Source organism: Erinaceus europaeus, chromosome 19, assembly GCF_950295315.1.
Source record: "Erinaceus europaeus chromosome 19, mEriEur2.1, whole genome shotgun sequence".
Classification (NCBI taxonomy): domain Eukaryota; kingdom Metazoa; phylum Chordata; class Mammalia; order Eulipotyphla; family Erinaceidae; genus Erinaceus; species Erinaceus europaeus.
Window position 1 is genome coordinate 27,421,868 of NC_080180.1, and position 72,089 is coordinate 27,493,956.

The 72,089-nt window shown below is 36.8% G+C and overlaps 1 protein-coding gene across 1 annotated transcript; it reads left to right on the plus strand.

Moving 5' to 3' along the window:
* Positions 1–20,831: 20,831 nt before the first annotated feature.
* Positions 20,832–49,604, plus strand: LPL (lipoprotein lipase). Its single transcript, XM_016194858.2, has 10 exons — positions 20,832–21,095; positions 29,091–29,260; positions 35,642–35,821; positions 37,179–37,290; positions 38,502–38,735; positions 40,860–41,102; positions 43,390–43,510; positions 44,443–44,625; positions 45,574–45,678; positions 48,748–49,604. Coding segments are annotated over exons 1-10 (1,437 nt in total). The 5' UTR covers positions 20,832–21,007; the 3' UTR covers positions 48,749–49,604.
* The last annotated feature ends 22,485 nt before the right edge of the window (positions 49,605–72,089 follow it).

The following is a 72,089-nucleotide window of genomic DNA, read 5'->3' on the forward strand; positions in this document are numbered from 1 at the left end:
CTTCCCTTTTTTTAACTATTGGATTTGAACATCTTGCTTCAACATCTTCCTTTAAGTAACCATTTGCCTTCTCATTGGATGTGTCCTTCCTGAATGTGTACAATGGGTAGATCTTGTTCTTTAATCAATTTAGATACTCTGAGTCTTTTGACAGGTGAATTTAGACCATTCATGTTTATATGATTATTGGTATATGTGGTATGCAGATGTCCATTCTAATTTTTGTTTTGCCAATGCTTTAATCTGATGATTCTTTGCCCATTTGGTTTTGTGTGTGTGTGTGTGTGTGTGTTTATGAGAGAGAGAGAGAGATACAGAGAGACAGAGAGACTAAGCTTCTGTGATAAGTCCCTCACTGATTTCTCATGTATTTTCTGTAAGTCTCCTTGCCTTGTTTTGCATTGTGGTTACCATAAGTATAATAACTAACATATTATACCTAAAAAAAAAAGTATTCTTAAGTTGGTCTTGATTAAACATTTGATAGAACTACTTTGTACATTAATTCCTTCCCCTTTCTTGTTATTATTTGTAAATATTATTACCTAATATTATTTCCTATTTTTATCATTTTCTTAATTTAGTCCACTACTGTACACCTCACTAAGAATTTATATTCCATTGCTTCATCTTTCTTGTGGGAAGTAATCCTTTCAATAATTCTAACAAGGTGTAGTTGATGGTGCAAATTTCTTTAATTTTTTTATTGGGGAATTAATGTTTTACAATCAACAGTAAATACAATAGTTTGTACATGCATAACATTTCCCAGTTTTCCATATAACAATACAACCTCCACTAGGTCATCTGTCATCCTTTTTGGACCTGTATTTCCCCACCCACCCCCAAGAGTCTTTTACTTTGGTGCAATATGCAAATTCCTGTTCAGGTTCTATTTGTGTTTTATCTTCTGATCTTGTTTTTCAACTTCTGCCAAAGAGTAAGGTCATACCATATTCATCCTTCTGTTTCTGATTTATTTCACTTAACATGATTTTTTTTTTTTTCTTAACATGATTTTTTTATGGACCATCCAAGTCTGGCTGAAAATGGTGAAGTCACCGTTTTTTATAGCTGAGTAGTATTCCTTTGTGTATATATACCACAACTTGCTCAGCCACTCATCTGTTGTTGAACACCTGGATTGTTTCCACGTTTTGGCTATTACAAATTGTGCTGCTAAGAACATATGTGTACACAGAAGTTTTTGGATGGGTGTGTTGGATTCCTTATGATATATCCCCAGAGAGGAATTGCAGGATCATAGGGTAGGTCCATTTCTAGTCTTCTGAGAGTTCTCCAAACTGTTCTCCACACAGGCTGGACCAACTGACATTCCTACTATCAGTGCAGGAGGGTTCCTTGGGCTCCACAACCACTCCAGCATTTTCTGCTGCTACATTTTCTGATGTGTGACATTCTCACAGGAGTGAAGTGGCATCTCATTGTTGTCTTTATTTCTCTGACAATCAAAGACTTGGAGCATTTTTTCATGTTTAGTGGCCATTTGGATCTCTTCTGTGGTGAATATTATATCCATGTCCTTTCCCCATTTTTGGATGGGGTTATTTTTTTTTTCTTGTGATTGATTTTGGAAAACTCTTTATATATATTTTGGTTATTAAACGCTTGTCTGATGCATGGCATGTAAAGATCTTCTCCCATTCTGTGAAGAGTCTCTAGGTTTGGATAGTGGTTTCTGTGCAGAAGCTTTTTAATTTGATGTAGTCCCATAGATGATACTTGCCATAGTCTTCTTTGTAATTGCATTCATTTCATTTAAGATGTCTTTAAAATTTATGTGGAAAAGAGTTCTTCCAATATTTTCCTCTAAGTATCTGATAGTAAATTCCACTTGGAATTTACTTTTGCATTCGGTGAAATATAGAGGTTCAGTTTCATTCTTCTGCATGTTTCAACCCATTTTTTCCAACACCACTTGTTGAAGAGACTCTGCTTTCCCCATTTAATAGTCTGGGCACCTCTGTCAAAGTTTAGATGTCCATAGGTGTGGGAGCTTATTTCTGTGGTCTCAATTCTATTCCACTGGTCATTTTGTCTATTCATGTTAACAGTACCAAGCAGTTTTGATGACAATGGCCCGATAGTACAATTTGAGGTCTGGGAGTGTGATGCCTCCAGTTCGGTTCTTTTTTCTCAAGATTGCTTTGACAATTCTAGGTCTTTTTGGGTTCCAGGTAAACATTTGTAGCATTTATTTTATTCTCCTAAAAATGTGGTTGGAATCTCGATGGGGATAGAATTAAATTTCTGTGTGGCTCTGGGTAGTATATTTATTTTGATGATGCTAATACTTCCAACCCATGAACATGGAATATCTTTCCACTTTTTTGTGTCTTTTTCAATTTCCTTGAGTAGTGGCTAATAATTTTAAGTATACCGGCCTTTAATTTCTTTGGTTAGGTTTATTCCTAGATATTTTATTGTTTTTCTTGCTATAGTAAAAGGAATTGATTTCTGGATTTCATTTTCTTCTGACTTAGTGTTTGCATAGAGGAATGCCACTGATTTTTGAATGTTAATTTTGTAGCCTGACACCTTACTGCACTGCCTGATGATTTCCAAAATCTTCTTGCTGGATTCTTTGGTTTTTTTTTCTCTGTATATTATCTGCAAATAGGGAGAGTTGGACTTTTTCTCTTCCAGTCTGTATCTCTTTAATTCCTTCCTCCTGCCTGATTGCTATGGCAAGAACTTCCAACACTATGTTGAATAATAATGGGCCTAGTACTTGATCTAAGGGGAAATATTTCCAGTTTTTCTCCATTGAGTATGAGGTTGGCTGTATGTTTGCTATACATAGACTCCTATATCTTCAGGAATTTTCCATCTATTCCCATTTTTTGTAGTGTTTTCATAATGAAGGGATGTTGTTTTTTCTCAAAGGCTTTCACTGTATCTATTGATATGACCATGTGGTTTTTGGTCTTGCTTTTATTAATGTGTTGGATCACATTGATTGATTTACATATATTAAACCTACCTTGCATCTCTGGGAAAAACCCCTCTTGGTCATGATGAACAATCTTTTTAATATGCTGTTCTAAACAGTTGGCTAGAATTTTGTTCAATATTTTAGCATCTATGTTCATCAGAGATATTGGTATCATAGAAGCTGTAAGGGAGTATTCCAGTGTCTTCAATCTTCTGGAAAACTTTTTAAAGTAGAGGTATTTGTTCTTTGAATGTTTTGTAAAACTATCTGGTCCAAGACTTTTATTCTTGGAAGGTTTTTGACAACTGTTTCAATTTCATTAGCTGTGATGGGCCTATTCATATTATCTTGTTCCTCTTTATTTAATTTTGGAAGTTGGTATGTATCTAGGAAATCATCCATTTCTTCCAGGTTCTAGAAGCCTCGCATGATATACTGAGTTTCTATGGTGTCTGTTGTGATATCTGCTTTTTCATTTACATCTGATTTATTTGGGTCTTCTTTTTTTGTTTTGAGTATGGCTAAAGGTTTGTCAATTTTGTTCATTCCTTAAAAGAACCACCATTTACTTTTGTTGATCTTTTATACAGTTTTCTTATTTCCCATGTTATTTGTGTCATAATTTTAGTTATTTCTGTCCATCTGCTTGCTTTAGGGTTCCTTTGTTCTTCTTCTTCTTCTAGGTCTTTAAAATGTGCAGTCAGGTTGTTTGTGATTTTTCTTGTTTCTAAATGTATGCTTGTATGACTATGAAATTCCCTCTGCCTTAGCTGTGTCCCAAATATTTTGATAGCTTTTGTCTTCATTTTCACTGAACTCTCAAAACATTTTGATTTCTTCCTTTATTTCCTTTTTGACCCAGTATCTCTTAATATATTTTGAGATCTCCTACTTCTTTTTTAATTGTCTCTAATTTGTGCTGGATCTTGCTAATTCTGTCTTCAGCCTCATTTATTCTATTCTCTCTCCCCTCTACTCTTTTCTGGAGTTTATCTATTTTGTTAGCCTATTCTGATACTGTTTTAGCTCATTCAGCTAGTCATGTTCTTAGCTCAGCTATTTCAACTTTCAGCTCTCTAGTAACCTTGAGATAATTAGTGTTTTCTTCCAGAGTCTCATTTGTTGTTTTTGAATTTCTGATTACAATTCTTTCAAACTCTTTACTCACTCCTCTGATTATTTCCTTAACTAGTGTTTGGATGTTAACATCATTATTTTGTGCTTCAGTCTTTGGGGGGCTTTTAGCAGGACTCTTGTCCTGGTTCATTTCTCCAATATTTCTTCTTGGTTTAACCACTTTATATAGTATGTTATGAGGTCTCTCTCTCAGTACTTTTCAAATTACTGATCACTCTTTCCTGGATTGACTTGTGTCTAAGTAAGGTAATTAAAGGGTTCACAGTTGTGGAAGTTGACAGTTGTTTCAATAGTATTTTAATCCCTAAATTGGAGCTCAGTGGATTAAAAGCCTCTTTTGTTATTTTTCTTCCCTGTAGGCTATGGGAGCCTGAGGGCTTTGAAACTATAAGTAGGCATCTTAGCTTAATCACTGACTCCTGACCAAGAGATAAAGCAGGGTGTGGCAGAGATAATCCAGTGGTTATGCAAAGAGACTCTCACAGACCCACCACCAGGCCACTGAGGTATAGATCTTCTGAGTTTCCTCCTTACTTCTCTGCCCCCTGGTGTCAGCACAGGGCCTCTTTGCTGCTACTCCAAGTTCTGAGGGCAGTAGCAATGGGGACTCACAGTTGCATTTGGTGAGTCTCAGGGGAGTCCTCTCCTCCCTTTAGTTGTCTTTTTGTTGGTGAAACAGACTGACGGTGGTGTCTCAACTGGTAAACTATAGGACAGTTAACAGCCACTTAATCTCTCCATAGGCTGCTCTCTGTCCTTGAGCCATGCATATTTGCACTCACCTGTGATTTGGTGCACCACCACCTGGCCCCTGTGTTTGGTTTCAGTCTACACCCTTTTCAACAAACCATACACAGGAACATCCATGTAAGGCTGCAGTGCTTCTGCAGATGTCTCAACTGCAATTGGTAAAGTTTGTTAAGATCAATAGTTGTCAATATGTATTGTTTTGGAGGAGCTTCTGTTCTGTTAACTGTTACTTCATGGGTACGATTCTCAGAAGTCTTGATTTTCTTTTTCTATAATGTTTCCCTTACATAGCGGGGTTTTACAGTCCTCTACCATTATTGTGTTGCTGCTATTGGCTCTTATGAGATTGGTTATTACATATTTTATAGATTTGGCTCCAAAGCATGTTGGGTGCATTCATAATAATGATGCTTATGTCATATTTTCAAATTGATCTTTTGATCATTATACAATATCCACACCAGTCTTTGATTATTTTCTTTGTTGAAAGTCTTTTTCTAGATTAAAACTAATATAAATTTCAACAAAAAACTTATTTTCTCCTGAACACAGATAACAATATCAAGTCTAAAATTCCAAATCAACATTTCTTCTATTACTATTATTTCAGTCTACTTCATTTGATAGTGGAATATTACTATAATACTTTTTATGAATTATTATATTGGAACAACTTTTCCCAATATTTCACATTAACCTACCATTTGCATTTCCTTTAGATGCATGCTTCCTGCAAACACAAAATAGTTGATTTTATTGTTGTTTCAAATTTACTCTATGTCTTTTGAGTGGTGAATTTGGCTTATTCATTGATGGTTTACACATATCATTTGTTTCTCATTTCATAATGTCTATTATTTTGTTTGGATAAGTTTCTATATGTATTTTTGCTCTCTGGGTTTCTGTTTCTTTTTTTTTTTTTTTTTTTGGTGTTCATGATGTTTATGTTTCAAAATAAATAAAATAAAAATATTCAAAATAAAGTAGTCTTTTAAAATAAAGTAGTCTTTTAAAACTCGTTTTGTCTCACCCTAATTTGTATCTGGTTCTATTTCTTCTTCCCTTTTTGTACCTCATTGCCCATTCCTATTGCTATATTTTTATTGGTGGTTATATTTCACTATTTGGTGTATTTCAGAGAGCTTGTGTCCCTTTGTTTCTTCCTATTCTTTTCAGTAATTATTGTAGGTCCATTTTGGCAGTGGAAAACACCTTAAACTTTTGTGTGGCTGAGTACTCCTTTATCCCCTGAATATTTGAATGTTATTATTTCAGGGAGAGTATTTATAGCTGACAATTCCTATCTTTCAGTAATCTGAATATGTATTCCTACTTTCTTCTTGTTTCCAAAATTTTCTGAGGTTAAGTCTGATGATACCCTGGTACCCTTACATTTACATGTCACTCTCCTTCTTTTATATATGGTTGCAATATTTTGTACTTGATTTTTAGTGGTTATAAAAGTTTTTGTCTTGGTGTAGGTTACTTTGAAATCAGATATTTTAATGTTCTTTCAGCCTCCTGGAAATCTATGTTATTTACAGATTTAGACAATATTCTAATATTAATTCCTTGAATATAGTATAAACTCCATTCTTTCTATCCTTTTGTTTTGCCATCTGAGTAATGCTGATATTTGCCTTTATAACTAAATTTGAAATATATGATACAGTTGTTTCATTTTTATGGAAATCTGTTTTTTTCTGTCTTCATTACAAATAGTGTAGTCCCTTCATCTGCTAGTCTTTTATTCTCTAATTACAAAGTTTACTGTTTGAGTCTAGAAGGCCTACAAGGTGTCTTCCATAACTTACAACTCTGTTTGAGTTCATCTTTCAATATTTTTTATTTCTTTATTGAGGGATTAATAGTTTACAGTTGACTGTAAAATACAATAGTTTGTACATGCATAACATCTTCCAGTTTTCCCTATAACAATTCAACCTCCACTAGGTCCTCCTCTGTAGTCATGTTCTAGCACCTGGACCCTCCCCCCCCACCCCAGAGTCTTTTACTTTGGTGCAAAAAACCAACTCCTGTCCAAGTTCTGCTTGGTGTTTTCCCTTCTGATTTTGTTTTTCAACTTCTGACCATAAGTGAGATCATCCCACATCATCCTTCAGTTTCTGACTTATCTCACTTAACATGATTTCTTCAAGCTTTATCCAAAATGGGGTAAAGAAGGTGAATTCATCAACTTTAATAGCTGAGTACTATTCCATTGTATATTGATACCAAAACTTAACTACTCATCTGTTGTTGGACACCTGGGTTGCTTGGCTACTAGAAATTGTACTGCTATGGCCATATGTATACATAAATCTTTTTGGATTGGTATATTTGTTTCTTGAGGATATATCTCCAGTAGAGGAATTTCAAGATCATAGGGTAGATCCAATTCTAGCCTCATGAGAGTTCCCTAGAGTTCCTTCACAGGGGTTGGACCAATTTGCATTCCCACCAGCAGTGCAGGAAAATTCCTTTGCCCCCACGACGTCTCCAGATTTTGTTGCTGCTATCATTACTGATGTATGGCATTGTCACAGGAGTGAAGTGGTACCTCATTGTTGTCTTTATTTTTATTTCTCTGACAATGACTTGGAATACTTTTTCATATATTTGACTTTTAGGATGGGATCATTTGCTTTTTTGTTTATAACCTTGATGAGCTCTTTATACATTATGGTTAATAGTCTCTTGTCTGATGTATGGCATGTGAAGATCTTCTCCCATTCTTGCAAGGGTGTCTTTGTTTGGGTGATGGTTTCTTTGGCTATGCATAAGCTCTTCAATTTGATGTAGTCCCATTGAATTGTTTCTGCTTTAGTCTTCCTTGCAGTTCGGTTTGAATCATCAAAGATGTGCTTGAGGTTTAAGTTGGAAAGTGTTCCACCAATGTTTTCCTCTAAGTATTTGATAGTTTCTGATCTAACATCCAGGTTCGTGATCCATTTGGAGTTGACTTTTGTTTCTGGTGAGATAAAGTGGTTGAGTTTCATTCTGCATGTTTCAACCCAGTTTTCCCAGCACCATTTATTGAGGAGAGCCTTCTTCCCCCATTTAATACTTTGGGCCTCCTTATCAAAGATTAGATGTCCATAGGCGTGGGGGTTTAGTTCTGGGCTCTCAATTCTGTTCCACTGGTCTGTATGCCTATTTTTTGTTCCAGTATCAGGCTGTTTGATGATGGTGGCCTTATAATATAGTTTGAGATGCCTCCACTTCTGTTTCTTTTCATCTAGATTGTTTTGGTGATTCTAGGTGTTTTCTGTTTCTAAATGAATAATTGTAATTTTTGTTCTATTGTCTTAAAGAAGCTTGGTGGGACTTTGATGGGTGTCACATTAAATTTGTATATAGCTCCTGGGAGAATATTCATTTTGATGATATTAATTCTTCTAATCCATGAGCATGGGATGTATTCCCATTTCTTGGTATCATTTTCTATTTCCTTGAATAGTGACACATAGTTTTCAGTATACAAGACTTTTACTTATTCGGTCAGCTTTATTCCTAGGTATTTATTGATTTTTCTGCAACAATGAATGGAGTGATTTCTGGATGTCCTCTTCTTTGGATTTAGTGTTTGCATAAAGAAATGCCACTGATTTTTGTACACTGATTTTGTAGCCTGACACATTGCTGTATTGCCTAATAACTTCCAGTAGTTTTCTGCTAGATACTTTAGGTTTTTCTATGTATGCTAGCATATCTTCTGCAAATAGTGAGAGCTTGACTTCTTCCCCTCCAATCTGCATTCCTGTGATTCTTTTCTATTGTCTGACTGCTATGGCAAGAACCTCCAGTACTATGTTGAAGATTGGTGGTGATAATGGACAGCTCTTTCTAGTCCCTGATCTCAGGGGGAATGCTTTCAGCTTCTGTCCATTAAGTATGATGTTGACAGTAGGTTTTCTGTATATGGACTCCACTATATTGAGGATTTTCCCGTCTATTTCCATTTTTTGTAGTGTATTGAGCATGAATGGTGTTGGATTTTGTCAAAGACTTTTTCTCCATCTATTGAGATAATCATGTGGTTTTTGGCTTTGCTTTTATTAATGTGGTGAATGACACTGATTGACTTACGTATTGACCTAGCCTTAATTTCCTGGGATAAATCCCACTTGGTCAGGGTTAACAATATTTTTGATATACTGCTTCATCTGGTTGGCCAGTATCTTGTTCACTATTTTGGCATCTATGTTTATCAAAGTTAATGGTCTGTCGTTTCCCTTTTTTATTGTGTCCCTATCTGCTTTTGGTATCAGGGTGATTTGGCTTCATAGAAGGTGGGAGTGTTCCTGTTTCTTTGATTTTTTTTTCTTTTTTATTTAAGAAAGGATTAATTAACAAAACCATAATGTAGGAGGGATACAACTCCACACAATTCCCACCACCCAATCCCACCCCCTCCCCTGATAGCTTTCCCATTCTCCATCCCTCTGGGAGCATGGACCCAGGGTCATTGTGGGTTGCAGAAGGTAGAAAGTCTGGCTTCTGTAATTGCTTCCCCGCTGAACATGGGTGTTGACTGGTCGGTCCATACTCCCAGTCTGCCTCTCTCTTTCCCTAGTAGGGTGGGTCTCTGGGGAAACGGACCTCCAGGACACATTGGTGGGGTCTTCAGTCCAGGGAAGCCTGGCCGGCATCCTGATGACATCTGGAACCTGGTGACTGAAAAGAGAATTAACATACAAAGCCAAACAAATTGTTGAGCAATCATGGACCCAAAGCTTAGAATAGTGGAGAGGAAGTGTTAGGGGGGTACTCACTGCAAACTCTAGTGTACTGCTTTCAGGTATATATTTTGCAGTAGTTTACGGATACATGTGAACATATGCTCTCTCTCACAGAAACTGGTGTATATCTAGGTTTTGGGACTTTGTTAGAAAGTGAACCACCTGAGATGGAATTAGAGTATACTATGAAAGGAAAGGTCTCACCTGAGTAATGAAGCTGAAGGGTTGTCATTCCACACGTGAAGTCTCTGGACACAGTCTGAAGTGAAGCATGTTGAGGTGGCAATCGTTGCGTTGGTTAGGTTGTGATCGGCAGATGCAATATTATTTGATATGGATTGGGAGGGGCATACGGAAAAGTGGGCCCTATCCAAGGGTTCCAGGACTGGGGGAAGTAGAAATGTGAGGTTCCTGCTGTCTTAGGGTTCAAAAAGACAATCGAGAGTTAATGTTATCATAACATTAATTGGTAATTGGGTTAACTTTGAAAAGTCCTTTTGTTAGGGTTTGCTGTACAGTACCCAGTATCTTGTATATAGCTGTGCTATTGGTTGCTTCTGATCTACTTGGTCTAGGCTTTTTGAGAGAGTCTGCATATCAATTACACAGCTTATATATTAAAAAGATTCAGTTTGTGTTTTGAAAAACTTTGAGACATACAATTAACTTTCCCCCTCTCATATTAATTAACTAGTGATTTATATGACTACATTTTACTAGGAGTGTACATAAACACCATTCCCACCACCAAAAGACTGTGACCCATCCCTCCCACCCACTCCCACCCCCCACTGTCCCAGGAAGCTGCATGTCTACTCCTCACCACAGGTTTTTTTTAATTTTTATTTTTTAGTTTTCCTTTTGTTGCCCTTGTTTTCCATTGTTGTTGTAGTTATTATTGCTGTTATTGATGTTGTTGTTGTTGGATAGGACAGAGAGAAATGGAGAGAGGAGGGAAGACAGAGAGGGGGAGAGAAAGACAGACACATGCAGACCTGCTTCAATGCCTGTGAAGCGACTCCCATGCAGGTGGGGAGCCGGGGGCTTGAACCGGGATCCTTATGCCGGTCCTTGCGCTTTGTGCCAGGTGCACTTAACCCACTGCGCTACCGCCCGACTCTCCACCACACGGTTTTTACTTTGGTGCCCTACTTACAATTTGGTCAGGTCCTGCTTTTAGTTTCCCTTTCAGATCTTCTTACTCAACTTCTGTTGATGAGTGGGACCATCCCATACTCATCTTTATCTTTCTGACTTAGCTCACTTAACATAATTCCTTCTAGCTCTGTACAAGATGGGTCAGAGAAGGTGGGTTCATTGTTCTTGATAGCTGCATAGTATTCCATTGTGTATATATACCACAGCTTTCTCAGCCACTCATCTGTTGTTGGGCACCTGGGTTGTTTCCAGGTTGTAGCTATTATGAATTGTGCTGCTATGAACATAGGAGTACACACCTCTTTTTGGTTGGGTGTTATGGAATCCTTGGGGTATAATCTCAGGAGAGGAATTACTGGATCATATGGAAGGTCCATGTCTAGCCTTCTGAAAGTTTTCCAGACTGCTCTCCACAGAGGCTGTACCAATTTACATTCCCACCAGCAATGCAAAAGGGTTCCTCTGTCCCCACAACCTCTCCAGCATTTGTTGCTGCTGTCCTTTTTGATGTATGCCATTCTTACAGGAGTGAGGTGATATCCTAGTGTTGTCTTAATTTGCATTTCTCTGACAATCAGTGACCTAGAGCAGTTTTTCATATGTTTGTTAGCCTTTTGGATCTCCTCTGAGGTGAATGTTTTGTTCATATCCTCTGCCCATTTTTGGATGGGGTCATTTGCTTTTTTGGTGCTAAGTTTGCTGAGCTCTTTATATATTTTGGTGATTAGTTTCTTGTCTGATGTCTGGCATGTGAAGATCTTCTCCCATTCTGTGAGGGGTCTCTCTTTTTGTTTAATAGCTTCTTTGGATGTGCAGAAGCTTTTAAATTTGATGTAGTCCCATTGGTTTGTTTCTGCTTTAGTCTTCCTTGCAATTGGGTTTGATTCATCAAAAATGTCCTTGAGTTGTAGGTGGGAAAGTGTTTTACCAATGTTTTCCTCTAAGTATTTGATTGTTTCTGGTCTGACATCTAGGTCTTTGATCCATTTGGAGTTGATTTTTGTTTCTGGTGAGATAAAGTGGTTCAATTTCTTTCTTCTGCATGTTTCAACCCAGTTTTCCCAGCACCATTTATTGAAGAGAGCCTCCTTTTTCCATTTAATCCTTTGGGCCCCCTTATCAAAGATTAGATGTCCATAGTTGTGGGATTTATTTCTGGGCTTTCAATTCTGTCCCATTCAACTGTGTGCCTATTTTTGTTCCAGTACCATGCTGTTTTGATGATGATGGCTTTATAATATAGTTTAAGGTCTGGGAGTGTGATGCCTCCATTTTTGTTTCTTTTCCTCAAGATAGTTTTGGCAATTCTAGGTGTTTTCAGGTTCCAGATAAATGACTGTAGTGTTTGTTCTATTCTCTTAAAGAAGCTTCGTGGAACTTTGATGGGTATTGCATTAAAGTTGTATATGGCTCTGGTGAGAATATTCATTTTGATGGTATTTATTCTTCCAATCCATGGGCATGGGATATCTTTCCATTTCTTGGTATCAGTTTCTATTTCCTTGAGTAGCGACTCATAGTTTTCAGCATACAAGTCTTTCACTTCTTTGGTCAACTTTATTCCTAGGTATTTGATTGATTTTGCTAAAACAGTAAATGGGAGTGATTTCTGGATGTCTTCTTCTTCAAACTTAGTGTTTGCGTAAAGAAATGCCACTTATTTTTGTACATTGATTTTGTAGCCTGATACATTGCCATATTGCCTAATAACTTCCAGTAATTTTCTGCTGGATTCTTTAGGTTTTCTATGTATACTATCATATCATCTGCAAATAGTGAGATCTTGACTTCCTCCCTTCCAATCTGTATTCCTTTGATTTCTTTCTCTTGCCTGATTGCTATGGCAAGAACTTCCAATACTATGTTGAAGAGTAACGGTGACAGTGGACAGCCCTGTCTAGTCCCCGATCTGAGGGGGAATGCTTTCAGCTTCTGTCCATTGAGTATGATGTTGGCTGTAGGTTTGCTATATATAGACTCCACTATCTTGAGGAATTTCCCATCTATTCCCATTTTTTGTAGAGTTTTGTGCATGAATGTGTGTTGGATTTTGTCAAAGGCTTTCTCTGCATCTATTGAGATAATCATGTGGTTTTTGGCTTTGCTTTTATTGATGTGGTGAATGACATTGATTGACTTATGGATGTTGAAACAGCCTTGCATTCCTGGGATGAATCCCACTTGGTCATGATGAACAATCTTTTTGATATATTGCTGTATCCGGTTGGCCAAGATCTTGTTTAATATTTTGGCATCTATGTTCATCAGAGATATTGGTCTGTAGTTTTCCTTTTTTGTTCTGTCCCTATCAGCTTTTGGTATCAGGGTGATGTTGGCTTCATAGACGGTGGAAGGGAATATTCCTGTTTCTTCAATCTTATGGAAAAGCTTAAGAAGTATGGGTACTAACTGTTTTCTGAAAGTTTTGTAGAATTCGTTTGTGAAGCCATCTGGTCTAGGACTTTTGTTGTTTGGGAAGGACTCTTTTTTTTTGTTTTCCCCCTGACTACCTCCTTTTCTTTGATTGCCCAGATATCCTACCCTCTCCAGAGAATTCCAGGTTGAAAGCTCCTTCTTTTTGGAGCTCACACCAGTTATTGTCTCCAGGTCACCATCTCAGATCCCCCTGTCCCCGATGGGACACTTCTATGGCACCAAGCCTAAGAACCTGGACAAAATGGAAGAATTCTTTGAACATATAGCCTTTCTAAACAGATCCAGGAAGAACTACAAAACCTAAACAGACAAGTAACAAAGCAACTGAAACAGTTATTAAGAACCTTCCCAACAATAAAAATCCAGGACCAGATAACTTTACAAATAAATCTTTAGAAAACAGTTAATACCTTTACTTTTAAAGCTCTTTCAAAATATCAAAGACACAGGAATACTCCTTTACTACTTATATGAAGCCAACATCACCCTAATACTAAAAGGAGATAAGGACACAATAAATAAGGAGAACTACAGGCCAATATCTCTGATGAACATAGATGCTAAAATACTGAACAAAATCCTAGCCAACCATATATAGCAGTGTATTTAAAAGATTGTTAATCATGATGAAGTGGGATTTATCCCAGGAATGCAAGGGTGCATATGTAAATCAATCACTGTGATTCACTCATGAATCATAGAAAATAAAAAAAACATGATTATCTCAACATATGCATTGAAAGCCTTAGACAAAATCCAATATCTGTTCATGATCAAAACACTACAAAAATAGGAATAAATCAGGCAGAGGGTAGATAGCATAATGGTTATGCAAATAAACTCTCATGCTTAACACTCCAGAGTCCCAGGTTCAATTCCCGCACCACCATAAGCCAGAGCTGAACAGTCCTCTGGTTAAAAAAAAATGGGAATAAATCTAAAATTCCTCAAGATAGTGGAGTCCATATACAGTAAACCTATAGACAACATCATACTCAGTGGGGAGAAGCTGAAACCATTCCCCTTCATATTAGGTACTAGACGAGGCTGTCCACTATCACCTTTACTATTCAACATATTGTTGAAGTCCTCACCATAGCAATCAGGGAAGAGAAAGGAACTGAAGGAATACAGATAGGAAGTGAAGAAGTCAAATCCTCACTATTTGCAAATGATATTATAGTATACACAGAAAAAAAACTAAAGAATTCAGCAGAAAGCTTCTGGATATTAAGCAACATAGTATCAGGCTATAAAATTAACATACAAAAATCTGTGGGATTACTTTATGCAAACACCAAGTATGAAGAAGATATCCAGAAATCACTCCCATTCACTATTACAAAAAAATCAAAAAAATACATAAGAATAAACCTAACCAAAGACCAAAAAGACTGGAAAGTATGAGTTTCTATTCAAGGAAATAGAGAATGATACAAAGAAGTATAAAGATATCCCCTGCTCATCGAGTGGAAGAATTAATATCATCAAAATGAATTTTCTATCCAGAGACATATATAAATTTAATGTGATACCCATCAACGTCTCACCAATTTTCTTTAAGAGTATAAAACAAACCTTATATATAGTCAATTATATGGAACCAGAAAGCACCTAGAATTGCTGAAACAGTCTCGAGAAAGCAACACAGAAATGGAGGCATCACACTCTCAGATATCAAGCTATATTATAAAGCTATCATCATCATAAGCTTACATGCAATGCAACACACAAGAGACTAATAACCAAAATATACAGAGCTCACTAAACTTCCAACAAGAAAGCAAATGACCCAATTTGGAAGTGGAGAGAGGATATGAACAGAATATTCACTATAGCAGAAATACAAAAGTTCAACAGACACTAAAAAATGCTCCAAGTCACTGATTGTCAGAGAAATGAAAATAAGACAAGAATGAGAGTCCACCTCACCCCTGTAAGAATGTCATACATTTGAAACAACAACAACCACAAATGCTGGATAGGTTGTGGGAACAAAGGATCCCTCATGCACTGCTGGTGGAAATGTAAACTGGTACAACTCCAGTTAACAGCAGTCTGAAGAACCCTCACAAGGCTAGAAATGGGCCTTCTTTATGATGTAACAATCACTTTCCCATGCATATGTCTAAAGGAGTCAGCCACTCATATCATATCATATCATATCATATCATATCATATCATATCATATCATATCAAATCATATCATATTATATCATATCATATCATATCATATCAAAGCATATCATATTATATCATATCATATCATATCTAAATGATATGTGTACACCTATCTTCATAACAGTAAAAATCATAATAGCCAAAACCTGGAAACAACCCAGTTGCACAGCAAAAGCTGAATCAGTGAGAACATTGCTTCTCTGCTATTAGGAATAATGAACCTGCTTTCTCCAATGCATCTTAGGTAGAGCTGGAAGGAATTATGTAAGTGAGATTAGTCAGAAAGAGAACTATGAGTATGGGATGATCCCTTTCATGAACAGACGTTGAGAAAAAAGAACAGAAAGAAACATAAAGCAGAGTTGACTGAGTTTGGAGTATTGCACCAAAGTCAGCAAAGGGGTCTATGCAACTTCTGCATCCCTATAGGTCTTTGCTAACATTCTGTGGTCACGGCTAGGAACATTCCTGAAACACCAGTTTCAGCCATTTCATATTAACTAAATAGTGATTTATATGACTACAGTTTAATAGGTGTGTACATAAACACCATTCCCATCACCAAAAGATTGTGTCCCATACCACCCCCCCCAACCCCCCCGCCGGCCCAGGAAGCCACATGTCTACCCTCCAGCTTCTTCCTTCCTTCTTTTCTTTTTTCTTTTTATTTTTTTCTTATACCAGAGTACTGCTCAGGTCTGGCTTATGGTGGTGCTGGGGATTGAACCTGGGACCTTTACAGCCTCAGGAATGAAAGAATTTTGCATAACTATTATGCTATCTCCTCATCTCAATATTTTAATACACTTTATTATTTTATTATTTACTGGATACAAACTGAAAGAAATTGGGAGAATAGGAGGGGAAGGTAGAGTTGGAGAGAGATACCTGAAGCCCTGCTCCAACACTTGTCAAGTTTCCCCCCTGCAGATGGGGACCTGAGACTTGAACCTGGGTCCTTGTGCATTGTTACATGTGTGCTTAACCAGGTATGCTACCACTGGGCCTCTCATTTTCTAATTAATAAATATTTAAAATATACAAAACAGGCAAACAGAATACAATAATTTTGCATTTAAATTTTTTAATTATACTTTTACTGCTATACTTTTTCTACATTTATTTAATATTTGTGATATAAACCAGATCCACTTCAGTATTGATATTTGTTTAGAGACCACATAGATTTTTCAGCATGTTTCTATTTAGCAAAATATGTCACAAAATAAAATTTTAGCTGACCCATGGGTACAGTTACAGCTACTTGCTAGACTTTTCTGATTTTTAATGACAATAACAATATGATATAATGTATCAAATGTATTCTCTTCTTTCTAGTGACTGCCTAAAAAAATACTTTATGATTTGAAGTTACTAGTATGTAACTCTTCCTTTAATTTCATCTCATTCACCTGGACAATTAAGCTCCAAGTGTTTTTATTGTGAACAAATACAGAGTATGATAAGAAGTGTGCAAATTATAGGCCCTTGACCAAAATAAGTGGACAAATGACAGAATTTTCCAACATGTGGACATGTGGATGTGAAACTGAAGATCTGGAGTCTTCAGTTATTTATTTAGGTATGTCTTTTTAATGCTTTACTTACCACTTTGGCTAAATATCAGAATCATGTTTTATCATAAGAGTACTGATCTGTCATATATATATATATATATATATATATATCTTATCTTCTTCTTTTAACCAGAAACTTCTTAAATCTGTTAAAAAGGAAATGTCAATTACAAAAAACAAAAACAAACAAACAAAAAAAAACTAAAGCCTCACACTACTTATGATTAAGTAGCCTTGCTGAAGTTTAGACCAGACATTTAATTAACATATTTGCAGTCCAGACTTGGAAATCATGTGAGACTCTCCATGAGAAAGCAGGCGCCTGATCTTCTGAGAGTCACCAATCAGGAAAGCACATTGCTACTACACCCACCTGCCTACCACTTGTCTTAGGCTTGATGCCAAACTGTTAGCTTTTTTACCAAGTTGAGCCACTGCAAGTTCGTTCTTCTTGGAATCTCTGCAAATTTAATAGATATGCAGTTTAGTATTGCAGGCCACTTCTAAATGAATTTCATATAAAAACAAAAAATTACAACTTGAATTTGTTTAGATTTATTTACCTGTTAAAACTTTTTCCCCCTCTAAATATTGGTCTTCCCATTAGCAATTACTTAAAATCTTGCAGTTCTCTAAAAGGCATAGGTTTTGTTGTCTTAGCAACTGATGTTTGCTTGCTTTCTTGTTTGTTTGTTTGTTTGTTTTACCATCAGTGTTATCACTAAGGATATGAATCCACCACTTGGGCAGCCAGGCACCCAGCCCCGAACAAATGATATTTATATGTAGAACACAGGCTGAATGAGTATTTAACCTAAGACAGTAAGCATTGCCAAAATTTTGTTTGTCATTTATATAATGAACACATGCAATGCAATGAATACCACTGAATTTTGAATACAATTGAATAAATGAATAAATACAATTGAATGACAGCAAATACAGTTGTCATTGTTTTTAAGTTAGAATTTAGTGCATAATTTTTGGAGGACTGCCTCACCATAGTTATCCATCCACTATTACTTTAATCCTTGGTGGTTTTCAAGATTCTTATACATGTCTTATGGGGTTTAATATATTGTTAAATGGTTGCAATAAACACATTGTGCTTTGACTTTTGACTCATCAACTTTTTAAAGAGAATTTTTGACTTTTGATATCAATTTTTTTATAATTTTTTAAATTTTTTATTTACTTATTCCCTTTTGTTGCCCTTGTTGTATTTTATTGTTGTAGTTATTATTGTGGCAAACGCTAGAAGAAGAAGTTATTATTGTTGTCGTCATTGTTGGATAGGGCAGAGAGAAATGGAGAAAGGAGGGGAAGACAGAGATGGGGAGAGAAAGATAGACACCTGCAGATCTGCTTCACCGCCTGTGAAGTGACTCCCCTGCAAGTGGGGAGCCCGGGATCCTTACACAGGTCCTTGCACTTTGCGCTTGACATCAATTTTTAAGAGAAACTAAAATATAAGCCTATATAAGCATTATTTATTTATTTATAGTTTTTAGCTGATGTTTTTTCTCTTCTGATCTTAATTTTATTAGTGACTTAATATTGATTTACAAAACTATAAGATAGCAAGGGTATAATTCTGCACCGTTCCCACCACCAGAGTTTTGTATCCCCAATGCTTTCATTGGAAGTTTTATTTATCCCCAATGCTTTCATTGTAGTCCTCCCAAGGTCACAGATATAGGTTTACTATTATTCTATAACTATCTGTCTATATTTACATATATTTGTCCATTTTATCTCCTTGTTCCTATCTTCTCTTCTTTTCCAAGTGACACCTACACCTACTACTCTGTTGAATGTCCTTCCTTTTCCCCTCTTCCCTCTCAGGGTCCTGAGGGAGTTGTAGTTTAGAGCCCTCTGGCCATATTTTTCCTATCATTTCTACTCTGGTAAAAGTATGGACCAAAATACTTTTTTGATGTGTTTAAGGTGAGAGTTGTGAATAAATTTAAATTGAATGAACTTTTTGGGACTGGGTAGTGGTACAGTTAATAGAACATATATATTTAAGTTCCTAGCTACCATGTGATGAGAGAAAGCTTTATAAATGGTGAAACAGTGCTGGAGGTGTCATTCTTTCTTCCTACCTTCCCACCCACCCCCTTTCCCTTTCAATTTCTCTCTGTACTGTCAAAAGTAAATGGCCACCAAGAGTGAAGGGAGCAGAGGATTCACTGTGCTGGCACAGAGTCTCAGAGATAACTTTGTTTATAAAAAAAGATACATACTATATATATATATATATATATATATATGGAATAAAATAAAAATAAACTGTGTATACTTTCATCCTTCTGAACTACAAATATAGATTTGTATGTGCACATATGTGAAACTGAGTGTGTTATGAAAGAGTAAGAGGACAGAGATGCAGGAATGAGCAGAGGAAACCAAAGATAATTCAGAGAAATGATGGAAGATTTTTGATTTATGTGTAGATAGTACAAATTGTCCTTTCTTGTATTGCACCAAAGTAAAAGACTCTAGGGTGGACAGGGGGGAGGTTCAGACCCTGGAACATGATGGCTGAGGGTCTAGAGGGAGTTAAATTGCTACGTGGAAAACTGAGAAATGTTACACACGCACAAACTACTGCATTTTACTGTTGATTGTAAACTATTAACTCCCCAAGCAGAGAATATTTAATTTCTTTTATGTTAATGCAACTATATTACATTTTAAAAGACACAGGAAAGTATCTTGACCATTTTGGTTTAAAAATACAATATCTAATGTGATTTATTTTATACCTTAATACATCTTTGATGTTGTTGTATTGTGTGTGTGTGTGTGTGTGTGTGTGTGTTTTAGATCCAGGGCCTTACACATGCACAGCTTCATTACTGCCTAGGCTTTTTTTTCCCATTCAAATGGAAAGACAGAGATGAAAAGAAAGATACAAAAAGAGGAATAGATAGCAGGGCATCCACTCCTATATGATGTCAGGGTTTGAACTTGTGTTACAAGCAAGCCTAGGAAAACACAAACCCTATCCAGTGAATTATTACTCTAGTTAATTTTTTATAATACCCTTTTAAGATATTTAAGTTACATACCATATATCTTATTAGTTTCAACTGTTCAAGTCTATGCTTTTAAAATACTTACCCATTTGTAGAATCTACACGACACTGTAGTTTCAGAACATTTGACTATTACTCTCGAAAACCTTCTCTTTCATCCTTTTCTATCTGTCTGTTCCATAAATCCAGAAACTTCTCCCTTGTAGTTAGGGCTCAAGGGTTTAAATCCATGTCCTGGTGCTCTACTAATATGCCTATACCCAGTCTCCAAAAATGGACTTCCTAGTTCTACAAATAGGCTTATTTACTTTATTAAATGAAACCACACAGTATGTCTATTTTGTTTTTTTTTTCTATTACCTCCATATTCTACTTCTAAGACAAAAATTTATCTTTGTATTACGTGATGAGATTGATAACTGTACATGATTTGCAGAATCAGACCTAAAGGGCTTTTCTCAGTCGTGAGCAAGCAAGAGGAGGAGGGGGTGGAACATATCAGGTTACAAATAGAATACATCAAAAAGAAGATAATTTAAGAATTGTGGCTAAACTTTCCCTTCTTGGAAAACTGGCTACTGCAAGCAATTTAATATAAATTTACATAAACTTGTGTTTGGAGATTCAGATCTCTCAGGGGAAACAAACAGGAACCACACAGAAAGCAAACTTTTTCTTCTTCCCTTTTCCCCTTCATCTCCTTGGCAGCCTTGATCTTCATTATAGCATGCTCAAACATTTGGAAGTGAGTGAATTTAGGGCCCTCCCCCAGCCGCACTTGTGATTTAATAGCCAATAGGTGACTAGGTTGATTTGCATATTTCCAGTCACGAAAGCAGTGGTGGAGTGGAAACTTAGGATTTGTTTCCTCCTCCAAAGAAGTAACTTGCCACTTCTAGTAGCTGTGACTTCCTCTTTAAAAGGACATCTTGTCCCAAACCAGAAATTGAGTCCATCCAGTCTGCTAGCGCCTCGGGCTGCAGGCAGTGGCTTGTGTGTCCTGCAACTCCTGGCTGAATTCACTCAGAAATGGAGAGCAAAACACTGATTCTGGTAGCTCTGGGCTTGTGGCTTCAGAGTCTGATCACACTTCACGGAGGAGCAGCTGACTCTGACAGTAAGTTTTGCATACATATTTCTTCACCCCTGCAGACTCAGCTCAGGATCGACTTCCTTTTAAGTTCTGAGGGTGATAAGAGCAACAGAAGTGCCCTACCCCCGAAAACGCCTCCAGGAGGGATCCAGAGAGGGCAGGGGTAGGACTCGCTCTTTAAAGGGGCAAGGAGTTGGGGAGAGGGTACCACCTCCCGCTTTTCTGCACACTTACCAGGCTCTGAAACTGCCGGCTTAGCTCTTTCTTGGGAGCATGGATTTAGCTGCAAAGAGTGGGGGTTTGGGGATTTAGGTGGGGAAAGTCTGGAAGGAAGCTGGAAGAAGGTCACAACTGTAGCCCAACCACACCCAGTGCAAAAGCGGGCAAAAAGCTATAACACTTCTTCCAGAAGCTAGCTCTTGGAAAGGGGAGCGAGCGAGGGTAGGGGCAGGCATCTGGAGACATTCTTTCCATGCTTTGAGGTGGGAGTGAAGGTTGAGCAAACAGGCGCGGAGTTGGGGTTCTGCCTCAGTTGCTGCCCTTCCACTCTTGAGCTCTTGAGCGTGTGGCTTCGTAGTGCCCAGAAAACCTAAGGAAGTGTTGACCTTCCTTGCAATGGGAGTGCACTGAACCACAGTTTGGGACCTCTGGTTTAGGGGTTAGCTGTTTTGTATTTGGTTCTCTGCTTCCTGCCCTCTGAGCTGTGCCCAATTCAGGGATCCTGCCCAGCTTTGCACCCTGGGGTTGCAGTCCAGAGGAAAAAGGGAAGGTATGACCAGGCCGAGGTTAGGACATCTAGGAAAGGCGGTTTTCTTCATCTTGGGAGAAGGCTGGCGCCTAGCACTAGCTCTGCACATAGTAGAAGCAGTCTACATAACTTGAATCTTAGTACAAACAACCACAACTAAAGGGTAACTAAGGCTTCAAAAAGGGGCAACATTTTCTTCACCCTTTTTTTGGTGGTGATTGGGGGTGTTGCCTGAAAGCAGCAAGTTATATGCAATGTTTAGTTGCAAAGTTTTTACTGCTTTAACATGCTCCCTTCGACTTTTAAAAGTATCCAAGAGAAGTAATACGGACAAATGCCAGATTTTTAATTTTAAAAAAACCGTAATAAAATGTTAATTAACCACAGCAACACACACACACACACACACACACACACACACACACACACACACACACACCTGTGCCACTCAGAATTTAAGCTCTTAAATGAGGAGTCTGGATTAAATTGGAAGTTCCCTTTGTTTCCTTAATTCTTACTCTTTTCGTTTAAGTGAAGAATGAATTAAATTGGATTTTTTTCTGCTGTAACTGTATTAAAAGAGAATTATTTTAAAAGTGAACTTTAAACAAATCTTATTCCCTTTCTCACTTCACTCCTCCCTTTAGTCTTTACTATGTCTCTCCAATCAAAGCAACTTTTCATCTTCTTCCTGTAATTTAGGAATGCTTAAGAATTTCAAAAGTACCTGTGTGAAAGAACAGGAAGCAGTACATGCTCTAGGCTCTGACTTGACCTTACTCTTTTTAGATTCCTTTCTAAACAGAATATGAAGCTGAGACACTGCCTCTACAGTGTCTGCATGGTTTCATTAAGTTACTTGACAACTAGTAGCTAAGTTACTTGACAACTAGTAGCTATGGTTCTGTCTGATTAGCCATACTAAATTTCTAGGTTAATATTGTAATTCATCCTACTAAGTAATGATAGCAATATAGCAGATGTCACTTTGGAATGTAGTAGAACTCAGCAAGGGAGTGACTGATTGAAATTGTATTGGAAATTGAGGGCCAGGCAGGGAAGCTACAATGACAATTTTTCACTTATTTTTAAAAATTTATTTATTTGATAGGATAGAGAGAAATTGAGAGGGTTAAGAGAGACAGAAAGGAAGAGAGTCATCTTCAGGACTACTTTGCTGCTCATGAAGCTTGTTCCCTGCAGGTGGAGATCTAGTCATGAACTCTGGTGTGCTCTCTACCATGTGTGCCACTGGCTGAAACCTAATTTTTAAATTTTTTTCAAGGCTTCATTTTAACTTGGTCTTTCATTACTGTTTTATTCTAGGTTAATCTGGCTATGCAATTTATTGCTTCCATTTGACAATTTTTTCTTGTAAAATGATAAGTAATTTTACTTGCTAGATAAGTCAAGAATATTGTTTATATCAGAATATTTATAAAGACTAATCAATTAAGTCAGATACAATATTTATCTACCCCCTCACTAAGCTGACCAATTTACCTTTTTTTTGCATTGTATAGGAAACTTGGCAGATTCAGTAACTGTGACCATTAGTCTCAGAAAAATGAATTACTGATGAAGTTCTTTTAGACTGTGTTTTGTATAGAAGAGGTGGTATAAATGTCAAGGAGAAGTACATTGTGATTAAACTCTTGTATCTGCCTATAACTGTTAATCTTGCTTGCTTATCTGGATAATTGTGAACTACTTTTAGAGTACTTTTCCTGGAATTCTCAATGTTCCTCCTCTTTTTCTATGAACTATAATGTAGCCTCTCTATATTTTTTAATTATTTTTATTTATTGGATAGAGACAGCCAGAAATCAAGAGGGGAAGGGGAGATAGGGAGAAAGACTGCTTCAACACTTGTAAAGCTTTCCCTCTGCAGTGGGGGGCTAGGGGCTTGAACCTGGGTCCTTGAGCACAGTAACGTGCACTGAACCAGGAGCACCACCACAAAGCCCCTTATAATATAGTCTCCATAAATTTATCTTTAAAGTGCTTTGACTTTTGAGCCTAATCTCAACTTTGCAAGTTATTATGCACATTAATGTAAATACCTTGTCTGTGTTTATAATTTAGATTTTTAATTATATATTTAGGAATTTAGGTATAAGGGCTACATAATCAAGAAGTACCTTAATTTCTCACTTTCCTAGTACCCAGAAATATCCTTTTAGTACTTAATAACAGGTCTAATGAAGACAGGAAGAATCCCAATTTATGCTGAGTTATTTAGACATACAGACTAAATACTTACACAAATTTTACCATTAATTCTAAATAGTCTAAGTCAGTTGTTTGTGCTTGCACAATCTTGAAGGACTGAAAATTTACAATAGTGTCAGCATTCCCATTAGAACACCAAAGAGAAGGATGAACTAAGTGCTGAAAATGTTTATTATTTCACATGTATAATTGACAGATGAAAACATGACATAGCGATAGCATTTTCCTATTATAGTTTTATTATGCTTTACGTAGCCTATTGATAAAACGAAAATAATTTCATTGAAAAGTAAAAAAAATAATAAGAACCCAAATAAAGTTTTCTGAGAATGTATTAATTCCCTGTTACTAGCATTATTGTTTCTACAAGCTATGCATCCAACAGAATATGAGAAATGTAAGTTCTTTAGAACCATGCAGAATAATAGGAACTCTGCACTAAATAGGCTTATGTTTATGGATATAAAATAAGCCTTAATCATTACAAAGAATATTTTACTATTTCAAAATCATCAGTAACTTTAGGGCCACTACATTGCATAATTGTAGGGAAAACTAGACTAAAAGTGAATGGCATTGCCTGAGGTTGTACAAGGCAATAGTTTTAAATCTCAGTTTGGCAAATAGGTGACAGGAGAGATTATTTTGCTATTTAGATTATTACTGCTATAAAGAGGTTGTTAACGAAACAGACTAAATAAGAAAACCAACCTCTTCAATTAGAAGAGAGACAGAACTATTCTTAATTGTTAAGTAGATTTAAACTGTAGTTTAATTATGTGGAAATTTAAAGGCTTTAAATATCAATAGTTTGTCATAGTTTCTGATGTGAATAAATTATCTTGGAATGTTTATGTACTAGGTATGTTGTGATCAACTTGTTGCATATAAGGACTCATTTAGTACTTATGGAAGATAATTAGAACAGAAAACGTTGGACTGTCTTCAGATAGTTATACAATATACCTGATTTTAATGCCTGTATTTTTACTGTTACTGTACCATTTAGTCACCAAAGCACTGCTGTGTTTATTGGTGATACTTGCAATGGTAGGGCTTCTAACATAAATTTCTCATATATTATCTATCTCTGAACTATCTTCCATTATCTCTTAATTTTTACTTTTGGTTAGACTTTTCTTTTGACCTTATTTTTACAGTGTTATTGAAGTTACAGGTTTATAAATTTTGAGTTCTAAAAAATGTTTAGTTCAGGAAATTAATAGCATTTCTAAACAACCTCAAAAACTCCCTCTAATAATATTGGTATTATTTGCCATGCAATTTACTTCAAGTATTCAGTGTAAAATCACATTTACCATATAAAAATGTCTGTGGAGAATGTCAGCATTCATATTCATAATCCTGAGTAAAAAAATAGGATAAATTTCTCTTTCTCTCTTTATACATGTTGAGATTAATTATGAAGAACCAAAACAAATTATCCCCTAACTAAATTTTATATATATTTACCCATTCTTTAATCCTCTGGGAGTATGGACCCAGAGTCATTATGGGGTGCAGAAGGTGGAAGGTCTGGCTTCTGTAATTGCTTCCCCACTGAACATGGGTGCTGGCAGGTCGATCCATACTCCTACCCTGTCTCTCTCATTCCCTAGTGGGGCAGGGATCTGAGGAAGCAGAGCTCCAGGACACACTGGTTGGGCCATCTGCCCAGGGAAGTCCTGTTGGCATCATAGTAGCATCTGGAACCTGGTGGCTGAAAAAAAGTGTTAACATAAAAAGGAAAACAAATTGTTGACTAATCATGAACCTAAATTTTGGAATATTACAGATGAAGATTTGGGGTCCCCATTTTGAATATAGCTAGTAGGCATATTTTAGTTATATTACAAAGGATCCATGATTATACTAGTTTTTCCTGAGCCTGACCTCTGATATGCAGGTGGACCCAAGTTATTGTCTGGGGAGATGATGTCATGGCTGGAAAAAGGGCTAGAAAGCAGGATCAGGGAAGAGAGTAGCTCCTAAATATGGGAATGGTGTATAAATATTGTTGACTAGTAGACCCCATCGATCTGATCTGGGGCCCACATTCAACATAGGAGCCTATGTAACCTCTGCATCCCTGTAGGTCTGAGCTCACACTCTGTGGTCATAAGTAAGAACTTTTCAAGCTGCCCCAATATCAAGACCCATCTTCCTCAGGTGGAACATAGAGTATATTGTCTAGCCTCCCTTCAGAGGATGGCACATTCTCTACTGTTGTTTATCCACATTGAAGGCAAGGTCCTATGGGGGCCCACAAAGAGGTCTATTGTGTTGTTCTTGATGGATATGACCAGTGACAATGGAGAGAAGGATCTATTGGAGGTCTAGGCCCATCATGTGTGTATGGGAATCTTAGGACTCCCTGCCTATAGCCCCAAATGATGCGGTGTTGTAATTAATTTTTTTTAAGTTTTAACATATGTTGGAAGACTATCGAAACTGAAAGGGAAAAGAAAAATTGGGGGGAAGAATTAAACATACATAGCACAGGGATTTCTGAGCAACCCACTAAACAAGTTCTAAAAAGCTATGAATTAGTACATCTTGCCACCAAGGTAGGAATAATTGCATAAAATAATTTTCTTATCTTCTTATTTCTCTGGCAGCTAGTATTCTTAAAATTTATAGTGAAAACTCTCCTCACACACAAACTTTACTGTACAGTACTTTGGAAAAACATTCTTTTGATATAAAACTGAAACAATTAGAGCTATACGCTATCTTCATTAGGTGTTTAAAAGTGGGTGCAAGAGATGAGGGTTCTCTTTGCTAGTATTTCTTCCAGTCTTAGTAGCTTTACCTCAAAAATCTCATTTAAATTCTTATTTTGTTATTATTTGTTATTTAATAATGATTAACAAGACTGTAAGACAACAAGAGTACAGTTTCATACAATTCCTACCTTCCCACCACCATCCTCTCCATTTGAAGTTTACCTATTCTTTATTCCTTTGGGAGTATGGACCAAAATTCTTCATGGAGTGTAGAAGGTGGAAGGTCTGACTTCTGTAATTTTTTCTTCATAAGACATGGGCATTCCCAGGTTGACCCATACTCCCCCAGGCTATTTCTATCTTCCCCTAGTGAGACAGGGCTCTGGGGAGGTGAGGTTACAGGATATATTGGTGAGGTCATCTGCCCAGGTATGTCAAGATGGCATCATGTTAGTGTCTGCAGTTTGGTGGCTGGAAGGTGGTAAGATATAAAGCAGGGCAAATTGTTCAATAAACAGGAACCTAAAGGTAAGAATAGAGCAGTTGAAACTAAATGTTTTCATGTGGGAAGAATCTATATGTTCCAAGTGACCCATGACTTTAGTAATTTTTGCCTAAGCCCAATAGCTAACATGCAAGTAGGCTAAAAGTATGGCCCAAGAATACTTTTAGTCTGATTTCATGGTAGCTATCAGGCTCAGGGAAAAATTACTAAAATCATGGGCCATGTGGAACATACTTAAAAAAGACTTCCCAGCTTTCTCGTATATGAAGATCCCTAGTTTCATTTGCCCTATTCCCACCTTTGGGTATCTGTTTATTGAAAAATTTGCTTTCTATCACACCACCTTTCAGCCACCAATCTGCAGATGCTACCATGATGCCATTCTGCCCTCCTTGGACAGATGGCCTCACCAATATGTTCCAGAACCACACCTCTCCTGAGCCCAACCCCACTAGGGAAAGATAGAAACAGGCTGGGGGTATGGAATGACCTGCCAATGTCCATGTTCAGTGAAGAAGCAATTACAGAAGACAGAACTTCCACCATCGGCAACCCATAAAGAATTTTGGTGCATATTCCCAAAGAGGGAATAAAGAATATGGAAACTTCCAATAAAGGGGATGGGACATGGAACTCTGATGATGGGAACTGTATGGAATTGTACCCCTGTTATCTTATTATCTTTTTAATCATTGTTAAATCACTAATATTTTTTAACAGTGAAATAAAATGTACAAAAAAGAGACCCAGAGGTGGCATACTTGGTTAAGTGATCACATTAAAGTGTGTAAGCATCCAGGTTCAAACCCCTGGTTCTCACCTATAGGGGGAAAGCTTCACAAGTGGTGGAGCAGGGGTACAGGTATCTCTCTCTCCTTATCTCTCCTTCTCTTTCTCTCTCTCCCTCCCTCCCTCTCTATTTCCCCCACTCTCAGTTTCTCTCTGTCTCTGTCCAATAGTAAATACAAAAAAATTTTAAATGTACAAAAATAAAATAAAAAATAAATAAAAGCATGGTCTGAGAAGATGGTGTTAAGAGTTGAGAATAGGACTAGAAAGCTGGATTAGATAATAGAGTAGCTACCAAATATGAGGAAAGTATATAAATAACATTAATTTTAAACCCCATCCATCTGAACTGTGACTCCTATCTATTCATATTTGACACAGTAACCTCAGTAATCTTTGAGTCCATATCAGTCTGAGCTTGCAGCTTGTGATCACAGTTAGGAACATTCTAGGCTGCAGTAATTTCAGAACCAGTCTTCCTTGAGTGCATAGTAGGTTAACCCAGCCTTCCTTTGGAGAATGGGGCAGTCCCTACCATTGCTGTTCTTCAGTGAGGGGAACGTCCACCAGATGGCTTGTGATGACATTCCTGATGGAAGTAACCAGTGATAAAGAGGAGGGGGATGCTTTAGTCATCTAGGTCCATCATATCTATGTGGGAATACAAGGATTCCCTGGCTAGAGTCCCAGATGATGAGGTGGCCTGGTAGTGACCAAAAAGGCCATCATTAAAGAATGCCAGTCTGTTGTCATTACCTAGCTTGAGAAGTCTGCATTAATTAATGAATTCCCAAGTAGTGGTGCAATACATCAAATTACATTAACATATCAAACACATAAAGGAAAACACAGTTGAGCTCAAAATTAAGTTCATTATTATGCTCATAGTTATTTTAAGGTCATTATCTTGAAATGCACATTCATTAAAACAAATAAGAAAAAAATAACATCAGTGTGCTTGTATGTGAAATTGGAACATGCTATTCTCACAAAATAAACAACTCTCCAATTATCTACAGTCTCCTATTCAGGAAGAGACTTTATGGACATTGAAAGCAAATTTGCTCTAAGAACTCCTGAAGACACATCTGAGGACACTTGCCACCTCATTCCTGGAGTGACAGAATCTTTGGCCAACTGTAACTTCAACCACAGTAGCAAAACCTTTGTGGTGATCCATGGTTGGACGGTAAGAGAGACTCTTTAGTTAGGAGTAGATTGTAAGAAACCTCATGATAGGTCTTCACTTGCCATTCATTTTCCTTATCTTCTGATGATGGTTTTAAATGTTAATTAAGACTACTCTGGTTAGGGTAGAACTATATTATCTAATAAATACAACAAATTCAGGAGTAATTGCCCCAGATAGTGCCAACTTCATTCCACAAGATTTCTAGTTGGTACTACGTTATTCTGAATTTTGAAGTAGAAACACAAAGTTCTGCTCATCTATAAATCACCTATTTTTGTGGAAATTATTGGAAGCCTGCCATGATCCTGATCCATCTAGTAATTTGCCAAAAGAAAAAGGCTATAGGAGTGAGAAGAAGATTGAAATGGAGATGCTGCTTCTGGTTCTGGCATTGCTTTTCTTAGTGATTTGCATTGTCACTTTTAACTCTGGATCTCAGTTAACCAATCTGAAACAAAGAGGATGAAATAGGCATATTTAACCTCCAACAATAAAATACTACAACACAGTTCAGTAAACTCTTACGAATTTATTTTAGAGATAAAATAGTTCTACTTAGAGATTTGCTATTAAATAGGATTATAAAACACTGTGAATTGTGGTCAAACTTAGTTTTAAAGAATATGAATGAATTTCTCCTTCAAATATGCAAGATGGTCATTTTTACGTAGTATAGGTGTTGCCTAACCCTCACTGGACTTCAAAACAATCAATCCCTTTCATTTTTAATCAATCAATTGCAATTTTCACTACAAACATCTTATATGTAATGAGTAACTAAAGTGATACTATCTTTTCATTATGTCAGAACTTATGAATATGATAATACATAATATTAATAAATTCTAATGAGATGAATTAGCTAATCATGTTATGTTCTTTTTCCTGTGTAACTTTGGTGCCTTTGAAAACAAATGGTATAATTTTTATGGAGCTGTGGAAAATTATAATTCACACAGATATTTATTTTAATAAAATTTATATTTATTACAGTTAACATCATAAATTTTGTATCTTATTAAAATATATGTTCAAATTCTTAACAATCTCCTTTTTATATTTTAAGAGGTATAAACAAGAAAACATAATTGTTACTTATTTTGGAGATATTGTGGTCATACATAGAACTTGCCTCTTAATACTTTTCAAAAAAGCTTAAACTTAGTAGATTAAAATGTAAGTAAATGTATGTATTTATTTATTGTAATAGTGCCATAGATTGAACTCAGTACAGATTTATTTAATATTGAGCCAGTTCCTTTGCCCAATTTGTCATTTTAAGAGTGGGAGAAAGAAAGCATAACACTGCTTCACCAGTCATGGAATTTTCTTTGTAGTACTAGGGATTAAAACTAGAATCCCATCCAGGTGAAGTGGGTACTTCACTGCTGAGTTAATATATCTATGTAGCAGGAACAAATTGAGTATGTCGGGCAAATTATCCTTGAGAAAATTTTATGAAATAGAAAATTTTGAAAAAGATATTTAATCTTCATATGAAGTAACCCAGTATTGATAGACAGTGTTGATTTCTATTATTGAGATTCCTCCACTTGTTTTCTTCATATTGTATGTATGTTTTGAGTGTCAGGGCTCAGAGTTTAGACTACTGGTTAAGGAACTGATCAACAGTACCAGTTGATCTGTTTAATGACTTATCAAGTCTCATTGAATAATTGTTCTCAACTTATTTCAGTGAGCTTCCTGGCTAGTGCAGTTAGGCCATTTAATGCAAAAAAAAGAACTTCAGTTGTAGGTCTAAGAATCAAAGATTTAAAAAATTGATACTGATTTAAAGACCCTCAGAGGCCAAATTAAAAAAAAATTAGAAAATAACTTCAGAATTGAAGTATTTAGGTTTTGGATTCTATGTTCCTTTATTTAGTTATTCAGTGGTGTTTTTTGCTGAGTTATTACAAAAAGACTGTTACGTAGTTTATAGAAGTATCAGTACTTTAGGAGTTGGGAAATTTGCATTTTTTTTTACAGATTGTTTAATTTGAAAATGATTTCTATACAGATAGTTTATGATAGGAGCTTAGATCAAACAGATTTCCCTATCTTATCTGACGTAAAATAGCTAGTATCCAAAGAACTAAGACTAAGAAAAGTGACTAAATTTTGCAACTCTGTCATGAGGAAACCAAAAGAATGCTTAACACACAATAAGAAATATACAGGAACCAGAATTCCTAACTTATGTACCCCAAAAGAATTTTGATTTATACTCCCAGAGGGAGAAATGTTATAGGGGAAGATGATTAGAGGGCTCTGAACACCTATTCCATCAAGACCCAAAGAGAGAGGAGAAAAAAAAAAGACAGAAGTAATAATAGGTGTAGATGTGACTTAGAAAGGAAGAGAAAGCAGGACCATAGGAAAAATAGGTAAAAATATTTATAGGTATAGAAATACTAGTCAACCCATATTTGTGATCTTGGGAGAATTGATGCTATTTCCAATGGAGGGAATGGGGACACATAACTCTGGTGCTGGAAAGGGTGTGACATTATACAGTAGCTATCGTATGGTTTGTATGTCAATATTAAGTCACTAATAAAACAAAATAATTCAATTTAAACACAACTTTTCTGGAACTTTGCCATCAACTTGGTTTCATAGATGATAATTAAAATGTATTGGAATGGTCATCATTGCTCTCTGAAGAAATTGTCCTTTCCTGAAAAGCAGTTACAGAGAATTTTGTGCTCATTTAGTGCAAATTTAATATTTTAGCTACTTTTCTCAAATATGTAGACTTAATCTAGACTTGAAACTGTCTTACTGAGATATGTTCAAGGAAGTTTTAAGTAAGTCCTTAATGAATTAGCATCAACTTTGTACTAGTTCTAGGTTTCGTTTATGTTTTAAATAGCTATAAAGTTGGCATTTTATCACTATAACCAGATTGGGAACCAGAGTAGTAAAAAAAAAATTGAGGAGGACCTCGTGGGGGTTGAATTATTATTTGGAAAACTGAAAAATGTTATACATGTATTTTACTGTCAACTGTAAACTATTAATCCCCAATAAAGAAATTAAAAAAATATATGAGGTGAATGGGAATCCAATGTTTTTCTTTAATGGGTAGGTTAGTAGGTCTAAAATAATGTTTTAGAAGTAATGGAAAAGCCAGACTGAGAAGAAGACTTCCTGTTTTGAAATTGCTTTTCCTTATCATGGAGTACAGTAACACTGTGAAATATTAGACAGTTTGTCAATGTATGGGATGAATTGGAAGTTCATGTTTTGAATGAAACAGACTAAACAAAATGTAAGCGTATGCTTGACAGAACCCACTGTATTAATATATAAATACAATGAGATTCTTTTGTTTTCTCTTGGAATTACTATAGGAAAAATATAGGATTTATAGATTTCCCCTTAAACTAAAAGCATGATTTTTAGAATTTCTTTGAGTACATGAGTAACTATGACTGTGACTACATTATGGTCTGTCCTTACGTTATATTACAGACAGATGGAGAAGAGTTGAGGATTTAAATCAGGTTGTGATAAGTGATTGTAACTCATAGCAGAATGATGTGGAAATTTATGAGCTTTTTTTGTGTCTTAATTAAATTTAATTTGCTAAAGTGCCCAATATCTCCTCTATGTAAGCATAAGTTATCGATTGACGTAAGTAGAATTTATTTAACAACATTAAAGTTCTTTTGACTTTAAATTTTGGAGCCATTATTGACAAGAAACAAAAATTCTGGGCTGGCAGACTTCTTATCTTCCAACAGGAAAAATTTGGAAATTATGACAATAAGCTTTATTGATTTGTGCTTGATAATTGGAAATTTGAGAGAACTATGAAAAAATCCAAACTGAAACCAGTTATTTTGTGTGTTTTTTTAAAGGAATTTCTTATATTACTAGGCACACCTTCTGTTATGAAATAAATATATTTACAGTTAACTCTTTACTAGCATTTAAATGTTATATATATATATGACTATAAGAAAACTACCTTAGTGGTCTCAATATAATTCCATGGAGAAGTTTAGTAGACTAAATGAAAATAATTTCACTATTTTTAATTTTTTTAAATTTTTACAAGAGGGATTAATGATTTACAGCAAATATGGTTGTTGGTACCTACTGGGATAGCCTTGCGGGTGGGAGAGAGAGATGACCAGGGCTGAGCTGGGAAGCAGTATCTCTTTATTGACGAGCGGGGATCCGGTTCAACAATCTAATCTCTTCTAATCACAACACAATTCTCTCCTGCTTCTCTCTTGAGGTGGAAGAGTCAGGAAAAAAGGAAGTATGTAATATAGGGGGTGGGGAGAAGGAAAAAAACTGGAACCAGTGAGGATTAAATCAATGTCCCAGAGGCAGGGGGGTGCTTAGTTAACAGTGGTTATGTAAATAGAACACAGTGCCAAGCAGGGGGGACCAAACCAATGAAACAGAAGGGGTCTTAGAAGCAGAATTTAGAAGCATACTAACAGGTACATGTGTGAAATTTCTCAGTCTTCTGCAAAACACTCTCACCCACACCATAGGTCCTTTTCTACCATAATGAACAAGGACCTGAAGACACCCCTGCCCAGCCCCCAGCCTCCAGAGCCCTTAACTTTGGTGAAATACACCAAACCCAGTCCAAGTTCTATTTTGTGTTTCCCCTTTCTGTGCTTATTTGTCAACTTCTGTCTATGAGTAAAATCATCCCATAGTCATCCTCTTACTTTTGGCTTATCTTATTTAACATGATTCCTTCAAGCTCCATCCAAGATGAGGTGAGGAAGATAAAGTCATCATTCTTAATAGCTGAGTAGTATTCCATTGTATATATGTATCACAACTTGTCTGGGTTTTGCTGAAAAAAAACTGTACCCTATTCAGATTGACCTTTTCTTTAATACTAGAATTATTTAAATTTTACTGAATTTATAATAAATTCTTTTAAAATTAAAAGTATCTGGGGCTGGAATAGTTCATTGGTAGAGATCCTGTCTTGCTTGTTAGTGGACCTGGGTCCATCCTCAGCACCACATGAGAAAGACAAAACATATAGTACTTCATAAATGGTAGAACAACGTTTTCTCTCATAAAAATTAGAAAATTAAGGGACTGGCCAGTGATGCACCCAGTTAAATGCACATAGTACTATTTGCAAGGCTCTGCACAAAGACCTTGGTTGGAGCCCCTGTTCCAACCTGCAGGGAGGACGCTTCCACAAATGGTGAAGTAGATCTTCAGGTCTAACTTTCTCTCTCCCTCTCCTCTCAGTTTCTCTGTCCTATTGAATAAAATGGAAGAATAAAAAAGAAAAAGAAAGGAATAAAGGGGAAAAAATGCCTGGCACCGAGCCCCAGCAATAACCCTGAAGGCAAAATAAATAATAAAAGTTTAATTACACCCAGTCTGAAGTTTGAGGGTTCAATATAACCATTTAGATTTAATTTTTGATGAATTATGTATTTAATGAGAGACAGAGTTAGATAGCCTGGACAGATCCTAGGGATTTGTGCTAGTCAGTCTTAAACTTTACCATGTTAGTTTAGTTCAGTTTTTTGCTTCTTTACTCTGGGCTGACTTTTTCATATACTGAAAGAAGTGGGAAGTAGGAGAGAAGCAAACACTACAGTGCCTAAATTTACTTCAATACAGTGGGAGCCAGACATGAACTTGGATGGTGCACATGGCAAAACAGCACTGTACAAGTGAGCTATGCTGTTTTGCTAGCTGCACATCCTTTCTTTCCAGTACTCAAATTTGCCTCTGAAGAGTCAAACACAGGTCTCTCACCAATTCTCGGCAGCTTATATATTCTGTGTAAATTTGTGGGTTTTGGGGCCAGATGGTGGCACACTTAGTTATGTGCACATGTTACAGTGAGCAAGGTTCCAGGTTCAAGCCCCTGGTCCCCACCTGCAGCAGGAAACCCCTCCTCTCTCAATTTCTCTATGTCTCTAAACAATAACAAATAAAAATGCATTTAAAAAATAAAATAAATTGGGGAGTCAGGTGGTAGTGCAGCCAGTTAAGCACACGTGGCACAGAGCCAAGGACCTGCATAAGGATCCGGTTCGAGACCCCAGCTCCCCACCTGTAGGGGAGTCGCTTCATAGGTGGTGAAGCAGGTCTGCAGGTGTCTATCTTTCTGTCTCCCTCTTTCTCTTCCCCTCTTCTCTCCATTTCTCTCTGTCCTGTCCAACAACAACGGCATCAACAACAATGACATCAGTAACAACAATAATAATAACTACAACAAGGGCAACAAGAGGGAATAAGTAAAAAAATAATTAATAAATTCATGGGTTTCCTTATGTGTATTTTTAAATGTTTAGTATAGTTGTATTGGGTTGTCATATCTTTAACAAATTGTAGGTGGACATTTTAAGACGCTTATATTATCCTCTTTAGGTGACAGGAATGTATGAAAGTTGGGTGCCAAAACTTGTTACGGCTTTGTACAAAAGGGAACCGAATTCCAATGTTATTGTGGTAGATTGGCTGTCACGGGCTCAGCAGCATTATCCAGTGTCTGCAGGTTATACAAAGTTGGTGGGAAAGGATGTAGCAAAGTTTATCAACTGGTTGGAGGTAAGCCTTCCTTAGCCAAAGTACATTTCTTTTCTGGAACTGGACAAATGAATGATCTTTGTCCCTTTTCACTTGTAGATATTTACTGAGGTAGTCCATATCTTTAAAATAACTATGGTAATTATTTTTTAATCAGAAACAATGTTATTATAAGAATGATAAAGTCATTACCCTGCACTTTCCTTTGGTATTTACATATTGTATAGTTCCTTTTAAGTTAAGAATCAAGCTAGTAAAACAGATGGAAGCATATTATTTCAATTTAGAGAGGATACTATGTTCAATAAAAGTTTCCTCTTCCAGTATTTGGACATTTTATCCTGATTTTGGCCTCTGTCAGAATTCAAATCTCAGCAAAAACATTAGTAGTAATTACTACTTAGTGTACATTAAAAATCAGTAAGAATGTTTTGAAGGTTATGATGGAGTTGAACAAAAAGAAAGTGCAAGGAAAATCTATAGGTTATAAGGTTTTTGTGGGTCTGGAGCTCTGGTTTATCTGCCAGTTTCACCAACTTTGTCTGAAGATATCTTCTAAAAAATTTTTTTAAATATTTATTTATTCCCTTTTGTTGCCCTTGTTGTTTTATTGTTATAGTTATTATTGTTGTCGTTGTTGTTGGATAGGACAGAAAGAAATGGAGAGAGGAGGGGGAAGACAGAGAGAGGGAGAGAAAGATAGACACCTGCAGACCTGCTTCACCGCTTGTGAAGGGACTCCCCTGCAGGTGGGGAGCCGGGGCTTGAACCGGGACCCTTATGCCAGTTCTTGCGCTTTGCGCCACCTGCGCTTAACCCGCTGCACTACAGCCCGACTCCCCTAAAAATTGTTTTTAAAAGGTATCTTGGGGTTGAAAGGAAACCAATAATCTGATAGGACCAACATATTTGCTTGTTGGGGGGGGCTGTTCTATGAACTGACCATTTAAAAATAAAATATGTATTTTTCTGTTCCTTTTACTTTTACTAATCAGATGAATGAACTAGGGAAAACTATTTCACTTGCCTGGGCCTCATGTTTCTCATCTATTAAATTAGAAAGATAGACAATATGTGTGTGTGTGTGTGTGTGTGTGTGTGTATTATCTCTTGATAATACACACACACACACATATAACACATATATACTTTTGATACTTAAAATAATCTCAGGTATGGAAAAATTTTCTAATTTAAGCATTGTTTAAAAATCAGCACTACAATATTCTCTATATATGTTCTCTTGTGCTTAGCACATAATTAAAATAGGATTAATTTTCATTATTGTCTACATTTTGAAAATAATATTTATATTAATTTTATTTCCTTTAGTTTTGATCTTTTGCTAATAGACATTTTAACTTTTTCTCTTCTAAAGGAGGAATTTAACTATCCTCTGGATAATGTTCATCTCTTGGGATATAGTCTTGGAGCTCATGCTGCTGGTGTTGCAGGAAGTCTGACTAATAAAAAGGTCAACAGAATTACAGGTGAGAAAACCATATTATTTGTCTCATCACAAAATAACAGATGTTTTGTTGTCTGGTGCAGTGAATAAAATGTTGAACATAGCATGAGATCCTTGCTTTGATTCCCTGCCATCATATCTGCTAGAATCAATTTCAATATCTCTCTCTTAAGTAAATAAACTGAGGAGATAGCCTAAGACTTTCATGTCTGAGACTCCTAAATTCAATCTTTAGTATCACTATAAACCAAAGCTGAGCAGTACTCTTGGAAGGAAGGAGGGAGACAGGGAGGGAAGGAGAGGAGAGAAAAATGGAAGGCCTTAAAAACAAACAAAACAAAACAAAACACTTGAAATGAGACATTTTATTCTAAATGAGAGTTAGATTGTCTAATGCTTGTATGGGTATGTTTCTTTTGGGTACAATCAACCACTTAATTATCTAATCAATGGATTCTTACTAAAAACTCTTACTTCTAAGGATTTGCATTGCAATCTACCAGCAGTAGAAAATGTAGGAATGTAGGAATAGAGAAAAGTTAAGCACAGAAAATCCAGTGGCATCTCTGAGAAGCTATTCTCTTCTTCTGTCCTCGTTATGCATTGGTAGTATGGCATGTATAGTATTTTTCATATAAGTGCTTGGAAAATGAATAAAGTACCAACAAAAGAGACCATTTGGGAAAATAAAGTTGGTAATTTGAGCAAGTGATAATTTCCAGAAAAAAAAATAATATAGAGTGAGTGACATGTAGAATGGGGTAAAGAATCTACCACTGTTTAAAGATCATTGTATCAAGTTCAGAAACAAAATATAAAAGGAAATCAAATCATCCTAAATGGAAAATGCTAATTAGCAGCTAGTTTGAAAGACCCAAATACTATTTTTTAAAAAAACTAAGTCTATTTTTTTGTTTTATTTTAAAATTGTTTAAAATTTTTATCTCTTTTAAGGTAACCTTAGTTTATAAGACTATAAATGTTTTAGAGTACAATTTCTTGCCTCTTCAAAACATGTTCCTCCTATACCACACTTTCCATAATATTCCATTCTTTCAACAGACGCCCTCCAAAACTCCCTTGATAATTTAAACAAATTCTTATAGAGCATGTGCTAATAAATATCTCTGTGGCTGTCAACTATATTAAAATTATGAACAAAATGGAGAATGTGCTAATGGAGAATAAAACTACTGAGAATTTAAAATTCTATAACTATTTTTCCCCATTAAGGCCTAGATCCAGCTGGACCTAACTTTGAGTATGCAGAAGCTCCAAGCCGCCTTTCTCCTGATGATGCTGATTTTGTAGATGTTTTACATACATTCACCAGAGGATCACCTGGTAGAAGTATTGGAATCCAGAAACCAGTAGGACATGTTGACATTTATCCTAATGGAGGCACGTTTCAGCCAGGATGTAATGTTGGAGATGCTATTCGAGTGATTGCAGCAAAAGGACTTGCAGGTAAATATGATTTAGAAGTTTACTAGACTTAAGTTTTGTTCTGAACTCTTATTAAACCAGTGGCTTACCTATACTCTGCAAGTGTATGATTTTAATATACACATTTACCTAAAATGTATGTCTAAGGACTTACCATGGAAAAAGTCTTATCTCTTCCTATGGCAAGACATTTTACTTTTTTTTTTTTTTTTAATTGCCATGAGGGTTATCAATGGGGCTTACTGTCTGCACTTGAATCTACCACTCCCAGTGGCCATTTTTTCCTTTTTGTCTTTTCCCTTTTATTTTAATACAGAGAAAAACTGAGAGGGGAGAGGAGAATATAGATGGAGAGAGAAAGAGAAACACCTGCCTCACCTCTCTGAAGCTTTCTACCTGCAGTTGGGCACTGGGGACTTAAATCCAAGTCCTTGCTCATGGTAAAATTTATGTTCAACTTGGTGTTCCACTGCCTGGCCCCAAGACATTTTATATTTTATATATTATACTGTACCTGTGGTTATTTAAAAAAAAAGGTGAGACTTAAATAAGAAAACTTCATTGCACATGCTTTTTTTTTCACTTTGAATATAGTTACAAACCAGTGGAATGATTTTGATATTGATAATTCAGATTTCTTTTGTCAATCTGTTTAATTTTAAATTTTATTTTAATTTAATTTTATATTCTGCCACCAGAATTACTGCTCCTGGTGACCTTACTTATTTTTTTTACTTCCTTTTTCTTACGTGTAGAAAGAGGAGTAGGGAAACAGTGATAAAGAGAAAGCAGAGACACCTGCAGCACTGCTCCACTACTTATGAAGCTTCCCCCTTTCCCTTGGTTCCTAGGGACTCAAATACAGATGTGCCTTATACATGTGTGCTTTACTGGATGTACTACCATCTTTTTGTCAATCTTATAAAAAAAACATTAAAAAAAAACAAACTTCAGGGAGTCGGGTTAAGCGCAGGTGGCAAAAAGCGCAAGGACTGGCCTAAGAATCCCGGTTACAGCCTCCGGCTCCCCACCTGCAGGGGAGTCAATTCACAAGTGGTGAAGCAGGTCTTCAGGTGTTTATCTTTTTCTCCCCCTCTCTGTCTTCCCCTCCTCTCTTCATTTCTTTCTGTTCTATCCAACAATGACGACAGCAATAACAAAAACAATAACTACAACAAGAGCAACAAAAGGGAATAAAGACTTAAAAAAACTTCTCTAAATTATATCTTAAAAAATCTTAATAAAATTTAATTTAATGTTAATTTTATCTATAATAGTTTGCCTGGTATAGTGTATTCTTAAAGGCATCACACAGGAGCATCATGAGTAGCACTAGGGAACTTATATGGAAACTTATATCTCTATAAGTTTCTATTTTTCTCTCTCTCTTACTCTTTCTTTTTCTAATAGAAAAGAATTTTAAAAATTACCCTAAGCGGTGACATCAGGAAACAGCATAATGGTTACGCAAAAAAAAAAAAAAAAAAAAAGCATGGCTGAGAAAGCAAATGTCCCAGGTTCAGTCCCCAGCATCACCATAAGCCAAGGCTAAGTAGTGCTGTGGTAAAATAATAATAATAGTAATAATAATATAAATATTAAAGTTGGCCTGTGGAAATCCCCCTCAGTGGTGGTATCATACATGTCAAGAACTTAGATTAATTTCCCAGAACTCCATAAAAAAATTCAGCCTAATATTTACTTTAATAACATTAGTTTGTAGTTTATAAAGTTTTAATTTCTTGTTATCTTTATTTATTTATTGGATAAAGAGTTAGAAATTGAGACAGAAGGGAAAGATAGAGAGGGAGAGAGACAGAAAGACACCTGCAGCTCTGCTTTACCACTTCCAAAGCTTTTCCCCTACAGGTGAGGACTGGGGGCTCAAACCCAGGTCCTTGTGCATTGTAACATGTGCATTCAACCAGGTACACCACCACCCAATCCCATTTGTGTTATATTTTTAACTTGTCTTAATGGAACTTTTCATAATTTGTCAGAGGTCAGTGAGCAGTTATTACCAAGACTATCTTATTGAGTAGTGCTTGTATTCAAGCACTATGTCCTTAGGTGATTTTTAGTTTAATACGTACATTTAAATACATGAAATAAGTTGAATGTGTGTGTGTGTTTCTCATTTTCCAGATGTAGACCAACTAGTAAAGTGTTCCCATGAACGCTCCATTCATCTCTTCATTGATTCTCTGTTGAATGAAGAAAATCCAAGCAAGGCCTACCGGTGCAATTCAAAGGAAGCTTTTGAGAAAGGTCTCTGCCTGAGTTGCAGAAAGAATCGTTGCAACAACGTTGGTTATGAAATCAATAAGGTCAGAGCTAAAAGAAGTAGCAAAATGTACCTGAAAACTCGTTCTCAGATGCCCTACAAAGGTAGGTTGGCATTGTAGAGGATAAGAAAAATCATTTTAGTCCTATAATTTACCATATAAATTGTTAATTTTTATTAACATATTTTGCCCATTGCACAGAAATAATGAAATTATTTTACTAAACTCCAAGTTCTCACTTATGTTTTTACTGATAGTTACATTGATTAATTTCCCTGAAACTTATACTTCTCATTGTCAGTAACGGCAGTGCCAGTGCTGACAGCTGCATAGCTTTATATAGTAGTTCTATTTGTCACTCTCCTCTTTATAACCATTAGCATAGGCTAGCCCACTGATATGAGACTAAGATATGAGATATGAGATCTTTGGTGCTTACTCCCAGAGGGATAAAGAATGGGGAAGCTTCCAGTGAAGGGTATGGGGTTGGCACTCTGGTGGTGGAAGTTGTACCCTTCTTATCCCACAATCTTGTCTTTTCTAATAAAAATTTTATGTTAAATGCTAAAAAAAAAACCCCTATTTTTAAACTATTTATCAATCTGTTGGTTTAAAAGATGGGTTGTAAATGGGAGTTTTATTAGAACAAGATCACATGCATTGGTTTCTGTCATAACTAAAACTGCCTTCATGCAACCATAGCAGGTTTGAGTAGATTGAACAGAGAATGTATGTATGTTTCATGATGCTTATGGTAGTCACTGTCTGGTTCATTAGAAGTAGAAAAATTTTGTCAATTCCTAAAGTTTGCTTTTAAGTGAAGGATAAGATCATTTTTTATTGTAAGATACAACTATTCCTGTGAGAGAGTCTATACAAAACCTTCTAAAATTTCCATTTCATGATTAAATAATTGAATTTCAAAGTTTGGAACCCCACCTCCCCAGAGCCCTCCCCCACTAGGGAAAGACAGAAACAGGGTAGGAGTATGGATTGACCTGCCAACGCAGTGGAGAAGCAGTTACAGAAGCCAGGCTTCCCATCTTCTGCACCCCATAAAGATCTGGGGTCCATATTCCCAGAGGGATAAAGAACAGGGAAACTTGCAATGGAAGGGATGGGAAATAGCACTCTGGTGGTGAGAAGATGGGAATTGTATGATCCACCATTGTAGTATAGGAACACTTTTGCATTCCCAGCATCTACTTCAGTTTATGGTGATTTCAGCAAAGACTCCATCCATTTAATCTCAGTTTCTCTTCTTCACCCTTGAAGGCATCTGCCTTCAGCCTACTTTTCCTATACCTTATTTTCTCTCCTGTCCCATATTCTCAGAGTTTTAACAGAGATGGGACTATTAAGGATGAGGTATAGAAATTCACATATATGCTTCCAGAGGTTCTCCTTACTATAAGATAATTTCAGGAACTTTTCAAGTCAGTCTTATGGCCTCACTGAAGAAAGTTTTATTGTGAACCTGGTACATTTTATTTTATTGTGAACCCTGGTCTTGACAGTGGAGGAATAAAGAGAAATACTATGATCCTGTGATTTCAGAAGAGTTTGCCTACAGGGTAAAGAATTCAGACATATCACTGAAACATTGAAGAAGCACAGTGATATGGTAACAAGTGCCCAATGTAAGATGTTAAGCAACAAGATAATTAAAGAGGATTGGAGTTAATGGAGAAAGCATGTGTGTATCTTTTAGACTCTTGATTCTAGCTCCCTACTATGCTACAAAATTGTTTATTAGTGAGATTATTTATCAAGTCAAGTACACTTGGGGTTTACCTTTCCAATAAAAAAAACACTTTTCCTCCACTTTTAATTTAGTTTGTTGTTGTTGTTGGGAGGTTAATGGTTTACAGTACAGTTGTTGGCACATGGGTAATCTCTCTTCTCACCAATCTGAAAAAAAAGATCTGGAAAAAAAAAACTCTCATCCCCAAATTAGGCCCGTCAGTACACCAAACCAGTCCAAGTTTTACTTTATGTTTTCCCTTTCTGTTCTTTCTTAAGTTTTGCCCATGAATGAGATCATCCCATATTCATCCTTCTTTTTCTGGTTTATTTCACTTAACATGATTCCTTTAAACTCCATCCAAGATGAGATGAAGAAGATGAACTCATCATTGTTAATAGCTCAATAGTATTCCCTTATTAGATACCTAGATTGCAGTAACATTCAAGATTAGAATTTTCTAGTAGCAAGTAGTATACAGACAAGAAGATATCTCTGCAAGTCACATTGCCATTCACATGTGAGCACCTCCTATTTTGTCACTAGTGAGATAATAGTCAATGGTTATGAATTGCTTGTTTCTTTGGGGACTGTGGTGTTTCCACAAACACTTGTCAACATTTGTTATAATTTTTCTCCCCTACAGTCTTCCATTACCAGGTAAAGATGCATTTTGCTGGGACTAGAAGTGATACACACACTGACCAGGAGTTTGAAATCTCTCTGTATGGCACTGTGGCTGAGAGCGAAAACATACTTTTTACTCTGTGAGTAGAAATATCTCAGTATTTGTGGGTTCACCACTATGACAGTGCTCTATCTACTATAGTAACTTGTTGAAGGCACAAAACAGGAGTTAGACATCTAGACAATGAAATTTTCAAAAGAAAAAAAACCTATATGACAGAATATTAATTATAGTAGCACATATAAGAATATATATTAAAAACAAAGTTACTGTCCAACATTTAACACAAATGAATTGTGGTTTAGCAAATCTATATAATTGATATTTAACATAGGTTACAGAAAGCTAGGTAAAGCATGGAAAAAAGTGGAAGGTAAAATATGAAATGAATTAGGAATAGAGAATTATACATATAGTAGAACTGTAACAAAGTAAACATATGTTCACATATCAGTATGAATTGAAAAGATGAAAATAAAATTATTCATTTTTTATTTTTAAGAGTTGTGTTGGTGGTAGCACATACAGCAACTGTTATTTTACTATGTGCAAGGCCCTGGGTTAAAGCTCTAGATCCCCATCTGCACTGGGGAATCCTGACAAGCAGTGAAGCAGCTCTGAAGGTGTCTTTCTGTCTCCCTCTACTTCTCTATCTCATCCTTTATCAAAAAATAAAGTTAACATAATGAAATAATCTGAAAATTAATTTTAAAAGAATTGTATTAAATGTGTGAGTGCTCCACTCATCTCTTCATTGATTCTTGGTTGGATGAAGAAAATCCAAGTAAAGCTTACTGGTACAATTCAAAGGATTGTTAGAATAAAAGTTTGAATAGACTTATAGTGTAGATGTCTTTTAAAATATATTGAATGTCACTGACATCCTAAATATTGTGTAGGATATTTTAGAATTTTTCTTAATTTCTCATGTAATAAAAATCTTTAGATGTTGCGAAGGAAAAAACAAAACAATAATTTTAGAACTGATGATATATGCATTTTTTCCCTTAGGCCTGAAGTTTCTACAAATAAGACATACTCTTTTCTAATTTATACGGAAGTGGATATTGGAGAACTACTAATGCTGAAACTCAAATGGAAGAGTGATTCATACTTTGGTTGGTCAGACTGGTGGAGTATCCCTGGCTTTATGATTGAGAAGATTAGAGTAAAAGCAGGAGAGACTCAAAAGAAGTAATTAAATTTATTTTTTGCCCATTCATTTTAGATTCACTCAAATGACATTACATAATCTAGAGGTAATATTTCTGGAGCACTCAACATTCAGGTGTAAGATTAGTAAGCTTTGTCTTTATGACCCAAGTTACTGTACCTATAATTAGGACTGTTCTTTTACTATGGTACTAGAAAAGTAATAATACTTCTATATCCTATGGGAGGAGCATAAGCCCTGAATTGATTGTAGTGGGAGTTGTGATCAGAAGTCACATATTTCTACTTTTCATTTTGTATTGTTTTGAAAATATGAAGTTATGGATAGAATCTTCAGAAATGTCACTTTGACATTCAAAGATTAAAACCATCTTCAAGCTTAAGATTTTCCTTCCAAGATAAAATTTATCCTCTCTTATCAGTCCCACCAGCATATATATATGCTGAATTGAAAAAATAATTCCATAAAATTTTAAATTTCTATACTAAGTGTGTTTGCAAGCTGCAGTATGCTATTATTAACAAAATTATTCTTTAAATTAGGGTGAATAAATTACTTCTCTTTGCTTATTTATATTTATGTTTTCCTAAAAAAATAAGAGAGAATCACATTTCTTTAGCTAGACCAGCTGAATTCAATAATGAAAATACTAAATATTATAATGTGGTATAGTTTATCTATTATCATATTTTGGTGAAAGCCTAGTTAGCAGTTTTAAAGTTGCTTCAGGCTCTATGACTATCTATATTTGACTGACTGCATTGCTGAACAATGTGTTATAGTCTTAAGCCTCTGGTTCAGAAACACTGCTGGCAAGAATAGCCTGAATATAAGTGGCTGGCTATTGGAAAAGTCAAAATAATCTCTATTAGGTGATCAGAAAGACTTTAAGCAGTCACAACTGAACTACTCATGTTTGAACTTTTTTTTTGATACTTGGGATGTGTTACATTCATTTTCTTCCACAGGGTGATCTTCTGTTCCAGGGAAAAAGTTTCTCATCTACAGAAAGGAAAGGCATCTGTGGTATTTGTAAAATGTCATGACAAGTCTCTAAATAAAAAGTCTGGCTGGTAAGCATAATGGGCTAAAGTTTTCTGGCATGCTTATCTTGCACTTTTAGGAACACTGCTTTATGCACTATTTTTTGCCCCATAACTAAAGATTTACACTGATCATTGTTAGAAACTTTTGGGCTATTTTTCTTAGCCTTTTGGAAGACACATCATATTCATCTGTGTTTTAAATGAGATTTCTTCTCCCCACCCACTTTTTTTTTTTTCCTTTCTGTCATCTGTGACCTTTGTCTATAGTGAAGGTCCTGGGTTTTCTTTTACTTGTTGAACTATAACAGACTTTTAACTTCTGTTTTGTTTTGTTTTTTCTATACTACACTCTTATTGCATTTATTTATCTTACGTGCAGAGAATGTAGTAATACAAACTAACTATTGGAGTAGCCTTTCTCAGGATGACTTCAGAGGAGCAAAATATCAACCATAGCTACCCATTCCTTCTTGATTTTCTCAAAACTCCGAAAGTGTAGGAGACACATCTTTCATCTCTGGATAAGTCTTTGATTCTTTCCTACATGACCTTTAAAGCTAATCCCTGTGCAGCTGTCAGCTGAATCTTTCCAGAGTGTCAGTACTAAATGGAAACTAAGCATGTGATTTTCCATACCGCCTCCTAAATTGCTGTATATATGCCAGTTCTTTCTTCTGCTCAATTCTTTGCCAGATGTCAAGTGTTATAGGTTACAGGTAGAAAGGAGAGAACTTAAATCATGCTGTACAAGCCAGTGGGGGGAATGGGAATGGCTGTATCAGAAAAAGTAATTAATTGCTTTTGATTTTCTTTTCCCAGTTAAGAATCACCTATTCAGAAAATTTTATTGAAGGAACTGTTTAATACATCTTTTATTTTTAATTTCTGTTTTACAATGTAATGTATTCTTGTTCATTACAGATAGATAAGGGTGAAATAGACAATGAAGTCACAGAAGCATGACTCTTGTCAATATTTTAATTTATTTTTAAGATGGAGACAAGAAACAGTGAGGGAAAGAGAGGGAGCCCACAACACCAAAGCTTCTTTGAATGCACAGTGTGTTGGGCTCAAAAATGAGTCTCATGTGGCAAAGCAGTGCAGTATTCAAGTGAAATATTTCATCAATCCATGATATTTAGATTTTTATCCTTTCAGACTTTATCTCTATACATGTAATATTATTCTTATTTCTTTTTAAAAAGGTAGAATTATGATATATGTTTTTGAATAACAAGATGGGGTCAGGAATTAAAAGCATTTGAGATAAACTTAAAATGGAAAATAGTTACTTGTATATATAAGTGGCCACTCTTGTACTAAAAAGTTCCACTGAGTATGCTATGTTTTTTGACATCAAAAATTGGAATCAATTTCACATTTGCTTTAACACCTAGAAGACAACTCTTTTCTTGTTTTCTTTCTTTTTTTAATCTTTTTATTGTTAGGGTTAATGGTTTACAGTGCAGTCATCAACACATGGATACAATTTCATTATGCACTATGACCTCAAATTTTCTTTCTTTTAAAAAAAATTTCTTTTCTGGGGGATTAATGATTTACAGTCAACAGTAAAGTACAATAGTTTGTACATGCATAACATTTTCAAGTTTTTCACATAACAATACAACCCCCACCAGAGGACCTTAAATTTTCTTGCACACTTCCCTTCCTCTCCTTTCCCAAAGTCCTTTGCTTTGAAGTTATAACATTATGCCCAGTTCATGTTCACTTTGTGTTCTTCCTTCCTGTCCTCACTAAATTTTTCTTATAATTGAGATCATTCAGTATTTTTCCTTCTCCTTTTGGCTTATATCACTTAATATTATGTCTTCAAGTTCCATCCAAGATAATGCAAAGGAGATGACTTTACTGTTTTTCTTTTTTCCCCCTTTTTTGTTGCCCTTGATGTTTAACACTGTGGTTATTACTATTGTTGTTACTGATGTCGTTGTTGTTGGATAGGACAGAAATGGAGAAAGAAGTGGAAAACAGAGAGTAGGAGGGAAAAATAGACACTGGCAGACCTGCTTAACCACCTGTGAAGCAGCCTCCCTGCAGGTGGGGAAGCTGGGGGCTCAAACCGGGATCCTCATGCCAGTCCTTGCACTTTGCACCATGTGTGCTTAACATGTTGCACTACCATCCGACCCCAGACTTTACTATTTTTAACAGCTGAATAGTATTCCATCAATCCCCTTCCCCAAATTAGGAAAAACAACCAGATTTAAAACAAAAAAAGTACTTTTGGTTATATTATTTAGACAAGTTGCTAGAATAAATTTATCTGGGAAATTTAATGATATAATCCTCATTATGGTATTACTGAGATAATAGGTATATGGGAATCTCAATTTTGTTTGTAGGAATCTGACTAATAACTTACTTCAGTTTTTCTTCTCTGTGACCAAATTAATTAAGGATTGTCTTTCTTTCATCTTGGTAAATCATTAGCATTATCTTGTCACAAGTATAGAACTAAGGGTTTCACTTCCCAAGCTAAATAAATAAAAATATTATTATTTCTATCAAAGCACAGGGGACCTGTACTCCCAGGTCCAAAAAGGATGACAGAGGACCTAGTGGGGGTTGTATTGTTATGTAGGAAACTGAGAAATGATATGCATGTACAAACTATTGTATTTACTGTTGAATGTAAAACATTAATTCCCCCAATAAAATTTTTTTTGAAAATACAGGGGAGATAGCATAATGGTTATGCAAACATTCTTTTGTCTGAAGCTCCTAGATCCTAGGTTCAGTCTCTCACACCACAAGCCAGAGCTGAGCAGTACTCTGATACAAACAACAATAACAAAAAGAAAATAATCCTATGTTTTGAAATCATTTTATTTAGTTCTCTAAAAATGACACTCTACTGGGATGTAGCCTATACTTAGGATATGAAATTTTTCATTCCTATGAACTTGCTACTTTCTCTGTGCAGGAAATCCTTTCATTTTGGTTTATCTCATAAACTCTGACCTGAATTTCCAGTTAAATCCTTTTCATAGTAAAAAGAGGAGAAGATTAGGTTGTTTACACATATACTATGCATATAATAAATTATCCTTCTTTTTCTTCTTTTTTTTTCAGAAAGTCTACAGAAAGAAAATGAATTTTATGAAGACTGGAGAAACTTTTACCAAAGATATCCTAATGTTTGGGTGACTTAATGTGAAGTATTAATCATAGCTATATTCTTGTTAGTATCAAATACTAAAAGGTGGCTAATTCTATTTAAGGAATATAATAGTCAAATAGCACATTTTCCAATACTTAAGGATGTGAAAATCACTGCATGTTGCTTTTTAAAAAGAAGTAAGAATAGTTTTCCCCCATAGTAAAGTAATAAAACTTATTTAGTGTATTCAGCTGTAACCTAAAATTTATTAGAACCTCACATTTTGATTGCATTTTTCTGATCAATATTGTCTCATTTTTCTTGTAAGTTTGAATGTATAAGATGGTTTTTTTGTGTCTGTGACATGAGTTACATCCACTTACTTAACCAGCTTAAATATATTTGGAATCATTATTCTTTTACTGATTTCTGCGAGTTACCGAGGACCTAATGGCTTGCAAAGAGAATAAAGAATGGAATTGGAAAAGTACTGAACTCTTAAACACAAAAGATATAAAGCAGAACAAATTGTTTAATTAGATTATGTCTTAGTAGGCCTTAAAGTTTATTGCTTAGTCTTTTCTCTTTTATTGCTTTGCTTCAATATTATATTTTAATAATATTATCTGGATAGGGTTTTAAAATAAACTTATGATCCACAGCTGACATATCATTTTAACCATGTGAAAAAGTGTAATATGACATTATTTTCACATTTTCAAAATTATATTCATTGATTTGGAATCATTTATTATATAGTAGATAATATTTCTATTTTTGGTGCATGTCAATATTTCTACCATGATTCTGATAATGATAATAATAATAATAGAAACATATTCAAGATCAACTTTTGTAGGATGCAGATTGAAAAATTTTAGACAAGGATAAGTCTTGTTAACAAACAAATGGAAAATTTACTGGAATGTATTCATAAACTGTATTGAAACCATTGTGGGCAATAAAAAAATTTCTTAGTTGTGATAACTACATAAGATGCCATGTGAATTGTTACTTTAGCAACTTGTCAGAGGTAACTGAATATATTTTATATACTAGAGCTTCTATTTTCAGAACATCTTTTTATATGTTAATATAAAATAATGAGCCATATGTCTCCGAAACCATTGCTAGAAACCCAAACTGTGAACATATATGGATATCTAAATATATGTAGCCTTACATATATGTTTATTTATTTATTTTTTATTTTTTATTTAAGAAAGGATTAATTAACAAAACCATAGGGTAGGAGGGGTACAATTCCACACAATTCCCACCACCCAATCTCCATATCCCATCCCTTCCCCTGATAGCTTTCCCATTCTCTATCCCTCTGGGAGCATGGACCCAGGGTCATTGTGGGTTGCAGAAGGTACAAGGTCTGGCTTCTGTAATTGCTTCCCCGCTGAACATAGGCATTGACTGGTCGGTCCATACTCCCAGTCTGCCTCTCTCTTTCCCTAGTAGGGTGGGTCTTTGGGGAAGCTGAGCTCCAGGACACATTGGTGAGGTCTTCAGTCCAGGGAAGCCTGGCCAGCATCCTGATGACATCTGGAACCTGGGGACCGAGTAATGAAGCTGAAGGGTTGTCATTCCACACGTGAAGTCTCTGGACACAGTCTGAAGTGAAGCATATTGAGGTGGCAATCGTTGCGTTGGTTAGGTTGTGATCGGCAGATGCAATATTATTTGATATGGATTGGGAGAGGCATACAAGAAAGTGGGCCCTATCCAAGGGTTCCAGGACTGGGGGAAGTAGAGGCTCTATAGTGGAGATGTGAGGTTCCTGCTGTCTTAGGGTTCAAAAAGACAATGGATAGTTAATGTTATCATCACATTATTTGGTAATTGGGTTAACTTTGAAAAGTCCTTTTGTTAGGGTTTGCTGTACAGTACCCAGTATCTTGTATATAGCTGTGCTATTGGTTGCTTCTGATCTACTTGGTCTAGGCTTTTGAGAGAGTCTGCATACCAAAATATATAAAGAGCTCAGCAAACTTAGCACCAAAAAAGCAAATGACCCAATCCAAAATGGGCAGAGGATATAAACAAAACATTCACTACAGAGGAGATCCAAAAGGCTAACAAACATATGAAAAACTGCTCTAGGTGACTGATTGTCAGAGAAATGCAAATTAAGACAACACTAGGATATCACCTCACTCCTGTAAGAATGGCATACATCAAAAAGGACAGCAGCAACAAATGCTGGAGAGGTTGTGGGGACAGAGGAACCCTTTTGCATTGCTGGTGGGAATGTAAATTGGTACAGCCTCTGTGGAGAGCAGTCTGGAAAACTCTCAGAAGGCTAGACATGGACCTTCCATATGATCCAGTAATTCCTCTCCTGGGGTTATACCCCAAGGATTCCATTAACACCCAACCAAAAAGAGGTGTGTACTCCTATGTTGATAGCAGCACAATTCATAATAGCTAAAACCTGGAAGCAACCCAACAACAGATGAGTGGCTGAGAAAGCTGTGGTATATATACACAATGGAATACTATGCATCTTTCAAGAACAATGAACCCACCTTCTCTGACCCATCTTGGACAGAGCTAGAAGGAATTATGTTAAGTCAGAAAGATAAAGATGAGTATGGGATGGTCCCACTCATCAACAGAAGTTGAGTAAGAAGATCTGAAAGGGAAACTAAAAGCAGGACTTGACCAAATTATAAGTAGGGCACCAAAGTAAAAACCCTGTGGTGAGGGGTAGACATGCAGCTTCCTGGGCCAGTGGGGGATGGGAGTGGGTGGGAGGGATGGGTCACAGTCTTTTGGTGGTGGGAATGGTGTTTATGTACACTCCTAGTAAAATGTAGTCATATAAATCACTAGTTAATTAATATGAGAGGGGGGAAATCAATTGTATGTCTCAAAGTTTTTCAAAACACAAACTGAATATTTTTAATATATAGGCTGTGTAAAAGTTTTTTTATAAATATAATTTATAGAACTTATCTAAATTTCAGGATTCAGTTTTCACAAATAAATTTTTATGTTAATGAATGTTTGAGAATTTTCTGGATACATTATCTCTGATTCTGAGTTCTAATTATTAGCTACAAAATGAGTGGCATATGTGAGACAATATGAAATAGATAGAAGGGTGATTTTTTTTTTTTTTTACTTTCTGTTGTCTTGATCCCATCAAGCATGGGTACACCCATATTTACAAAACAAATCTTAATTGACCTCAACTGACACATAAACAACAACAAATTTAAAATGTTTTCATTAGTGATTTAACAATGATTAACAAGGGGTACAATTCATACAGTTTCCACCACCAGAGTTCCACATTCCATCCCCTCCTTTGGAAGTTTCCCTATTCTTTATCACTCTGAGAGTATAGACCAAAATTCTTTACTTTTTAATTCATTTTTTAAAAATTATCTTTATTATTTATTGGATAGAGACATCCAGAACTCAAGCGGGAAGGGGGTGATAGAGAGGAAAAGAGACAGAGAGACACCTGCAACACTGTTTAATTGGTAAAGCTTTCCCCCTGCAGGTGGGGGTGGGAGCTCGAACCCAGGTCCTTGCTAATTGTAACATGTGTGCTCAACCATGTGTGCCCTGGACCAAAATTCTTTATGGGATGCAGAAGGTGGAAGGTCTGGCTTCCACAGTTGCTTCTCTGCTGAACATGTATGTTGACAGGTCAATCCATACTCTCAGCCTGGTTCTATATTTCCCTAGCAGACTAGGGGTATGGAGAGGTGAGGATCCCAGACACACTGATGATGTCATACACAGGGAAGTCAGGATGACATCATAGTAGCATTGGCAACTTGGTGGCTGAAAGGCAGTAAGATATAAAGCAAGACAAATTGCTTAGTCAACAGATACCCAAAGAAAAACAAAGATGAAGCTAAGGGTCTTCATGTGAGAAGAAGCTGTCTATTTTAGGTATGTTCCAAGGGGCCCATGACTAGTAATTTTTGCCTGGACCCAATAACTAATATTCAAGTGCACTAAAAGTATTGTCTGGGAAGATGGTTATCAGAGTTGAGAATAGGACTAGAAAGCTGGACATGACATAAGAGTAGTTCCCGAATATGAAGAAAATATCTAAATACCATTAACTGTAAACCCCATTGACCTGAGCTAGGCCCCATATCTATTCATATGTAGCACTGGAGCCTGTGTTACCTCTGCATATCTTTTAGTCTCAGTTTGCAATCCATAGTCACAGCTAGGAATACTGTAGGCTGCACTCATTTCAGGACCCATCTTCCTTAAGTGGCAGAGGATGTTGACCCAACCTTCCTTTGCATATTGGGGCAGTCTACATAGATGCAAGGTCCTGAAGTATCCCACTGGAGGGCTTATGGTGATGTTTCTGCTGGAAGTGATTTTACTAGGAGATCTTAATGCAATGCTCATAGCAAGAGACTGTTCAGCTAGACAAAATACCAAGAAAGAAATAGTGACTTTAAATGAAGCAATAGATAAAATGGAATTAAGAATTTATATATACTTCCATCCTGCCCAAAGGATACACATTTTCCTCAAAAACACATGAGTCAGTCTTAACAACTGAACATATGTTGGGACACAAAAACAGCCTTTTTTTATTTTTCACTTTAAATACAAATTCATCTTCTTTTTTTAGGTTTGATTCTTTTTATTAGTGACTTAATAATGATCGGAAAGATTGTGGGATAGGAGGGGTTCAATTCCTACCACCAGCGTTTCACACCCCAATTCCTCCATTGGAAGCTTCCTTATTCTTTATCTCTCTGGGAATATGGGGCAAAGATTTCTATGGGGTGCAGGAAATGAAATATCTGGCTTCTGTAATTGCTTCTCCACTGGACATGAGCATTGGCAGGTGAATCCATACTCCTAGCCTGTTTCTGTTTTCCTCTCATAGGGTACAGATTTGGTGAGGTGGGGTTCCAGGAAACATTGGTGAGGTCATCTGCCCAGGGAAGTCAGGTTGATATCAGGGTAGCATCTGCAATTTAATGGCTTAAAGTAAAAGTGTGCAATGGTCTACAATGGTCAGTAGGTGCAGAAAGACCTCCATATGTCCCTCTTCTTTTCTTCCTCTCTCTCTCCTTGTGCTTATGAAGTGGGAGTTCAGAGCCCTCTTATCTTATTCCTCCTATCACTTCTCCCCAGCTGGGAGTATGGATCAAGATAGTTTTGGGGGTGCAGAGAGTAGGAGTTTTAGCTTCTGTAATTGTTTCTCTAATAAATGTGGGCATTGGCTGATCAATCCATACCCCATACCTCTTTCTATCTTTCCCTAGTGGATCAGATCTTTATAGAGGCAAGATTCTGGGATACACTGGTGAGGTCATCTTCCCAGAGAAGTTAGGATGGACTCATGATAGCATCTGCAACTTGGTGTCTGGGAGGTGGCAGGACATAAACTGAGACAAAATGGTTAATGAACAGGAATCAAAAAGAAGGAATAGAGCAGGGGAGATTAGGGATCTTAGGTTAGAAGAAAGGTAGAAAGTCCATTTTAGTCATCTTCCTGAGGGTACACAATTATGGTAGTTTTGCTTTATTTTTATAGCTAGCCTGAAGTTGGATAAGAATATTGCCTGAGAGAATGGTGTCAGAACTGGTCTGGGAGGTGGTGCAGTTGATAAAGCATCAGACTCTCAAGCATGAGGTCATGAGTTCAATCCCCAGCAGCACATTTGCCAGAATAGTGAAAAGATCTAGAAAGTTGGACTACGGCAGTGAGTAGCTCCTATTCTTCAAAAAAAATTCTGTGGATAAAATTAACTATTTACCTTCATTCACCTGACCCAGGGTGATATATATATATATATATATATATATATATATATATATATATATATATATATATATATATTACATTTATATATATATACATATATATATTTACATTTAGTACCAGATCCTGTGCAGTCTCTAAGTCCCTATTGGTCTGAGCTCAAAGCTCATGATTACAGCTGGGAACAGTGCAGGCTGCATTCATTTCAGAACCAGTCTCCCTTGAGTGGCAGGGCAGGATATACCAGTCTCCCTTTTGAGACTGGGGCTATCCCAACCATCACTGTTTTATGGTGAGGGCAAGGTCGTGGAAGGGCCCACAAGAGGGCTTATGATGATGCTCCTGATAGAAGTGACCAGTGGTGGTTGAGAGAGGGATCCACTAGAGGTCTAAGACCATTATATTTGTGTGGGAATCCAAGAATACCCTAACTGATGATGAGTTCATGTGATATTGACTAAAAGGGCCATTATTAAATGAGGCAATTTCTTGCCCTTATCTGAGTTTTGTAGTCCTCTATCTGATTACCTTAGATTTTCTCCCAGTTGTTTAGGCAGTGAATGTCATTTGTTGAACACAATCTGAATTAAGTTTTTGGGATCTTTCTTCTTTGGGCTTTTCTGCTAGGCTGCCAGCTAATTATGTCTACGTCCAATCAATTAGGGAATTTATGATGCCTTTTTAAGGCATTTTAACTATAATTGAGCACTAACTTTGAGTTGCCCCTTGCTTATGGATACATATACACCTGTACCCTAAACCCTTGCCTTTACTTGGTATCTGTTACTTAGTTAAATGATTTGCCATCTAACATGGATGTAGGTAGTACCATGTGTTAAGAAAGATCTCACCAGATTTGAAGATTTGAGAGGTTGACTTCTCAGGCTTGGTATCTCTGGTTACAGTCCACAGTAAGAATTCAGTAGCAGCATGATGTGGGGTGGCAGCACCAGTAGTGATTTGGTTGAAGTTGACAGGTGGTATGGAGGTAAGGAATCATAGAGAAGAAATATCAACAATTATGGACACAGTCCTAGAGGTAGCAGGACTAGGAGAAATGAGAATCTTAAAGAGAATGCAAGGAGTTTCTTATAGTCTTAGAAAGGGTATATAATATCAATAATTATTATTATAACCAGGTTAGTTGGGGAGTTGTCTTCTATGATAATGCAATAGTTCATATCTATATTAATGTGCTTGACTTCACTATGCTTTGTACCCTTTTAGTGGTATCTGAACCTCTTTGTAATTTAGATACTTACAAGGACAAATGGTCTTGATCTGTCCAGCCTAAAGTTGTAGCTGACTTTAATATTTAAAGAGCTATATTTGTAGATAACATTCTTTTTTCTTTTGTTTATAGAAAGGAAATACTGACAAAACCATAGGATAAGAGGGGTACACCTCCACACAATTCCTACCACCAGAACTCCGTATCCCATCCCATCCCCTGATAGTTTTCCTATTCTTCAACCCTCTAGGAGGATGGACCCATGGCCACTGTGTGATGCAGAAGGTGGAAGGTCTGGCTTCTATAATTGTTTCCCTGCTGAACATGGGCATTGACAGATCAATCTATACTCCAAGCTCTGCTTCTGCAGATAAAATTTTTAGAGCTTCTTGAACAATGTAATCTCATTATCAGAGTTTGATAATCTTAAAGATCTAAGATATTAAATGTTTAGGCTAAGGCAAATATTTGTGCTTAGGACTATGGTCTAGGCAGTTAGAGAGCTTGAGATATTAAATATAGTCCCCTGATATAGCATATTAATAGTATCTTATGAGAATATAAATCAATAGAATTAAATTTCACATCTTTCCTGCAACCAAAAGTTTGTATCCTCCCCACTCCCTCTGCTAGATAACCAATATAGTTTTCCAATCTAAATATGAGTTGCATTGTGTCTGGTTGTTTATTTTAAGTATGTGTGCTCAGTTCTCTAAATTCCACATATGAGTGAAACCATTCTGTGGCTTTCCCTTACCTCTTTGCCTATTTTACTAAGCATAATGTTTTTGAGTCCCATCCATTTTATCCCAAAGGATGTAAGGTCATCTTTTTTTTGTCTTACTACATTTTATTTCTATTTTACATATAAATGATGAAGGAGATGTGATTATACCAAAAGCCAACCCCAACAACTGAAGAATTATAAATTAAGAAAATGCAATGAGGAATATGTTTGTACTTCTCAGGTACTTTTACAGCTCTGCTCTCTTGGAATTCATGAGCTATAATACTCTTCAAAATGCTAAGTACTCAGAAGGACCCAAGACAGATTTTCTCTGGTCTCACTCCTGGATGGGTGAACATGGAAGATAGGAAAATCCTAAAACCTACAGATGAGAATCTCCTAAAGTCATCTTTTTTATTGCTGAGTAGTAATCCACTGAGTATATGCTCCATAACATTTTTACCCAGTTATCTGACAAAGGGTATTTTGGCTGCTTTCAAATTTTGGCTATTGTGGATAATGCAGCTATGAACATGGGGGTACATATATTCCTTCGAATTAATGTTATTATATCTTTTGGGCAATTGTCTAGGAGTGGAATTACTGGATCATTTCCACACCCTTTCCAACTTCTGTTTTGTTGATGAAGGCCATTCTCAAGGGCATGTGGTGGTATCTCAATGTGATTTTAATTTGCATTTCTCTGGTGATGAGTTAGAACATTTTTGCATATGTCTGTGGGACATTTCTCTTCTTTAGAGAACTGTCCTTGCATACTTCTTCCCACTATTTTATTTGGTTGTCCTTTTTCTTTTTGTTGAGCTGTATGAGTTCTTTATAGATGTTTGATATCAACTAATTGTTTGAAGTATGATGTGTTAATATGTTCTCCCATTTGCTATGTTTTCTGTTTATCTATATGGAGTTTATGTTGATGTATAGAAGCTTTTTAATTTGGTAAAGTTCCATTTGTTCAAATTTGTATTTTTTCACTTACCAATGGGGTGAAGTCTCCAAATGTGTCTTTTGTGTTAATATCATAAAATGTTTCACTAATATGTTCTTCTGTGTGTTTTATACTTTCAAGTAATATCCATCTCTTTAATCCATTTTGAGTTACTTTTGGTGTATGATGTGAACTGGTGGTCTAGTTTCACTTTTCTACATGTGGTTGTCCAATTCTTCCAACACCATTTGTTAAAGAGATATTTTTCCCATTGGGCATATTCAGTAACTTTGTCATATATGAGGTGCCTGTACATGTGTGGACTGAGATATGGACTTTTTATCTTTCTATCCTGTTCAACTGGCACATATTACCACTTTTGTTCCAATACCACACTGTTTCAACTACTACTGTTTTGTAATATAACCTAAAGTTTGTATTGTGCTGCCTTCATTTTTCTTCTTATCCCTTAGGAGTGCTTTTACTATTTGTGGTTTTTTAAAATGACCCACAATTTTTTTAATAATCTGTTCAATTTTCTTGAAATATGTAATTGGGATTTTAATAGAGATTGCACTGAATCTCTAGATTGTTTTTGGCAGAATTGCCATTTTAATGATATTTATTCTTCCAATCCATGAACTGAGGATGTTCTTCCATCTCTTTGTGTCATTCTCTATTTATTTTAACAGTATCTTATAGTTTATCTTATAAACATCCTTTACATCCTTTATTAGATTTATTCCTAGGTATTTAATCTTTTTAAATTCAATTGTAAATGGGATTGCTTCCTCAAGTTTCATTTCCTCTGACCCATCCTTTGCATAGATAAATGCCACAGACTTGTGGGTATTGATTTTTATAGCCTGCTACTTTACTAAATTTATTGATGATTTTCAGTAATTTCTTGGCAAAGTCTCTGGAATCCACTAGGTATACCAATATATCATCTTCAAATAATGAGAGTTTAACTCCATCCTTTCTGATTTAGATTCCTTTTATATCTTTCTTGTCTGATAGAGGACTTAAAGAACTATGTTGAATAAAAATTGTGAGAGTGGGCATCCTTGTCTAGCACCTGATTTTAGGGGAAAGCTTTCAGTTGTTCCCCACTGACTGCGATGTTAGCCATGGGCTTTCCAGATATGGCTTTTAGTATATTATGGAATTTTCTTTCCATTCCCAGTTTCTCAAGGGCCTTTATCATAAATGAGTGTTGAAGTTTATTGAATGGAATGTTTTTTCTGCATCAATTGATAAAATCATGTGATTTTTATCTTTCTTTTTGTTGATATAGTCAATTACACTGATTAACTTGCATATGTTGAACTATCCCTGTTTCCCAGGTATGAATCCCACTTGATCTTGGTGGATTTTCCCCTTAATATGTTGTTGTATTCAGTTAGCCAAGATTTTGTTGAGGACTTTGCATCAATGTTCATCAGGGATGTACTGTGCCCCAGTATGGTTCCGTAGCCCCCATGTCCACTTGGTCGATTCCAAATTATATTCCTCCATGAGGATAATTTCTGGAACCATCCGTTCCACCCCGGTTCCATGGCTGCCAGTTCTTAGCAACATCGCCCCGCCAGATATTCGTTGGGATGCGGCATCATCTAAGTTCATTTCCCACGTCTACGCTCGACCGGACCTGCCAATATGCGTGGATATCTTCGCCCACCCTGTCCAACGCTTGACGTCTCGTCACCCAGTCTGGTCCCCTTTGCCTACACTGAACTTCTCTGTTCCAGTCTCTTGGAAACAGAGTTGGCAGTCATCTGAGGTAAAGAACAAACACCTCATCACAGACCCCTCTAAGCGTCAACCCGGCTTTGACCTAGCACGTTATGATTGGGCCCTCCTCAATCGCTATCGAACAGGCCATGGCCGGTGCGCCGCTATGTTCCATCGCTGGGGAGCCAGAGACGACCCGAACTGCCCCTGCGGCTACAGACAGACTATGACCCACATAGTCAATGACTGCCACCTCTCCAGATTCAAAGGAGGTCTCGAAACTTTACATCAGGCTCAACCTGATGCTGTTGACTGACTACGGAAGAAGGGCAAACGCTAGAAGAAGAAGAAGGGATGTACTATTCTTTTTTTGGTGGGGTCCTTTCCTGCTTTGGGGATCAGGGTGATGTTATCCTCATAGAATATGTTTGTCCAGTCTCTGTGGAGAGCAGTCTAGAGAACTCTCTCTCACAAGGCTAGACATATGACCCCATAATTCCTCTCTTGGGTATAAACCCCAAGGACACCATAACACCCAACCAAAAAGAAATGTGTACACTTATGTTCATAGCAGCACAATTCATAATAGCTAAAACCTGGAAGCAACCCAGGTGCCCAACAACAGATGAGTGAATGATAAAGCTGTGGTGTATATATATATATACAATGGAATACTATGCAACTATTAAGAACAATGAACCCACCTTCTCTGACCCATCTTGGATGGAGCTAGAAGGAATTATGTTAAGTGAACTAAGTCAGAAAGATAAAGATGAGTATGGGATGATCTCACTCATCAACAGAAGTTGAGAAAGAAGAGCAAAAAGGGAAACTAAAAGCAGGATTTGACTAAATCTGGAATAGGGAACCAAAGTAAAAACCTTGGGTTGAGGGTGAAGGTGGATATTTGGCTTCCTGGAGTGGCGGGGGGTGGGGAGGGTGGGTGGGATGGGACACAGTCTTTTGGTGGTGGGAATGGTGTTTATGTACACTCCTATTAATTTGTAATCATATAAATCAATATTTAAAGCACAATTTTAATACATAGGCTGAGTCTTTGATATGTTGGCTCTCTCAAAAGCCTAGACCAGGGAGAACAGAAGCAACTGGTGGCACAGCTATATACAAATAATGCCAAAGGACATAAATTATGGTGATGTTCGGTATTATACAACAAATCATAACAATGGGATTTTTCAAAGTTAAACCAATTACCAAATAATGTGGTTATAACAATAACTATCTAGTGTCTTCTTGAAACCTAAGTTAGCAAGAACCTCACATTTTCACTAGAGTCTATATTTCCCCCAGTCCTGGAACCTTAGGGTAGGGTGCACTTTCCTGCATGCTTCTTTTAATTCATACCAAATGATATTGCATCCACCAATCCTAACCTAATCAATGCAATGAGTACCACCTCTGCATGCTTCACTGTCCTATTTGCTTCAGATAATAGTTTAAGAATATGTCCTTAGATACCAGTCTATGGAGATTGTCACATGAGAACACTTTTCTTTAAAGAAGAGAGCTCAATAAAACTTTTTTTTTTTTTTTTTTGCCTATAATCAGAGCATGGAACTTACCTAGGACTTGGTTCTGATGAAAAATTAACAACAATCTAACAAGTGCCATCATTGTGTTACCTAATGAATCATAGAGCCAGGCACCTTGGTTGATCATGTTCTATTAATATAAAGTATGAGTATCCATGGATGCATAGCTAAGAAAGAATCTGGCACCTATTGCTGTAACCTTGACAACAAGTGGCTTGGAAGATGACCTTTTGCCTAGAGAAAAATTCTTGCAAGGCAGGCTGTGTCCCTTTCATTTTACTGCTGCCAGTCCATTATCCCTTGTATCATAAACATGCCTTTTTTTTTTTTTTTTTTTTTTTGTCCTACTGGTGTCATCACTGTCTCAATAGCCTTCTGGTACAGACAACCAAGATTCAAAGACTCATCACCCTTACTAAAACATTCTCATCAGTATCAAAGAAGGGCCACATACGTAACCTTGAATCTGAGCTCTATTGACTTTGAATGGTCTGCATATCTAAGGAAAATAGCTTGATATTTCATAGTGAATGTGTAAGAGCAATTTAAATAAATGTTAGGAACATAAACTGGACACCATATCAAGACCAATGTGTTGTATAAGAGACTGTGGATCGGAATAGCAAATAAAATTACCTGAGAACAAACACATGTGGCTATTGGTCAAAGAAGGGTTTGAGGAGAGATTCCTAAGGGTAAAATCCCTATCTACTAGGGAGAAACTAGTAAAAAAGAGTCACTTACAGAGAAAAACCCATAAGATTAGAAGCAGACTTCTCCACATAAACACTAAAGGCCAGAAGATAATGGCAAGATATATATGGTACAATCAGTGAGAAAGGCTTTTAACCAAGGTGCCACCTCCAGTCTTAGTTTTATCAACAAAAAAGACTGCTGAAGAAAGGAGAGGATCCCCTAGGGCTCACCAAATGCAAATGTAAGTAATCATTGCTAGTGTCCCTTGGAAACTGGAGCAGCAGTGGGGAGGCCCTGTACTGACACTGTGGGACAGGGTGAGGCAGAGACCTGATCAGGCAACTCAGAAGACACACACTCCTAGTGGTATGGAAATGGGACTGTATTCCTAGTGGGAGATGTTCTACAATGTTCTCCTGATGAATTGGGAAATACACTGAGTAATTGCCTCAGAACCCACAGAGTACAAACAGCATTTTTTTTAGAAACTCACAGAGCCAAGGAGTGCTGTCAGGCTTGGCTCTGGATGCTGTCATAAATCAAAAAAGATAGCAATAACAAATGCAGGAGACGTTGTGGGGAGAAAGGAACCCTCCTGAACTTCTGGGAATGTAAATTGGTCCAACCTCTGTGGAGAGCAGTCTGGAGAGATCTCAGAAGGCTAGAAGTGGACCTGTACTTCTTCTCCTGGGGATATATCCTAAGGAGCCAAACATATCAATACAAAATGATTTGTTATATACCTATGTTCATAGAAGCACAATTTATAATAGCCAAAACCTGGAAACAACCCAGGTGTCCAACAACAGTTGAATGGCTGAGTAAGTTGTGGTATATATATACACAATGGAATACTGCTCAGCTATTAAAAATGGTGAATTCAGCTTCACCCCATCTTGGATGGTGCCTGAAGAAATCATGTTAAGTGAGATAAGTCAGAAACAAAAAGGAAGAATATGGTATAATCTCACTCATAGAATTTGAAAAACGGGGGTCGGGCGGTGGCGCAGTGGGTTAAGCACATGTGGTGCAAAGTGCAAGGACCAGCGTAAGGATCCCGGTTCAAGCCCCCGGCTCCCCACCTGCAGGGGAGTCGCTTCACAGGCGGTGAAGCAGGTCTGCAGGTGTCTATCTTTCTCTCCCCCACTCTGTCTTCCTCTCCGCTCTCCATTTCTCTCTGTCCTATCCAACAACGGATAGCGTCAACAAGGGCAATAATAATAACCACAACAAGGCTACAACAACAAGGGCAACAAAAGGGGGAAAAAATGGCCTCCAGGAGCGGTTGATTCATGGCGCAGGCACCAAGCCCAGCAATAACCCTGGAGGAAAAAAAAAGAATTTGAAAAACAAGATCAGAAGGTATTGCATCAAAGTAAAAGACTCTGGGGTGGAGGGACAGTTCAGGTTCTGAAACATGATGGCAGAGGACCTAGTGGGAGTTGAATTGTTATGTCGAAAACTTGGAGAGCAGTCTGGAGAACACTCACAAGGCTAGACATGGACCTTCCATATGACCCAGTAATTCCTCTCCTAGGAGTCCCCAAGGACTCCATAACACCCACCAAAAAAATTGTGCCTATGTTCATATCAGCACAATTCATAATATCTAAAACCTGGAAGCAACCCAGGTGCCCAATAACAAATGAGTAGCTGAGAAAATTGTGGTATATATATATCACTATATATATATATTATATATATCACTATATATATAATATATATATACAATATATATTATATATATATAATAGCTGCGTAATATATATATATATATTATTACGCAGCTATTAAGAACAATGAACCCACCTTCTCTGACCCATCTTGGATGGAGCTAGAAGGAATTATGTTAAGTGAACTAAGTCAGAAAGATAAAGATGAGTATGGGATGATCCCACTCATAAACAGAAGTTGAGAAAGAACAGAAAGGGAAACTCAAAGCCGGATCTGACTAAATTTGTAGTAGGGCACCAAAGTAAAAACCCTGGGTTGAAGGTGAGGGTGGATATTCAGCTTCATGGAGTGGGGGTTGGGGGTATGGGAGGTGGTATGGGATGGGACACAGTCTTTTGGTGGTGGGAATGGTGTTTATGTACACTCCTATTATTTTTAGGATTAATAATAAATTAAATAAATCACTAAGTAATATGAGAGGGGAAAAACTGAATGGTTCAAACTTTTTAAAGTACAGACTGTCTTTTTAATACAAAGGCTGAGTTTCTGATATGTTGACTTTCTTGAAGGCTTATAAGCGTCCAGGGAGAACAGAAACAACTGGTAGTATAGATATATACAAATAATGTCAAAGGACATAAATTATGGTGATGGTGTGTATTATACAGCAAATCCTAACAAAGGGATTTTTCAAAGTTAGCCCAGTTGCCAAAGAATGTGATTATAGCAATAACTAGCTAATGTCTTCTTAAACCCTAAGATAGCAGGAACCTCCTGCTTCTACTATAAACCCTGTATTTCCCCCAGTCCTGAAACCTCTGGGGTGGGGCTCACTTTCCTTCATGCGTCTCTCAAGTCATATCCAATAATATTGCATCTACTTATCCCAACCTAATCAATGCAACGACTACCACCTCAGCATGCTTCACTTCAGACCGTGTGCAGAGACATCAGGCATGGAATGCCAACCCTTCACCCTCATTACTCAGATGAGACCTTTCCTTCCATGGTATTCTCTTCTTCTTCTTCTAGCATTTGCTCTTCTTCCGTAGCCAGTCAACAGCATCAGGTTGAAAGCTGTCAGGAGCTGCTTGTTGCTGGCTTTGAAAGTGACTGGGATCCATGTGGATTCAGTCGGCTAGGAAGGATCGTCAGTTTCCCCAGTGAATGGGTACTCATGGGATGCACCACGAGAAGGTTGATCCAATGCATCCCATGGTATTCTCTAATTCCATTCCAGGAAGTTCATTTCCTAACAACGTCCCAAAACCTAGATATAGACCAGATCCCGTGAGATAGAGCATATGCTCACATATATCCATAAACTAGGGCAAAATAAATACCTGAAAGCAAAAGTGCACAATAGTCTGTAGTGAGCCAGTATGAAGTTCATAATGAAATAGTGTCTACATAGATACCCTCCTCACCTACTTCCTATTACAGTTCTCTCACTCACTCCAAAGCTAATCTTATCAAAGTGAGGACTGCAAAAGCTGAATAAGGAAAAGAGACTGGCATACTTTAATGATGACTCTGTATTCACTATCAGGCCATTCCATCAGCTGGGGCATTAACCAGGGAGTCCTGAGATTCCCAAATAGAGTTGATGGGCCTAGACCTCAAATAAATCCCTCTCTCCATTGTTACCGGTCATTCCCAGCAGGAACAACACAAAAGACCCCTGTGTGGGCCCCCATAGGACCTTGCCCTTAACGGGTTAACAATGGTAGAGAATATGGTGGAACAACATACTCTATGTTACACCTGAGGAAGATGGGTTGATATTGGTGAAGCTTGGAATGTTCCTACTCATGACCAAAGAATGTAAGCTCAGATCTAGAGGGATTCAGAGGTCACACAGGCTCGTAAGCTAATTATGGGCTCCAGATCACATCAAATCAATGGGGTTTACAGTCAACAATATTTATACATCTTTCCCATATTAGGGAGCTACTCTCTTCCCTGATCCAGATTTCTGGTCCTTTTCCTAGCCATGACATCATCTCCCCAGACCATAACTTGGATCCATTGGCATATCAGATTTAAGGCTCAGGGGCAAAAAGAAAAAGGGAGAAAAAAAAAACTAGTATAGCCACAGGGCATTTGGAATTTAACTAAAATATGCCTACTAGCTATCTACAAAATGGAGGACCCCTCAACCCATCATCTGTACTATTCTAGCCTTTAGGTCCATAATTTTTCAACAATTTGTTTAGCTTTATATGTTAACTCTCTTGTCAACAACCAGGTTCCAGATGCTAGCATGATGCCAACCAGACTTCTATGGACAGACAAACCCACCAATGTGTCTGGAGCTCTGCTTCCCCAGAGCCCTTCCCCACTAGGGAAAGAGAGGCTGGGAGTATGGATTGACCAGTCAATGCCCATGTTCAGCAGAGAAGCAATTACAGAAGCTAGACCTTCAACCTTCTGCATCCCCCAATGACCTTGGGTCCGTATTCACAGAGGGTTAAATAGGAAAGCTGTCTGGGGAGAGGATGAAATACAGAGTTCTGCTGGTGGGAATTGTGCAAAGGTGTACCACTCTTATCCTATGTTTTTGTCAATGTTTCCTTTTTATAAATAAAAAATTAAAAAAAGGAAAACTTGGAAATGTTATGCATGTGCAAACCATTGTATTTTACTGTCAACTGTAAATCATTGGGCCCCAATAAAGTGAATTAGAAATAATAAAACAAAATCTCAGAAAGAGATTGTATATCTAAAAGTTTTAAAAAAATGCTCTTATGAAAAACTGACTAAATAGTTTATGGTCTCTCTTTTAGGTCTTTCTACTTGCTTTATGAGTCACTACAAACTATTGCACACTTTTACTTTAAGGTATATATTTTCCCCTCATCTATGGATGCATATGCTCATTTGCCCTATCCTATAGGCCCTGATCTGTATCTAGGTTCTGTAGCTTTGTTAGGAAGTCCACCAATCAAAATGGAATTAAGGAGTCCTACGAACTAGGCAAAGTCTTACCCAGGTACTAGAGCTGAAGGGTGAACATCCCATACCTGGCATCTCTGGACACAGTCTGAAGTGAAACATATCGAGATGATACTGGTTGCATTGATTTGGCTGAGAGCAGCAGTACCATGAGGACAACCTGACTTCCCTGGGCAGAGGACCTCACCAGTGTGTACTGGAACCCACCTTTCCAGTGCCCTGCCCCATCAGGAAAAGATTGAAATAGGCTGGGAGTATGGATCAACCTGTCAATGCCCATGTCCAGTAGAGAAGCAATAACAGATGCCAGACCTCCCACCTTCTGTACCCCATACGAGCCCAGGCCCATACTCCCAGAGTATAAAAAAATAAAGAGAAAATAAAATAGGGAACATTCCAATGGAGATGATGTGATATAGAACTCTGGTGGTGGGATCTGTATGAATTATACCCTTCTTATCCTATAATCTTGCCGATGATTATTAAATAAACAAAATTAGAAAAAAGTAAGTAAGTAAGAAAGGAAGAATGAAAGAAAGAAAGAAAGAAAGAAAGAAAGAAAGAAAGAAAGAAAGAAAGAAAGAAAGAAGAGAGTCAGGCAGTGGTGGACCTTAACTTAAATACTTAACTATATTGAAGTATTTTTTATCAATTTTATCTCTCTGTGTGTGTCTCTTTTATTATGAAGCAGTACTGGATCTTGCTAAAAGCTTTCCCTGTATCCACTAAAATAATAATTTTTGTTTGGTCAGTTGATGGATTATGGTTATTGGCTATCATATATTGAACTATATTTGCATTATTGGAATAAATCCCATTTGATTATAAGGCAAATTATTTAAAATGTATTTTTATGTCAGTTTATGGTTATTTTGTGAATATCTTAACATGTGTTTATTGGAGGTATTAGTCTGTAGCTTATTTATTTATTGGAGATATTGGTCTAGAGTTATTTTTTTCTTGGGTTTTTTGTTTTCTTGTTGCACTTCTACCCTCTTTTGCTAAGAGATGAACACAGTTAGTTGCATACATAGCCATGTAGCAAGGACCTAGATTTAAGTTCTTGGTCTGCAACTGGGAAGCTTCATGAATGATGAAGCAATGCTGCAGTTGTCTGTCTTTATCTTTCCCTCTATACGTCTCACTCTCCTCTTAATTTCTCTCTGTTCTATCATATAAAAGGAAAAAGCATGTGAAATAGCCACCAGAAGTGGTTGATTTATAATACAGTTACTGAGGCTCAGTGATAATCCTGGTGACAATAAAAAATAAATAAATAGTTTGAATATCTCTAGCTTTTTAATGCATAGACTTCAGTTCTGAGTCCTTCAATATAGGCACTTAAGGTTTCAAATTAGTAAACTGATTGAATTGTTAATACTGGGTTTAAATTGTTCATATATTTATAACAAGAATTCTTTTTTTTAATATCAAATTACCAATAATCTTACACTAGAGAGACCTGAAGAAACTGGTCTTGTAACATTATATAAGATATAGTTATTTGTAAATAGCATTAAATGACATAAATCATGATAAGGTCATGTATGGTAAGTAAATACTAACCATATGGTTTTCAAAGTAAACTAAGTTTCCAAATATTTTGGTTATAATAAGATTATAAATTGCATTCTTAAATACTAAGACAACAAGGAGCCTTCTTCATTCTCTGTAAAACCTATATTTCTACCAGTCCTGGAATCTCTGTGGCTTTCCTTGTTTTCCTTTGTGCTTCTCTTGATCCATAACATTTGATATTGCATCCAAACCAAAATCAATCTAAACCAAATCAATGCAACCAGTACTACCTCAACATGTTTAACTTCAGACTGTGTCAAGAGACTCCAGGCCTGTGATGTCAACCCTTTAGCTCCAGTACCCAGGTAAGAATGTTCCCAGTTCTTAGGACTCCCTAATTCCATCTCGGGTGGCAAACTTCTTAACAAAGTGATAAAACCTAGAGATAGACCAGGGCCCATGAGATAGAGCACATGTGCACATATATCCATAAGTTAGGGGAAAATACATACCTTAAAGTAAAAAATGTGCAATAGTTTGCAGTGACTCAATAAGTACAAGCAAGTATAAAGACCTAAGAAAGACACCATAAAGTACTTAATCAAATAGTTTCTACTTAGACCTAGATACCCTCCTCACCTACTTCCTATTTTCATTTCCTTCAATTACTATAAGTCTAACCCTACCAGATAAAGTAAGGACTACAAAAGCTGGATAACTGAAGAAACTAGCACACCTTAACAATGGCCCTTTTGGCCACTACCAGGCCACCCCAACATCTGGTGCCCTAGTCAGAAAATCCTGGGATTCCCACATAGATATGATGGGCCTAGACCTCTAACAGACTCTCCACCATCACTGGCCATCTTCATAAGGAACAACACCATAAACCATCTTGTGGGACCTTTCCCTAAACATAGAACAACAGTGGTATGTACTACCCCACACTCTGAAGGGAGGCTGGCTCAACATACTCTGCCATTTAAGGAAGATGGGTCCTGAAATGAGTGTAGTCTAAAATGTTCATAGTTATGACCATGGAATGAAAGCTCAGACCTATATGAGTTGCAGAGGTTACACAGGTTACTGTGGTGAATATGAATAGATATTAGGTAATATGAATAGATAATAGAATGGGCACCAGGTCAAATCGATGGGGTTTATGGTTGATGGCATTTATATACTCTTCCTATTTTGGGGAGCTACTCTCTGCTCTGATCCAGCTTTCTAGTCTATTCCCAACTCTGACACCATCTTTCCAGACTATTCTTTAGCCCACCTACATGTTAGCATTTAGGCTCAGGCAAAAATTAGTAAAGTCATGGGCCACTTGGAATATACCTAAAAATAGACTTCCTAGCTTCTTCCAACATAAAGATCCCAAATATCATCTGTTATATTCTTACCCTTATATTTCTGGTTGTTAAATAATTTGTTCTGCTTTATATCTTTTTTATATTTATTTATTTATTCCCTTTTGTTGCCCTTATTGTTTTTTATTGTTATAGTTATTATTGTTGTTGTTGTTGTTGGATAGGACAGAGAGAAATGGAGAGAGGAGGGGAAGACAGAGAGGAGGAGAGAAAGATAGACACCTGCAGACCTGCTTCACCACCTGTGAAGCGACTCCCCTGCAGGTGGGAAGCCGGGATCCTTATGCCAGTCCTTGTGCTTTGCGCCACCTGCGCTTAACCCGCTGCGCTACAGCCCGACTCCCTCTGCTTTATATCTTAATGCTTTCAGCCAAAAAGTTACATAACACCAACTTGATTTCCTTGGGCAGACAACCACCTCCTTCCCAGAGCCCTACCTTAATAGGGAAAGATAGAAACAGGCTGGAGGTATGGGTTGACCTGTCAATACCCATGTTTAGTGAAGAAACAATTACAGAAGACAGACCTCCGACCATCTGTACCCCATAAAGATATTTGGTTCATACTCCCAGAGGGTAAAGAATAGGAAAGCTTCCAATGAGAAGATTGGATGCTGAACTGTGGTGGAGGGAAATGTATGGAACTGTTATCCTCTTACCCCATAATCTTGTCAATCATTATTAAATCACCAATAAAAAGGGGGAAATTAAAAAAACAAATGTACTAATTTCTCTTTGAAGATTTTTGTAAAATTCATTAGCAAGTTTAGATTTACATGTGTTAACTAACTACTGGCAATGGGACTGAATTTACAAGGAAGGAACTAAAGTTGTGTTTAATTTATATATAAAAGTCCTATATGGCTTCAGTAGCCTGAATTTAGATTAGGATCATAACAAGTGTTTGTATTACCACCACAGAGAATCAGTACTATCTGTATATTCTACAGAACAATGAGAGGATGTAGAACTTAGTCACTCAGGTCAATTAGTCAGGTCACATGCCTTGAGAAAATAAAGCATAATAAAAAAAGTGAGTCTGGAGGGAGGATGCATGGGTTTCTGTTTCAGCACTGTGTAATAATGGACTCTAGAGGCTCTTTGTTTTGTTCCTATTTTGAGAAGGGATCATATTTTTTATAGTAGCAGAGGAATTTAAAGGCTAGTAGGAAGATAAAGATAGAAACATAGACAAAAGAGAGGCCTTCACCACTGCCTCACCACTCATGAATTTTGCTCCTGACTTCTGGGGACCAGGTACTTCAACCTACCTTGCACATGGCAATGTGTGCACTTTATTGGGTGCACAACCTGGCCTTAGTAAACGATTTCTATAAACAGTTCATTTATTAGTAAACTTCTGATATGCATATGAGAATTTAAAATTATACAGTGATAGCATTTCCTTTTTAATTATTTGTTTTTTACTGGAGAACTCTTGATTTACAGCATCTGTTGACAAAATTACTTGTTTATTGCACTGCATTTACAAAGAAAAGAGACAATACACCCAGTAAAATGAACAAACATCTCACTAGGGCTTATTTTCAAATTAAAGAATTGACAATATTAGTTTTTTTTTCTGGAAAAGAGGTGTTAGAGAAATAGGTGCACTCAGAAAACCAGAAATCATATTTTTATAATATGTCCTATAAATACATCTACATTTAAAAAAATTTTATTTATAAAAAGGAAACATTGACTAAACCATAAGATAAGAGGGGTACAACACCACACAATTCCTACCACCAGAACTCCAAATCCTACCCCGTTTCCTGATAGCTTTCTTTTTTTTTTTTTAACACTCAGGGAGTATGGACCCAAGGTCATTGTGGGATGCAGAAGGCTGAAAGTATGGCTTCTGCAATTGCTTCCCTGCTGAACATGGGCATTGACAGGTTGATCCATACTCCCAGCCTGTCTCTCCCCTACCCTGTTGGGGAAGGGGTCTGGGGAAGCAGAGCACCAGGACACATTGGTTGGGTTGTCTGTCCAGGGAAGTCTGGTTAGCATCATGCTAGCATCTGGAACCTGGTGGTTGAAAAGAGAGTTGACATAAAAAGCCAAACAAGTTGTTGACCAATCATAGACCTGGAATAGTGCAGATTAAGGGTTGGGGGGGTCCTCTATTTTGTAGATAGCTAATAGGCATATTTTAGTAATATTCCAAAGGTCCTGTGGCTATAATAGTTTTTTTTTTTTTTCTTTTTTCCCCTGAGCTTGAAATCTGATGTGCAGGTGGATCCAAGATAATGTCTGAAGAGATGATGTCATGGCTGGGAAAAAGACCAAAAAACTGGATCAGGGAAGAGAATAGCTCCCTAATATGGGAAAGGTGTATAAATATTGTTGACTGTAAACCCCATTGATTTTATGTGATCTGGAGCCCATAATTAGTTTAGGAGCCTATGTGACCTCTGCATCCCTGTAGATCTGTGCTCACATTCTGTGATCACGAGTAGTAACGTTCCAAGCTGCCCCAGTATCAGGACCCATCTTCCTCAGGTGTAGCATAGAGTATGCTATCCATCCTCCCTTCGGAGGATGGAACATTCTCTACCATTGTTGATCCAAGTTGAGGGCAAGGTCCTGTGGGGGCCCCACAAAGGGGTCTATTTTGTTGTTCCTGATAGAGATGACTGGTAACAATGGAGAGAAGGATTTATTCTAGATCTAGGCCCTTACTGTCTGTTTGGGAGTCTGAGGACTCCCTGAATAGGGCCCCAGCTGATGGGGTGGTCTGGTAGGGACTAAAAAGTCAACATTAAAGTATGCCAGACTCTTGCCCTTATTCAGCTTTTACAGTCCTTGCTTTAATAAGGTTAGCTTTGGAATGAGTGAGAGAACTGTAATAGGAAGTAGGTGAGAAGGATATCTAAGTCTAAGTAGACACTATTTCATTATGAACTTTAAATTGACTCACTCAGACTATTGTGGACTTTTGCTTCCAGGTATATATTTTGCACTAATTTATGGATACATGTGAACATATGCTCTATCTCATGGGACCTGGTCTATATCTAGGTTCTGGGACATTGTTAGGAAGTGAACTTCCTGGAATGGAATTTGAGAATGCTATGAAAGGAAAGGTCTCACCCGAGTTATGAGGGTGAAGGGTTGACATTCTACGCCTGATGTCTC

Bases quoted from the DNA above. Each gene is read 5' to 3' on its own strand.
- LPL (XM_016194858.2), top strand. From the start codon at position 21,008: ATGGAGAGCAAAACACTGATTCTGGTAGCTCTGGGCTTGTGGCTTCAG. The intron at 21,096-29,090 runs GTAAGTTTTGCA...AATTATCTACAG, and splicing joins AGGAGCAGCTGACTCTGACA to TCTCCTATTCAGGAAGAGAC. The intron at 41,103-43,389 runs GTAGGTTGGCAT...TCTCCCCTACAG, and splicing joins TTCTCAGATGCCCTACAAAG to TCTTCCATTACCAGGTAAAG.